Source organism: Fundulus heteroclitus, unplaced genomic scaffold (assembly GCF_011125445.2).
Source record: "Fundulus heteroclitus isolate FHET01 unplaced genomic scaffold, MU-UCD_Fhet_4.1 scaffold_334, whole genome shotgun sequence".
Taxonomy (NCBI): Eukaryota; Metazoa; Chordata; class Actinopteri; order Cyprinodontiformes; family Fundulidae; genus Fundulus; species Fundulus heteroclitus.
In genome coordinates this window covers 1090-72506 of record NW_023396744.1, presented here as the reverse complement: position 1 = coordinate 72506, position 71417 = coordinate 1090, and the positions used below count along the sequence as shown (strand labels likewise).

Genomic DNA, 71417 nt, shown 5'->3' with positions numbered 1-71417 from the left:
GGTGGTCCATCCTTTGGAGCTGTAAAAGCTTTATATCTTCTGGGAATGTGGTCCATAAGATTCTGGAGTGTTTATGGGAGTTTTTCAACATGTTCCAGAAGTGCATTTGTGAGGTCAGACACTAATGCTGGATGAGATGTTGGCTCTCAAATTTTTATTATAATACTGTTGACATTTGACTGGGAATTATTTAGGAGCAAGGAGAAATCATGACTGGACTTGTTGCACGTGTGTTGTGAAATCAAATCAGACTGAGTTGTAAGCAAATAAATTTTAGACTTTTACAGGCACCAAGGAACTGCCCCCCTCAGCAGAGTGATGTTGCTATGAAGCCAAGCTACACCACACGTATCTTCCTCTTTGCCAGTGGACCCTTGAGGAGAGAGGAGTCCACAGTGGGGAGACCAGCCACCGATGCGGGCCGCATGGGGCTCAAAGACTCACAAACACCTGCAGGGTTGACCAAGCTGAATAAAGTCTGCTTTTTGTGAAACTAACATCATAATTAAATCAGCTGTGGTCTGTCTAAACTGTGCAGGAGAAAGGTGAGCTGGGAGCCGAGCCACTATCCAGCAGGAGTGCAGAGACCCCATGATGTGACCCCCCCTTTACAGGCCTGAGACCCGCATGAAGGACCCCGGAGCGCCTCCTCACAGCCACGTTTCAAGCTAGCTGTTGTCGCTGCTGAGGTAACCAGCTTTTACCTTGGAGTTATTCACTGGCAACCAGACCTGTCGCCACAAGCAGAGACAACAGGAGAGGTTTGGTAGAGAATTAAACAGTTTAGAATGGTTTACTTAATGTTTTTTCACGGCTTTTTTAAAGCTTGACTGAGCTAACAGGCATAGCTACCGTTAGCATTTTAAAACAAAGCATTGCTGATGTAGTATGAGTGACTTTTTACGGTTATAACTTTATTTCCATAAGGGTTTTATACATTGATGGGATAATAATATTTGTGTTTTCCAGTCCGCTCATAATGACTAACTAGAGCTTAAAGTCTTTCTAAAATTAGTCCCGAATGTCCGCTAGCACAATGCTATTAGCTTCCTGGATAACATTTGTGCTACCACACAACTACATTTTGTTTTAAACATAATGCTCATTTTTGTTTAGCTCCACCATCGTTTGATAGTGCAATGCACATTATTACAACATTAATACAGAACATTAATGTCAATTTAATGGTGTTTTGTACAACTTTAGGATTTACCCATTTAGCGACCGATCATTGTGGCGACCCCTAGCTTCCCAGAGGAATAATCGCATTAATAAAATCAAGTGTCCTAAAGTTACGGATTTTACTGAACAAATCATTCTTTATAATGTAATTTTATCATATAATGTTTTGTTTACTTCAGGATTTGCATTATGAATGGGTTGAAACACATACCAAATGTTGTTCTAAATTATTAAAAATAATTTGATCTCATTCCAAATTCTTTCATGAACTGTCCAAATGAACTTTGGTTCTTTAACTTAGATCTGCAGTGAACCAGGATTCACCGAATCATTCTGATGGTGATGGTGATCAACCATTTTATTTTGTCTTTTTGTTTCTTGGTGTGTACATAGTACCATAGCTTCTCTTTATCTTCATTTTGCTTAGTAGTTTTAGTTAAGTTTCACTAGCCTCGTAGAGAGGATTTGTTGATTGACGTATAGTGTTAATTCAGATAAACAGCATTCTGTAGTGATGTTATTTTGGTGTTAATTGTGTGTCTGTTAATAAATTCCTGAACTTGAAGAGAAGTTGTCACTCCTTTATTCTATGTGTGCAGAGTTTGCTGTTAAAAGATCGCCAGTGCTCGAATCATTCCTTTCAACTATTGTCCTGATATCAGCTGTTTGGGCTGATGTTCACTGGACAATACCTAACAGACGAGAGTTATTTATTAAACATTAAATAACTTAAACAGTGTGTAATAATATCACAACAGGTAGCATCAGTCATTTATCTCACCTATTTGAGCAAACATTAGGATGTGACAAGAAAATACCTTCCAGGTCCAAAGTATGGCAGGTCATGGGCACAATGTAATTTTTGGCTTGAGAAAGACCTGGATAGCATTAGTAGATAAGATAAAATAACCTTATTGTCCATCACATTTCCTGAGATGGAGATTTGTCTTTGACATCTGGCAGCGATTCATACATCTGACCCTTAGGAGTTTTTATACCTTCTAGTCTTTATTAACAGGACTCAGTCTCCTGCCAGATCAATATGGGGTGCCCAAACGGCACCTCATAAAAATAACAGCGGAGATTTCGCTCCCTGTGAAGGTTTTTAACTTTCTGGTGAAGTTTCATATTGGAACAGTCCTCCATGTAGGGAGGGTCATCCTCCCTTGGTATATTAGCTATTTTAAATTGTGTATTTACAATATTCTAAACCTAGATGTGCTAGAAAACTCCCTCTAGCTGTCACATGAATCCCTCCAGCTGTCACATGAATCGAGCTGTTTCTTGATCTAAAAAAAGCTTTTGACACTGTAAACCATAAAATATTATTAACCAAACTAAGCAAATTTAACTTCTCCTGAGATGTAATAAAATGGATAGAATCATATCTGTCGAATCACTCACAGTCAGTCAGGATCAGTGATTACCTCTCACCGCCTCTCGCCATGTCCACAGGGGTACCTCAAGGTTCTCTTTTGGGGCCTCTGCTATTTTCTCTCTATATAAACGACCTTCCCTCAGTTTGTTCAGACGTCTGTATCCAGATATATGCAGACAATGCAGTAATTTAGACCCTTGGTAAAAACACAAAACAAGTTGCTGAAAAACTAACACATTCTATGGCCCATGTCTCTGAATGGCTGAATCAATCCTGCTTAAAACTTCATGTAAATAAAACAGTTTCAATGTACTTTTCTAAATCCAACAGTGCAAATCATGAGGAAGATATTTATGTGACAGGGGGAAAAATAAATGTGTCAGAATTCAAATACCTAGGCATCCTAATAGACTCTAAACTAACCTAATAGACTCTACTAACCATCTTGGATGGATCCAAGATGGCGCCGCGGACGGCAGCCACGGTGTGTTGGTTCACACTTTTTTGTCTTTTCTTACTCTTTAACTCTGGTTTTTGCGATGATACCCGGAGTTCTTTCACCAGAGAAGAAACTATGAACATCAGGGCTACATCACCAGAGGATTTGTTCCCTACTTTTCTTCTCCTTACGCTGGAAATTTTCGACATTCTGGTCAAAGGTGCGCTCACCTTTGCTCACGCGCGGACTCCGCTCACCGCTACCGGGCATAATCCTGTCCAACATGCGTTCCCTGCCCAACAAACTGCAAGAACTGAAACTGATGCTGGGAAAAAACAGAAAAGGTGATTGGCTGCAATCTTTCATCTCTCCAGGACCTGTACGCCTCCAGGACTCTGAGGCGTGCAGGGAAAATTGTGGCTGATCCCTCACACCCCAGTCACAGACTATTTCAGACACTTCTCTCTGGCAGGAGGCTGCAGTCCATCAGGAACAAAACCTCACGCCACAAGAATAGTTTCTTCCTATCTGCTACCGGCCTTATGAACAAGGCCAAGAGCCGCCCGTGAAACTGGACACTGTCTCTCTCCCCCGTTCAGGACTTACAAGCTTCTGCATTACATTAACGCACAGTTTACTGAGTGTATATAGATCCTGTATATATATTTATTTTATTTTATTTTTTGTCTGCACCATCAACACCAAGTCAAATTCCTTGTAAGTGCAAACCTACTTGGCAATAAACTTGATTTTGATTCTGATTCTAATTCTGATTACGTCCCAGATAAAAAAAGGTGTGCAATAGAATCAGATTTAATATTGCTTCCTAAGATCACACTTGTCACTTGAGGGAGCTAAAATGTTCATGTACAGTAAGGTTCTGTCCCACATCACCTACTGTCTTACAACCTGGTCACAGGCAAATAAACCATGCTTGTTCCCAAGAAGCCAAGGTCCACAGGACTTAATGACTTTCGACCCGTCGCGCTGACGAGTGTCTGAAATAGTTTGTGACTGGGGTGTGAGGGATCAGCCACAATCTTCCTGCACGCCTCAGAGTCCTGGAGGCGTACAGGTCCTGGAGAGATGGAAGATTGCAGCCAATCACCTTTTCTGAGACCGGATGACACGCTGCAGTCTGCTCTGGTCCTTAGCGGTAGCACCAGCGTACCAGATGGTGATGGAGGAGGTGAGGATGGACTCAATGATGGAGGAGTAGAACTGCACCATCATTGTCCTTGGCAGGTTGAATTTCTTCAGCTGCCTTCTTCAGGAAATACATCCTCTGCTGGGCTTTCTTGGTGAGGGAGTTGATGTTCAGCTCCCACTTTAGGTCCTGGGAGATGATAGTTCCCAGGAAGCAGAAAGACTCCACAGTGTCCATGGTGGAGTCACAGAGGGTGATGGGGGTAGCTGGGACTGAGTTCTTCCTGAAGTCCACAACCATCTCCACTGTTTTTACAGTGTTGAGCTCCAGGTTGTTCTCCCTGCAGGTCACCAGATGGTCAGCCTCCCACCTGTAGGCGGACTTGTCACCATCAGAGATAAGTCCCATGAGAGTGGTGTCATCTGTGAACTTCAGGAGTTTGACAGACTGATGACTGGAGGTGCAGGTGTTGGTGTACAGGGAGAAGAGCAGAGCAGAAAGAACACAGCACTGGGAACCAGTGCTGATGAGCTGTGAGTCAGAGTCATGTTTTCCCAGCTTCACGTGCTGCTTCCTGTCAGACAGGAAGTCTGTGATCCACCTGCAGGTGGAGTCGGGGACATTCAGCTGGGAGAGCTTCTCCTGAAGCAGAGCTGGGATGATTGTATTGAAGGCAGAGCTGAAATCCACAAACAGGATCCTGGCGTAGGTTCCTGCAGAGTCCAGGTGCTGGAGGATGTGGTGAAGGGCCAGGTTGACAGCGTCGTCTGCAGACCTGTTGGCTCTGTAGGCAAACTGTAGGGGGTCCAGGAGGGGATTAGTGATTTATTTTAGGTGTGAAAGCACGAGGCACTCAAAGGACTTCATCACCACTGAGGTCAGATCGACAGGTCTGAAGTCATTAAGTCCTGTGGACCTTGGTTGCTTGGAAACAGGGATGATAGTGGAGAATTTGAAGCAGGCTGGCACATGACATGTCGACAGTGAGGTGTTAAAAATGTCTGAACACTGGAGACAGCTGATCAGCACAGTGCTTCAAGGCGGATGGAGAGAACAAATTTGGTCCAGCAGCTTTCCGGGGGTTCTGTCTTCTAAAGAGTTTGTTAACATCTCTCTCGTGTATGTAAAGTGTTGTCATTCAATGGGTGGAGGGGAGGAGGGGTGAGCCATTAAGATGGGCATTGTAAGAGGTGCCCAGGCCCAGGCTGAGAAGGTGGAGGTGAAGATGATCTGTTGGGGAGTGGTTGCAGGACTGTCCCTTTGTCTTTGGAAACGACAGTAGAAGTTGTTCAGGTCGTTGGCTAAGTGTTGGTCGTTCAAGGAGTGGGGGGCTTTAGGCTTGTAATTTGTTATCTGCCTAAACCTTTCCAGACAGACGCAGAGTCGTTGGCGGAAAACTGGTTTTGCAGCTTTTCAGAGCTGCAAAACCAGCTCTGCGTTTAGCGTCTTTCACCGCCTTGCTAAACTTGTATTTTGCATCTTTGAATCTGTATTTGTCCCCACTTCTGAAGGCATCTTCTTTGTCTAGCCTTAGCCTTCTGAGTTTGGCTGTGAACCAGGGTTTCATTATTGTAACACACTCTGTTTCATGATGGAACACAGCAGTCCTCACAGAAGCTGATATATGCTGTCACAGCCTCTGTGAACCCATCCAGACTGTTGGTAGCAGCCCTGAAGACATCCCAGTGAGTAGAGTCCAAACACGCCTGAAGATCCTCCTTAGCCTCACAGGTCCACTTCTTTGATGTCCTGACTTCAGGTTTGCCAAGCTTTAGTTTCTGCCTGTAAGCAGGAATCAGGTGAACCATGAGGTGGTTGGATTGGCCCAGTGCAGCACAGGGGACGGCATGATAAGCATCCCTGACTGTGGTGTAATAGTGATCCAGAATGTTCTCCTGTCTATATTTAGGAAGTCCATGAGTGAGGTTTCCTTTGTTAAAGTCACCAAGGACAATAACTAAAGAGTCCGGATTTCTCTGCTCCACACTCAGTATCTGGTCTGTGAGAGTGCGCTGTGCGACCTGCACGTTTGCATGCGGCGCGATGTAAACACAGATCAGAATGAATAAAGCAAACTCACGCGGTGAATAAAAAGGCTTACAGTTTATGATGAAGGATTCCAGGTCAGGAGATCAGTGCTGCTGGATCACTGCCACATCGTTGCACCAGCAGCTGTCAAAACAGATTCCTCCACCTTTCACTTTGCCAGAGAGTTCTGTGTCTTTGTCCGCTCTGTGGACCTGAAACCTGCCAGCTGCAGCGCAGAGTCCGGGATTAATCCACACAGCCACAACTCTGTAAAGCACAAAACAGCAGATGAAAAGAAGTGTCTGTCTTTTCCAATCATCATTTGTAATTCGTCCAGTTTGTTGGGCAGGGAATGCACGTTGGATAGGATTATGCCCGGTAGCGGTGACCGGAGTCCGCGCTGGCGAAGACACACGAGCGCACCAGCCCGTTTCCCTCTCCTCCGACGTTTCGCTGCGTGAACAAAGGTGAGCGCACTTTTGACCAGATGTCCAAAATTTTCAGTGTAGGGAGAAGAAAAGTGGGGAATAAATCCTCTGGGGATGTTTCCCTGATGTTCATGAGCTCTTCTCTGGTGAAAGAGCTCCGGTTGTCATCGCAAAAAAAACAGAGTTATAGACCCTTTAAATAAGGTGACTTGACGTTTTCAAGGTTTGTCAAGATTTTCTGGCCTGTGATAATGATTGACATGCCTTGCTGGAGCCTTTTTCCTGATATAAAATAATTGCAGCCGTCCAGTGGTTTCAGGGGCTTTCATGCTCTCTCGTCTGTACTGGTCTGCGTGTTTATAAAGCAGCTGTGTCGCGGTACGAAACCCTTGGCCAGCATTTCCCAGACTCGCTCCGTCCCTTCAGGCTTTTGCTGTGTGGATCTGGCAATCTGATACCATCAACCATCAACTTACTCTTAAAACGATCTTGTGATACGTTATCTAAAGAAGAAAAATACCTGGAGAACTCGTCATTTTGTCAAATGGCGTGCCAACCAATATGGCCGCCACGCAAGGGGTTCTGGGTAACAGAGTCACGTGGTTGCAAGGGGTCTATTTAATGTGAGGCTAACTGACCAAAGCATGCAATCTTTACTCTCCCACACTACCCTAATTATTCATCTAAGGGTTTTTTAAATTGATAATCACTTTAATGGATGAAAATAAGTGGAATTAGCAAGATTACATTATTGTAATTAAAAAAGGGGTTTTAAGCCAAAATCTCTTGGTTTTTACAGCATGCACAAGGTTAAAAAGTAGTTTGAAGAAAAAAATTATCCTTATCAACAATTAATCAAACAAAGATTTTCCTTATCTCCAGAAATGATATTTATACAGAAAATTAGATAAAAAAGACCCAAGGACTTAGAACACTTTGGTATGGTTCAAGTGATAAAGGAGTTTTGAATATATTTTAACAAGATAAACTATGTTGAGAGAAAAAACAACTTTAAAGTAAGTTAAACTAATGAACATGTATGGTGAAGTTAAGCCATAAGCCTATAATAGAACTGTAAGACTTGACAAAGAATATTGTTCTCTTCTACAACACCTTCAACTTTATGATGATGATGATAATGGGTTTATGAATGTCAACCCTCTAGGATGCTTCTGGGCAAATATGTCAATGATTTTGTTGATGTCTAAAGGAATGTCCTTGTGTACATACATAAGTAGCAAAGCCACAAACCTTTCCTGTCCCATTGTTGACCTCAGCAAAGTTTTCACTGCTTTAAGGCCTGAGTTAGCACGTTCCACAGAAGCACTCGTGACAGGTATAACTGACAGAAGGTGACGAATCATAGAAATGTTTGGATAGCACTTCATATTTGTTATCCTTAGAATTTCAGGGAGAGAGCTGGGTTTTTCCACTGATGATGACCACTTTGTGTGCCACAACTTCACAACTTCTTAGTTTTAACAATAAAACGCATTTGGGGCACTAAAAGGTTTAGATCAGACAATACACACTACACAATAACTATTGTATGCGTGTCAATGTCCACTATTTTATTTTTTTACTTTACACTCTTTTTTCATTACTTTTCAAAAACTGCAACAAAAATTTAATTTTCATAACTTTCCTGTTACTTGAAAAAGTTTTCCTGAAATTGCATTACTTTACAACTTTACACAACTTGTGAGAACCCCATGTTTTCTCATTATCAACATTTTCTAACGATCATCATACTTTTTTTCTGTGGGGAGAATATAGGGTAGTTCACGCGTGACGTCAGCGCAGACAGCGGCTGCTCCGCCCGTTCACAGGCTGCGGCAGCAGTAGCTGCTGTCTGGAGCTGCAGACATCGGCTGCTGCGTAAACACTACATGGGCCGCTTCTCCGGCCCGTGTAGCGATCGCCACCTCCCCTCCACCCGTTCACGGGCGCTAGTACGTCTGTGTTTACGCTGCAATGTCGCCGACACCCTCACCCATTTTAACAAGACAAAAACACCAAAATAATCCGTAGTAAACAATGTTTTTTTTTAACCTACCGGGCGGGTCTTCCTCTCTGCTGGGACGCGGTCTGTGTCCGACGCCGCTTTGTGCTGTTACACAAACATGTCTGAACATCAATCCATCCATTTTCTGACCCTCTTAATCCCTCATGGCGTCGCGGGCGTTGCTGGAGCCTTTTTCCCGCTATAAAATAATTGTAGCCGTCCAGTGGTTTCATGCTTTCGTGCTCTCTTGTCCGTACTGGCCTGCGTGTTTATAAAGCAGCTGTGTCGCGGTACGGAACACTTGGCCAGCATTTCACAGACTCGCTCCGTCCCTTCAGGCTCTTGCTGTGTGGATCTGGCAATCTGATACCATCAACCATAAACTTACTCTTAAAATTATCTTGTGATACGTTATCTAAAGAAGAAAAATACGTGGAGAACTCGTCAGTTTCTCTGTTTGCGTCCGCAATTGTGTTCGCCTTTTGCCTACCAGTCCGGCGCGCATGCGCGAAAAACCCGCATCAAAACAATAACAATGAACTACCCTATAAGATTAAGGTTGATCCATACTCCAATCTGGAAGGTGGCGGTAATGCACCTAAAAGTTGTTTGCCAACCACTATTAAAAAAAGAGAAGAAGAAGAAGTAGTCGTAGAAGAAGAACAGGCTCGTCACTGCGCGCTATTATCCAAGATGGCAGAGAGTGATGGATTAATTAGCGATACTGATGGAGTTTCATGCATTTATCATCATCATCTGAGAGCGATTTGGAATATATAGAAGACTTTCTTGACAGCAACCTGATTTTTGACAAAATTCAGCCCAGTTTGAGGCAAGGAGACCAAAAAGGAACTATGTGAGTTGAATTTGTCTGCTGCAGCAGCGGCCTCCTTATTTTTGTGATGTTTTTCCACTTTTATCCGATGTATTGCAACATCAAACTGCCATGCACGTGGGCATTGTTGCTTCAACAATAGCTCTAGAAAATTTCAATGGTGAAGTCCTCTGGAAATCCGAAATAATTGTTGTTTATCGCAGCTGTATGAGTGCAATGCCTCTGCTAAGAAACAACACAGGATGTGACGTCAGCCCGTCATTACTGCCCATATTTGGGCACTAAATGCCGCCCCCAGTATCGGTGATTGCGACGACAATTTATGCCGCGCCGGCGTCACAGTGCGTTCTAAATGACAGTTACTGGCTATTAATCTTAATTCTATGAAGGATGTTTAAAATTTCGGGCTCTTTAAAAAATACTTAAGGTCTCCAAAAGGGGGTGCGCGCACCCCCTGCGCCCCCGCCTGAATCTGCGCCTGGAAAAATAATGCGAACGAAAAATTTGCACTGCAATTATCTGTTTTCCGTTTAGTGTGACTGTGCCCATCCCTGCTTATTGTTATATATTTATTATAGTTAGACTTTTTAAAAGTAATATTCCTAAAAATGTTAATGCCCCTTCCCTCAATCCTGAACGGTCCCTAAAGTTGGCAGAAATACAATGTCCAAAATGTCTTTATTTGTTGCAACCTTTAGATTTTCTTTCACTGCACCAAAGTGGTGAAGTCCAAATTCTGAAAAACAGACCCATTGTGATCATCCCTCCACCAAACTTTACACTTGACACAGTGGAGACAGGCCGGTACAGTTTTTCTGACAGCATCCAAACCCAGGCTCGTTCGTTGGATTTCCAACAGCTGACTGTGGAGTATTTACTCACGAGGTGTGTCGCTGTGGGTGTATCTCTGTGTGGACTCTTTAAGAGAAGCAGAAGCAGATCTGAACTCAGTTAGGAGTCTTGACATCACTGTCCTGACTTGCTGCTGGCTGTAGCTGTGAGGCGTTTCCACAGTTAACTTCTTGATCTCTTCTTTGTTTAGTGAAAACATGCACTGTTGCTGATTTTTATGATGATTTAATTTTTCTTACTCTTTTAGTTCTTATAGATATGGATCAGTTTTTTTGTTACTTGCTCATCCACTGACCCACTTCTATGATTGTTTTGCAAACTAAAACAAGGATGAAAATGAATTCCACTCAGTTTTTTTATTTTACTCTTAGTGCCTACATTGACACTGGTTCGGTAAAGTACTTCTCTTTTCTCATCGTCCTGTGTCTGTATGTCCTGATCGTTGGCTCTAACGTGCTGCTGATCGTGGTGATCTGTGTGAATAAGAGCTTACATGAACCTATGTACATGTTTCTGTGCAGCCTGTTTGTTAATGAACTGTACGGCAGCACATCGTTGTTCCCCTTCCTGCTGGTCCAGATCCTCTCTGATGTTCACATTATTTCTGCTCCACTCTGTTTTCTGCAGATTTTCTCTTTTTATACGTATGGAAGTGTAGAGTTTACCAACTTAGCCGTCATGTCTTATGACAGGTATGTTGCTATCTGCCATCCTCTGCAGTATAACTCAGTGATGACTTCAGTGAAAATTGTTTTTCTGGTCTCCATCACATGGTTACCCCCTGTTTTAGCAGTTGGTGGCACCATTGTTTTAAGTTCTTCTCTGCAGCTCTGTGGGAACATCATTAATAAGATTTTCTGCGGCAATCACTCCATCATTAAACTGGCCTGTGAGGAGCCCAGAGTCAATAACATCTATGAACTTTTTATGTTTTTTCTCACAGTCTGTGTTCCTGGGTCTGTGATTCTCTACACCTACATGAGGATCCTTAAGGTGTGTTTTTCTGGGTCCAAACAGACCCGGCAGAAAGCTGTCAGTACCTGCACCCCTCACCTCGCTTCAGTTATCAACTTCTCTTTTGGGGTTTCCTTTGACGTCTTACAGAGTAGATTTGACAAGAATAATGTTCCCAGCATGTTAAGAATATTTTTATCACTGTATTTTCTTACTTGTCAGCCAGTTTTTAACACAGTTATGTATGGCCTAAACATGTCCAAACTTCGCAGCCTGTGCAAAAAGCTGGTACAAAAATTTTCAGCATAAGGTTTTTTTAAATTTATGATTAAATGCATATTAAACACAATGTATATCTTTGAATTCATATGTGATTTGAATTATTAGTTTCCATGAAAATAATTGCTAGGAAACACAGAAATCCGATAGAAAATATTTAAAGAAAATTATGGAACTTAACCATTGATTTTTTTTTAAATATAAGTGTAAATTATTCACTTTCCTATTTACATTTATATATAGAAAACAGTAAGATTTAATGTGGATTAACAACTCTTTCAGATTTAGAGAAATGCTGAACATGAAACAGGCTTGAGGTGCAGAATTCATTAAAAAGTTATCAGACGGTTTCAATATTAAGGACAAAGTTATTTGAAAAGACATGAACCCAACTCAATCTTACAAATTTTGCAAGTAAAACTAGAATAAATGTTCAATATCTGACCATCTGCTCAAAATTGTTCATACACTTGGAAGATTTAGTTATAAAGTAATGTGTTATTTGACCAGGAATTGATATTGATGTGTTGGAGTGGCCCGCTCAGAATCCTGTTTGAATCTGACGGCGAAGCTGTGGAGCAACCTGAAGATGAGGGTGGTGGCAATGGGCAAGAGGCGGTGCACTCTATATATCTGAAAAGATGTATATCTGGAATTACTGTATATCTTTTCAGGAACAACATGAAGCCTTTTCCCTATGGGTGGGCGGGCGGGGGTGTTTTAAACCAACCATGCGTCAGTTCCTACCCTTTAAATGTACTCTAGTTTATATGAGTAAAAAAAAAAAAAGTGTACAGGGGACTAAATGGCTCCTTTCAATGAGCAAACACCCACCTGTAGCCTATACCTGTGTAATGACAATAAAGTTGAATCTAATCGGTAAACAATGTTTCACGTCTGTTAGAATATAATCTAAATCTTTTCTGAAAAAAGAAATCTGGTGTCTTTTGGTACTATTTAAGCATCTTTAGTTACTTTGAAACTATGGTTTGTGTACTTAGAAACTTTGATAAAATTGTGTAGATACATAATATTAAACATTTGCATAACATATTCAGTTGAACTTGATTGTAACACAATGAATCAAAGTTTACCCGTGACAGCAGGTATCCTAAAATTGAAAACGAGGCATGAGGTCACAAAGTTAAACTGTGCCATCGTTATGTTACTCTGTACTGAGAGACAGATGTGACTTTGTGTTGAAGTATGTTTAAGAATTACGGTAAACAAAATTAATGTGATAAGTCTGTTACCCTGGTCCCACGTTGCATGTTTAAACCAGACACCTTTCATTGATCCCTCTACATCTGGTGGGTGTCAGGGTTTTGTTTACCGATGAACTCAGGACGCACACACGGGACTAAAAGTTTGAGTCTTTATTGAAGGAAGTATGCTGGGTGGCGAGTGATGAACACCGGAGGTTCAGGACTGCAGAAGGTCAGGGATGAATGTGATGGCAGGAGCTGACGGCCCGGCGTGAAAGAGAGTCACGACTTTCCAGGCAGCCGGGAATGCTCAGTTCTGCTCGGCTAGCAGCCCCGTAGCCACAGCAGGTTAGCAGTTCGTTTGCAGACACCAGGACACAGAGCTGAGCTTCTCCAGGGCGGCTAGTCAGGTTAGCAGAACTTAGGAGACACCAGGGCACAGAGCTGAGCCTTTCCAGGATGGCTAGTCCAGTTAGCAGTTCTCTGGAGACACCAGGACACAGAGCAGAACTTCTCCAGGCACAAACAGCAAAGTATGAGTCAATAGAAACTGGCAGGACTAACCTTAAACAAGAAAAACAAATCTTCTAAGGCAAAACCGGGGACTGGCATGGAGAGGTGTGGAATGATGACGGCCCAGTGCTGAACTGAAGGCAGAGGGAGGTTTGAATAGAGCACTTCACAGGTGGAACAAGGGTCTGGCTAATTGACTGGTAAATGATTATCAGGTGTGACTGACTGCTGAGGGGGTGAAGTGAAAATTGACAGAAAATAACTGATAACTGAAAAATAACAATAAATAAAGTCAAACCTAACCCAAAAGAGATGAAAAAATGAAGACAGAAAAACAAAGCCAAACCAAAACAGTGGGAAGTGACTGAGCTTTTTTCAAGTGACCAAATTGTCTTGAATTACCTCAACATTATGGATTGCTACGAAAGCAAAAGGTTGGTGTGCAACCACTATCCACTACTGAATAGAGTAAATTCAACATGCTTTTTTTTGTCAGTGTAGGGTTCAATATGAAGTTGGTCCATCCTTTGTCATGTTTTTTAGTGATTTAGCCCACATGCAGAAAGTATTCGGAAAAACCAGCACTCAGTTTTAGGGTTTTTATTAAAGGAACAGAACAAGACACTAATGCTATGACTGGAAGCCGGGATCGAGGCCTGAACGTCTGGGCGGGGTTGACTGAAAGAGAAGAAGATCCTATGAGGAAATGACGAGACCAGTGAATAATGAATCTTACGCGGCTTACCCTTGGTTGGTGAAAGTCGGGTTGCAACTGGAGGGCGGCAGATGGAGACTGGCGAGGAACCCGAGGCAACAACCACAGGTTGTAGAGACAGATGGCATGACCGGAGATCAGGAACAGGCGAGCGTCCGTGGGTATCCAGGAAAGGGGCCTCACCCCGGCTGGGTATTTGCCAACAAGTGTGAGAAGGAGAGCCAGCGCGAAAAACTGAGCGGAGGAATCCACGGATCACTCTGCACAAGAATCTCCAAACAGGTATGTGCATACATGCACGCAAACTGTAGTCAAAACAGAGAAACCAGAAATCAGTCCAATATAGCGAAACAAGCAGAACAGACTCACGAACAGCTATCCAGGACTTGGTCGGCCTTGTCGTACCACGACTGGTTAAGGCTCCGGCGTTTTCCATCTGTCTCAACTCTGCTTATGAAGACCGTAGATTCTGCTCCCGATGAGCCGCAGGTGTGGGGCAAACCCCCACAGTCACTAACACCACCTGTGAGGGAACTCAGAACCAGAGCAGACAGACAGCACCCTGACACTTTGGAGCTGTAAAAGCTTTATATCTTCTGGGAATGTGGTCCACAAGATTCTGGAGTGTTTATGGGAGTTTTTCAACATGTTCCAGAAGTGCATTTGTGAGGTCAGACACTAATGCTGGATGAGATGTTGGCTCTCAAATTTTTATTATAATACTGTTGACATTTGACTGGGAATTATTTAGGAGCAAGGAGAAATTATGACTGGACTTGTTGCACGTGTGTTGTGAAATCAAATCAGACTGATTTGTAGGCAAATAAATTTTAGACTTTTACAGGCACCAAGGAACTGCCCCCTCAGTAGAGTGATGTTGCTATGAAGCCAAGCTACACCACACGTATCTTCCTCTTTGCCAGTGGACCCTTGAGGAGAGAGGAGTCCACAGTGGGGAGACTAGCCACCGATGCGGGCCGCATGGGGCTCAAAGACTCACAAGCTTCTGCAGGGTTGACCAATCCGAATAAAGTCTGCTTTCTGAGAAACTAACATCATAATCAAATCAGCTGTGGTCTGTCTAAACTGTGCAGGAGAAAGGTGAGCTGGGAGCTCAGCCACTATCCAGCAGGAGTGCAGAGACCCCATGGTGTGACCCCCCCTTTACAGGCCTGAGACCTGCATGAAGGACCCCGGAGCGCCTCCTCACAGCCACGTTTCAAGCTAGCTGTTGAGGTAACCAGCTTTTACCTTGGAGTAATTCACTGGCAACCAGACCTGTCGCCACAACCAGAGACAACAGGAGAGGTTTTGTAGAGAAATAAACAGGGAAAGTTTAGAATGGTTCACTTAATGTTTTTTCACGGCTTTTTTAAAGCTTGACTGAGCTAACAGGCATAGCTACCGTTAGCATTTTGAAACAAAGCATTGCTGAAGTAGTATGAGTGACTTTTTACGGTTATAACTGTATTTCCATAAGGGTTTTATACATTGATGGGGTAATAATATTTGTGTTTTCCAGTCCGCTCATTACGACTAACTAGAGCTTAAGGTCTTTTTAAAATTAGTCCCGAATGTCCGCTAGCATAATGCTATTAGCTTCCTGGATAACATTTGTGCTACCACACACCTACATTTTGTTTTAAACATAATGCTAATTTTTGTTTAGCTCCACCATCGTTTGATAATGCAATGCACATTATTACAACATTAATACAGAACATTAATGTCAATTTAATGGTGTTTTGTACAACTTTAGGATTCACCCATTTAGCGACCGATCACTGCAGCGAACCCTAGCTTCCCAGAGGAATAATCGCATTAATAAAATCAAGTGTCCTAAAATTACGGATTTTACTGAACAAATCATTCTTTATAATTTCATTTTATCAAATACCATTTTGTTTAACTCAGGATTTGCATTGTAAATAGGTTGAAACACATACCAAATGTTGTTCTAAATTATTTAAAATAATTTGTTCTCATTCCAAATTCTCAATCCTGAACAGTCCCTAAAGTTGGCAAAAAATACAATGTCCAAAATGTCTTTATTTGTTGCAACCTTTAGATTTGCTTGTTTGTGGCGTTCATGGAGAGGATCTCAAGGCCTAGTCCTAGAGAACATGATGTCTGGTTTGGGACTTAACCTCTTCAGAAGCTAGGAGATTACACTGGTCCTGATAGGGGGTTCTATTTGAATTATATAATACACCCAACCTGCCTGCTTCAGGCAGGTTGGGTGTGGGGCAGAGACAGAAAGGCAATCTGTAGTCCAGTCTTAGGTCAAACACAATAAGGCACACATCAGGCAGAGGTTTCCAAAAGGGACTCAGGCAGAAAGGATTGGTCGTTAGACGGTTCAGGTTTTCGATGTCCAGATTCACAAACCAACTATAGAGTTCGACTGGGGCAAGGCAGACAGGCTAAATTATAAGGCAAAACTGATCAATCACAGGCAGGCGAACAATGAATGCTGGATGGCTACTTACGCAAAGGTTTTCAAGGATCTGGCAGTTACATGGTGGGAGCGGCTGGAATATATAGTGCTCTCCCCAGGTGCTTAATTAGAGCCGCTGCGGGTGTAACTGCTCAGACCTGATTGCTAGAGATGAGCTGAGCATGCATAGAGGGATGTCTTAGCCTATGGAGTCTAATCAGTACGTAAACAAAATGCTATGAACAAAAGGTTAGCACTGCAATGACCTGTTTTCCCTTTAGTGTGAGCACTGCTTATTGTTATATATTTATTATAAATAGTTGGACTTTTTAAAAGTAATATTCCTAAAAATGTTAATGACCCTTCCTTCCCTCAATCTTGAACAGTCCCTAGAGTTGGCAGAATTAAAATGTCCATAATGTCATTATTTGTTGCAACCTTTAGATTTTCTTTCACTGCACCAAAGTGGTGAAGACCAAATCCTTAAAAACGGACCCATTGTGATCATCCCTCCACCAAACTTTACACTTGACACAGTGGAGACAGGCTAGTACAGTTTTTCTGACAGCATCCAAACCCAGGCTCATTCGTTGGATTTCCAACAGCTGACTGTGGAATATTTAGTCACGAGGTTTGTTACTGTGGGTGTATCTCTGTGTGGACTCTTTAAGAGAAGCAGAAGCAGATCTGAGCTCAGTTAGGAGTTTTGACATGAATCACTGTCCTGACTTGCTGCTGGCTGTAGCTGTGAGGCGTTTCCACAGTTAACTTCTTGATCTCTTCTTTGTTTAGTGAAAACATGCACTGTTGCTATTTTTTATGATGCTTTAATTTTTTTTACTCTTTTAGTTCTTATAGATATGGATCAGTTTTTTTGTTACTTGCTCATCCACTGACCCACTTCTATCATTGTTTTGCAAACTAAAACAAGGATGAAAATGAATTCCACTCAGGTTTTTTATTTTACTCTTAGTGCCTACATTGACACTGGTTCGGTAAAGTACTTCTCTTTTCTCATCGTCCTATGTCTGTACGTCCTGATCGTTGGCTCTAACGTGCCGCTGATCGTGGTGATCTGTGTGAATAAGAGCTTACATGAACCTATGTACATGTTCCTGTGCAGCCTGTTTGTGAATGAACTGTATGGCAGCACAGGCTTGTTCCCCTTCCTGCTGGTCCAGATCCTCTCTGATGTTCACATTGTTTCTGCTCCGCTCTGCTTTCTGCAGATGTTCTGCATTTATACGTACGCATGTGTGGAGTTCACCAACTTAGCCGCCATGTCTTATGACAGGTATGTCGCTATCTGCTGTCCTCTGCAGTATAACTCAGTGATGACTTCACGGAGGATAGCCATCCTAATATCCATCACATGGTTTCCTCCATTTTTCTTTGTTGCTGTAACTGTATTCTTGAGCTCCTCTCTGCACCTCTGTGGGAACGTCATGAATAAGATTTACTGCGGTAATCACTCCATCATTAAACTGGCCTGTAAGGAGCCCAAAGTCAATAACATCTATGAACTTTTTATGACTTTTCTCACAGTCTGTGTTCCCGGGTCTGTGATTCTCTACACCTACGTGAGGATCCTTAAGGTGTGTTTCTCTGGCTCCAAACAGACCCGGCAGAAAGCTCTCAGTACCTGCACCCCTCACCTCGCTTCAGTTATCAACTTCTCTTTTGGTGTTTCCTTTGAAATTTTACAGAGCAGATTTGACATGAATAATGTTCCCAGCATGTTAAGAATATTTTTATCACTGTATTTTCTTTCTTGTCAGCCAGTCTTTAACCCAGTTCTGTATGGCCTAAACATGTCCAAAATTCGCAGCCTGTGCAAAAAGCTGGTTCAGAAATTTTCATCATGAAGGTTTGTTTTGATTTATGATTAAATGAATATTAAACACAATGTATATCTTTGAATTCATATGTAATTTGAATTATTAATTTACATGAAAATAATTGCTAGGAAACAGAAATCCAATAGAAAATATTTAAATTATTAAATAAGTAAATTATTTACTTTCCTATTTACATTTATATATAGTAAACTCTAAGGTTTTTTAATGTGGATTAACAACTCTTTGATTTATGCTAAAATATTATACACAATGTATATCTTTGAATTCATATGTGATTTTAATCATTTCTAGGAAACATAAATCCCATAGAAAATATTTAAACATAATATGAAAATTAACCAATGATTTTTTAAATATAAATTTAAATGATTCACTTTCTGGATTACATTTATGCATAGTAAATAATTTTTTAATATGAGCAGACAACTCTGTCAGCGCCAAAGAAATACTGAACATGAAAACAGGCTGGCATTAGGGTTTTGGTGCAGAATTTACTCAAATGAAAAAAACAAAAACTAAAAACAAAGTCATCATCAAATGGTTTTATTTGTAGGGTAAACGTCATTTGAAAACACAAACTCAAACCAACCTTGTTAACTTTTCAAGCAAAGCTACAATAAATGTAAATTATTCATACCCCTGGCAGAATTATAGATGATGAAATTTGGTCATTAATTCAACTGCCACAACCCTCAAAGCATTTGATGGTTTGTGTCTCTGGTAGATTGAAATACTGATTTTCTTTAGATGTGTCAGCTGACAAACTCACTATTCTGATTTATTAATTCAATTCAATTCAATTTTATTTATATAGCGCCAAATCATGAAACATGTCATCTCAAGGCACTTTACAAAATCAAGTTCAATCATATTATACAGATTGGGTCAGATTATACAGATTGGTCAAAAATGTCCTATATAAGGAAACCAGTTGATTGCATCAAAGTCCCGACAAGCAGCATTCACTCCTGGGGAACCGTAGAGCCACAGGAAGAGTCATCTGCATTGTACATGGCTTTGCTGCAATCCCTCATACTGAGCAAGCATGAAGCGACAGTGGGAAGAAAAACTCCCCATTAACGGGAAGGAAAACCTCTGGCAGAACCGGGCTCAGTATGAACGGTCATCTGCCTCGACCGACTGGGGGTTACAGAAGACAGAGCAGAGACACAACAAGAGAGACAAAAAAGCACAGAAGCACACATTGATCTAGTAATCTGTTCTACATTAGATGGTAGTAGCAGGTGAGCCGTCTTCTCTGGATGATGTCACAGTTAACAGAACGCCAGACCAGGTGTACCTACTATGAAGAAAAAGAGAGAGAGCAAAAAGTTAAAAGCTGAAATGACGACAGTCATTTCAATGTAATACAATGCAAAACTGGAGAACAGTAGACTGAAGAACAGTAGAAATCAGTAGAGTGAGAAAATTAGACCCTGATGTCGTCCAGCAGCCTAGGCCTATAGCAGCATAACTATAGAGATAGCTCAGGGTAACATGAGCCACTCTGACTAGAAGCTTTGTCACAAAGGAAAGTTTTAAGATTAGTCTTAAAAGTAGACGGGGTGTCTGCCTCACGGACCAAAACTGGGAGTTGGTTCCACAGGAGAGGAGCCTGATAGCTAAAGGATCTGCCTCCCATTCTACTTTTAGAGACTCTAGGAACCACCAGCAGACCTGCAGTCTGAGAGCGAAGTGCTCTGTTAGGAACATACGGGGTAATCAAAGCTCTGATTTTTTTCCCTTGGTTGATCCAGAAGCAACGTACACGGAGGCGCCAGTTAATAAAGTATCTTTTATTGAGAGGAATTACTTATGATAAAGGGTCAGGAACTGGGACCGGGTAAGAAGAGGAAAATAAAGAATAGGCAGTGTGCACAAACTTGATCTGACAAACGTGGTACACAGGATGGACTCGAAGATGGTGAGGGAGTTTAAGGCGGACAGCAGAAGGACTGATACAGGAATTGATTCTTAGAAGGACCCAGGAACCGAGGTGGCAATTTTCTAGAACACGCTTAAGTGGAAAGTTCTTGGTAGATAACCATACCAGGTTTATAGTCAGTTGCTGGGAACCTCCTCCTATCAGTTTCTTTCTTATTCTGATCGTGAGTTCTGGCCAAGGTGGACTTAGTCTGATCCCAAATCTTCTTACAGTTCTTCAAATGACTCTTTACAGATGGTAGGATGGTTTCTGGGAAGGAGGATGGTAACAGAGATGGTTGGTAATCCAGAGATACTTCGAAAGGGGACCTGCCAGTGACCACGGAGATGTGGCTGTTGTGAACGTACTCAGCCCAGGACAGATGTTGGCTCCAGGATGTTGGGTTGCACTCACAGAGACAGCGGAAAGTGTCCTCAAGTTCTTAGTTCAGCTGCTCACATTGGCAAGTGGACTCAGGGTGAAAACTAGCAGACAGCTGGACCTTAGTTTCAAGGCTGTTGCAGAAATCTCTCCAGACCTGGGACATGAATTGAGGACCTCAGTCAGATATAATCTCCAAGGGGACTCCATAAAGACGAAAGGCATAGTGTAACAGGAGACGGATCGTGATGAATGCAGAGGGAAGCTTGGCGAGACTCGGTAGATGGCAGCCCTTGGAGAACCTGTCAATGATGACATTCTTTCCTTTAGAAGGCGGAAGGCCAGTGATGAGATCGAGTATGATGTGAGACCAGGGTCGATTGGGAGTGGAGAGCGGTTGAAGAAGACCAGCTGACGGTTTCTAGGAATTCTTGTTTGGCACAAACAGAAAAGGCTGCCACGAACTCCAGGACGTCCTTATTAAGTTAGGGCCACCAGAAGTACCTGCAGATGAGGCCAGTGAAGCAGCTGGAACCAGGGTGACCTGAGAACTTGGAGGATTGAGCCCACTGGATGACCTGCGACCTGACGGATGAAGGAATGTAGCGTCAACCTGGAGACCACCTCCAAGATCTAGTTCACCTATCGTTTCAGTGTCCATTGTATATGAAATAGTCCCAGCAAAAAATCTAATAAAGTGTCTAGAATACATAAATCAAGCAGAGCACTATGGCGAAAGCAGTAAGGCTCCACTTTTGGAAGTAAAATCCATTGGGCTCTTTTTGGCATTAAGACAACAATTCTTAATGCTACATTGCCAGACAGCACACAGACACACACACACACACCCAAAAAAGAAAGTACCAAATTTGGGTTAAGAACTGTCCAATGCATTATTTAAAAACTGGAAGTATAGTGGGAACCTCTGTCTTCCAGGAAAAAATGTGTCCGGAAAAAAATCCTGAATGAACACTTAAACGTTTGCTAAAATTAAATTGAAGAAAAACCACAGCTCCTTCGTGGCAAGGCCCCGGGGGTGGATGAGATTTGCCCTGAGTACCTTAGGGCTCTGGATGTTGTGGGGTCGGGTTGGTTACCGCAACTCTGCAATATTGCGTAGACATCGGGGGCAGTTCCCCTGGATTGGCAGACTGGGGTGGTGGTCCTCGTATTTAAAAAGGGGGACCGGAGGATGTGTTCCAACTACAGAGGAATCACTCTCTTATGCCTCCCTGGTAAGGGAGTTCTGGAAAAGAGGGTCCGTCGGATAGTTGAATCTCAGATTCAGGAGGAGCAGTGTGGTTTTCGGCCTGGCCGTGGAACACTGGACCAGCTCTATACCCTCAGCAGAATCCTGTAGGGGGCATGGAAGTTTGCCCAACCAGTCTACATGTGCTTTGTGGATTTGGAGAAGGCATTCGACCGTGTCCCCTGAGGGATCCTGTGGGGGGTACTCCGGGAGTATGGAGTACCGGGCCCTTTAATAAGGGCTGTTAGGTCTCTGTATGACCGGTGTCAGAGTCTGGTCTGCATTGTCTGTAGTAAGTCAGACTCGTTTCTGGTGAGAGTTGGACTCCGCCAAGGTTGCCCTTTGTCACCGATTCTGTTCATAACTTTTATGGACAGAATTTCTAGGTGCAGCCAAGGTGTTGAGGGGATCCGTTTTGGTGGCCTTAGGATCGCGTCTCTGCTTTTCGCGGATGACGTGGTCCTATTGGCTTCATCAGGGCGTGATCCACAGCTCTCACTGGAGCGGTTTGCAGCTGAGTGTGAAGCGACTGGGATGAGGTTCAGGGTCTCCAAATCCGAGACCATGGTCTTGAGCCTGAAAAGGGTAGAGTGCCTTCTCCGGTTTGGGGAGGATGTGCTGCCCCTAGTTGAGGAGTTTAAGTATCTTGGGGTCCTCTTTACAAATGAGGGAAAGATGGAGCGGGAGATCGACAGGTGGCTTGGTGCATTGAAGCGGGCGCTATACCGGTCCGTTGTGGTGAAGAGAGAGCTGAGCCAAAAGGCAAAGCCCTCGATTTACCAGTTGATCTATGTTCCTACCCTCATCTATGGTCATGGCCTTTGGGTCATAACCGAAGTCATGACCGGATAAGCAGAAGAAGATGAATGGATGGAAAACAACAGTAGAACTCCTGGTTATGTTTAATAGTGAAAGTAAGACCATTTCCACACACACAATGTGAAGGGAACTCAATGGATTTGGACTGAACAGCTGTGTAGCCTTATGAAAACTACTATTCAGTGATGCTAAATGGAAAAAAGACTTCAATTTGCTAGGGAGCATAAATATTACACTCTGAGGCAATGGAAGAAGATCATATGGTCTGATGAGTCCAGATTCCCCCTGTTCCAGGGTGATGGGTGCATCAGGGTAAGGGAGCATGAGACACCGTTTTCACACATGAATTGGCCACCGCAGAGTCCAGACCTTAACCCATTGAGAATCTTTGGGATGTGCTGGAGAAGGCTTTACACACCGGGCAGACTCTACCATCATCAATGCAAGATTTTGGTGAAAAGTTAATGCAACACTGGGTGGAAATAAATCTTGTGATATTGCAGAAGTTTATTTAAACAATGCCACAGCAAATGTGTGCCGTAATCAAAGCTAAAGGTGGTCCAAGTGACCATTTTTTGTTGTTGTTGCCAACTTTCTTTTTATCCAGGCAGAGTACAACACAAACATGTTAACAGTTTATTGGCAAAATTAGCTGATTTGGGGTGAGTTTTTCCCAGTTTTCTACCATCACATTCTTCTGCCCGATGATCACCACGGTGATCTGTATCACAGATTAACAAATATAAATTCTGACAAAATGTAAGGCAATCATACTGATTGATGTAAACATGTAAATAATGTGGTGATACTAATGTGTAATGCTTCACAATGGATGTTACACTTCTGGAAGACCTTGCAAATAAGGAGAAAATGTGTTTTCAGGGATGGCCAAGATTTTCTGGCCCGTGATAATGATTGACATGCCAATTTAACCCTAACTGCTATGACCTACAGTTGACTGTGGTTACCACTCAAGGTGATGCCTCCTAAACTTGCAAACCCCCGGAGTGCAGAGCATGCATGCTTTAATACCCCTCACCCCCGTATTGACTCAACTGTGGGGGAGGGACTCTTATATTATCCCTCCTAGCCTCCCTCCAAGATGAGAAGTATTTCAACATGAAGCATGGCTGAGTGAAGGTGTCATCATATGTTTGAGACAGCAGTAAAGTTAACTTTTTAAATAGTTATGTTAATGTGGACAGCATATGCGTTTTTACCTCTAATTTACACATAAAGGCCTTTCTGTTGAGTATTTTTACACTTTCTTTGCTTTTTCTCTGTGATTGCGATTGTTAACAATGAAATAATATTAATCAGCTGGTTCATTTAAATAGATATCGACATTCATGAGGGGCTTTACATTGACTATTTGTGGTTGAATGTGGGCAGAACATGAGGAGGGACCTTGTTAAGGTGCAGCTGGGTTGTATAAAGGGAAATTGCTTGCTGGTGTGTGTGCTCATGCTTTTATAAATGTAATTTTTTTTTACCCAATTCCCACTTTTAGTATAGATCCTACTCAATGCTTTATAAATCAGACTCCAGATCTTTACTCCTGCAAAGTTCTAGGTTCCTGGTTTACATGTGTTCGGTGGATCTGGAGAAGGCTTACGATTGTTTCCCCTGAGGTATTTTGTGGGGTCACTGCGGGGGTGAAGGATAACTGGACGGCTTTTAAGGACCGAACTGTTCTTGTATGCCCAAAGCAAGAGCTGTGTCTGCATTCTTGGCACAACGTCAGGCCTGATCTCAGGGCGCGTTGGACTATGCCAGGGCTCCCCCTTGTCACCAATGCTGTTTGTGGCGTTCATGGAGCGGATCTCAAGGCCTAGTCCTAGAGAACATGATGTCTGGTTTGGGACTTAACCTCTTCAGAAGCTAGGAGATTACACTGGTCCTGATAGGGGGTTCTATTTGAATTAACTGAATCACAGAATGAATTATCTGCTTCAGGCAGGTTGGGTGTGGGGCAGAGACAGAAAGGCAATCTGTAGTCCAGTCTTGGGTCAAACACAATAAGGCACACATCAGGCAGAGGTTTCCAAAAGGGACTCAGGCAGAAAGGATTGGTCGTTAGACGGTTCAGGTTTTCGATGTCCAGATTCACAAACCAACTATAGAGTTCGACTGGGGCAAGGCAGACAGGCTAAATTATAAGGCAAAACTGATCAATCACAGGCAGGCGAACAATGAATGCTGGATGGCTACTTACGCAAAGGTTTTCAAGGATCTGGCAGTTACATGGTGGGAGCGGCTGGAATATATAGTGCTCTCCCCAGGTGCTTAATTAGAGCCGCTGCTGGTGTAACTGCTCAGACCTGATTGCTAGAGATGAGCTGAGCATGCATAGATGGATGTCTTAGCCTATGGAGTCTAATCAGTACGTAAACAAAATGCTATGAACAAAAGGTTAGCACTGCAATGACCTGTTTTCCCTTTAGTGTGAGCACTGCTTATTGTTATATATTTATTATAAATAGTTGGACTTTTTAAAAGTAATATTCCTAAAAATGTTAATGACCCTTCCTTCCCTCAATCTTGAACAGTCCCTAGAGTTGGCAGAATTAAAATGTCCATAATGTCATTATTTGTTGCAACCTTTAGATTTTCTTTCACTGCACCAAAGTGGTGAAGACCAAATCCTTAAAAACGGACCCATTGTGATCATCCCTCCACCAAACTTTACACTTGACACAGTGGAGACAGGCTAGTACAGTTTTTCTGACAGCATCCAAACCCAGGCTCATTTGTTGGATTTCCAGCAGCTGACTGTGGAATATTTAGTCACGAGGTGTGTCACTGTGGGTGTATCTCTGTGTGGACTCTTTAAGAGAAGCAGAAGCAGATCTGAACTCAGCTAGGAGTCTTGACATCACTGTCCTGACTTGCTGCTGGCTGTAGCTGTGAGGCGTTTCCACAGTTAACTTCTTGATCTCTTCTTTGTTTAGTGAAAACATGCACTGTTGCTGTTTTTTATGATGATTGAATTTTTCTTACTCTTTTAGTTCTTATAGGGATGGATCCGTTTTTTTACTTGCTCATCCACTGACCCACCTCTATGATTGTTTTGCAAACTAAAACAAGGATGAAAATGAATTCCACTCAGTTTTTTTATTTTACTCTTAGTGCCTACATTGACACTGGTTCGGTAAAGTACTTCTCTTTTCTCATCGTCCTGTGTCTGTATGTCCTGATCGTTGGCTCTAACGTGCTGCTGATCGTGGTGATCTGTGTGAACAGGAGCTTACATGAACCTATGTACATGTTCCTGTGCAGCCTGTTTGTGAATGAACTGTATGGCAGCACAGGCTTGTTCCCCTTCCTGCTGGTCCAGATCCTCTCTGATGTTCACATTATTTCTGCTCCACTCTGTTTTCTGCAGATTTTCTCTGTTTATACGTATGGAAGTGTAGAGTTTACCAACTTAGCCGTCATGTCTTATGACAGGTATGTCGCTATCTGCCATCCTCTGCAGTATAACTCAGTGATGACTTCAGTGAAAATTGTTTTTCTGGTCTCCATCACATGGTTACCTCCTGTTTTAGCAGTTGGTGGCACCATTGTTTTAAGTTCTTCTCTGCAACTCTGTGGGAACGTCATTGATAAGATTTACTGCGGCAATCACTCCATCATCAAACTGGCCTGTGAGGAGCCCAGAGTCAATAACATCTATGAACTTTTTATGGTTTTTCTCACAATCTGTGTTCCTGGGTCTGTGATTCTCTACACCTACATGAGGATCCTTAAGGTGTGTTTTTCTGGCTCCAAACAGACCCGGCAGAAAGCTGTCAGTACCTGCACCCCTCACCTCGCTTCAGTTATCAACTTCTCTTTTGGTGTTTCCTTTGACGTCTTACAGAGCAGATTTAACATGAATAATGTTCCCAGCATGTTAAGAATATTTTTATCACTGTATTTTCTTACTTGTCAGCCAGTCTTTAACACAGTTCTGTATGGCCTAAACATGTCCAAAATTCGCAGCCTGTGCAAAAAGCTGGTTCAAAAATTTTCATCATGAAGGTTTGTTTTGATTTATGATTAAATGAATATTAAACACAATGTATATCTTTGAATTCATATGTAATTTGAATTATTAATTTACATGAAAATAATTGCTTAGAAACAGAAATCCAATAGAACATATTTAAGAAAATTATGGAACTTAACCATTGATTGTTTTTAAATATAAGTGTAAATTATTTACTTTCCTATTTACATTTATATATAGTAAACACTAAGGTTTTGTAATGTGGATTAACAACTCTGTCAGCTATAGAGAAATGCTGAACATGAAACAGGCTTTAGGCGCAGAATTTATTAAAAATTTAAAACATAAAAGTCATTATCAGACGGTTTCAATATTAAGGACAAAGTTATTTCAAAAGACATGAACCCAACTGAATCTTACAAATTTTGCCAGTAAAACTAGAATAAATGTTCAAAAACTGACCATCTGCTCAAAATTGTTCATACACTTGGAAGATTTAGTTATAAAGTAATGTGTTATTTGACCAGGAATTGATATTGATGTGTTGGAGTGGCCCGGTCAGAATCCTGTTTGAATCTGACGGAGAAGCTGTGGAGCAAGCTAAAAATTAGGGTAGTGACAATGGGCAAGAGGCGGTGTACTCTGTATATCTGAAATTACTGTATATCCTTTCAGGAACAACAAGAAGCCGTTTCCCTATTGGTGGTGGTGGTGGTGGTGGTGGTGGTGGGGGGTTGACGTTTTAAACCAACCATGCGTCAGTTTCAACCCTTTAAACGTACTCTAGTTTATATGAGTAAAACATTTTTTTGTGTACAGGGGACTAAAAATGGATCCTGCCAATGAGCAAACACCCATCGGGTAAACAACGTTATGAGGTCACAAAGTTAAACTAACAAAACTGCGCCATTGTTATGTTACCCTGTGTACTGAGACACAGCTGTGACTTCATGTTGAAGAATGTTTAAGAATTACGGTAATCAAAATTAATGTGATGAGAGAAATTCGTTTTCCGGAAACATTCTGTTAGCCTGGTCCCACGTTGCATGTTGGTTCATGTGGGTTGTTTGCCTGCGGTACAGTCACACATCACAGTATGTAATCCTGAAGGTGTCAGGGGAGTAATGTTTCGTGTTGCACTGATCTGTTAGCTCACTGAGTGATGAGAAACCTATTGTAATGCACAGGTTGCAGCATCAAACCCACTGGGATGACTTTAAACCCTACACCTTTGATTGATCCCTCTTCAACTGGAGGAAAGTGACCAAATTGTCTTGAATTACCACAACATTATAGATTGCCACGAAAGCAAAAGGTTGGTGTGCAACCACTATCCACTATTGAATAAAGTAAATCCAACATGCTTTTTTGTCAGTGTAGGGTTCAATACGAAGTTGGTCCATCCTTTGGAGCTGTAAAAGCTTTATATCATCTGGGAATGTGGTCCACAAGATTCTGGAGTGTTTATGGGAGTTTTTCAACATGTTCCAGAAGGGGGGGGGGCATGGATGTTCCGAGCCGAAAGGGCTGTGGGTCTATCCCCGCCACGGCTTTAAACGCCTCGGGGTTCTGCGGGGTAGCAGCGCCTGTTGGAGATTATTTAACTATTGAACCGTAAAAAGAAAAGAAAGAAGATACGGGGAGATGAGGTCTCTCTGCTTTCCAACCGGAGAACTCTTTTTATTTCCAAAACTCACACGTACAACGGGTGCGAGCAAAAGTTCTAATTACAATACAGTGCAAGAGGACTATGAGGACTATGTTAGTATAAATGAGTCACATCCCTCCAATTATTCAAATTTCTACATTCCCAGATCTGTGGGAAGAGGAGGAGGAGTGGCAATCATCTTTCAGTCTGATTTATTAATTAGTCCCAGGCCAATTAATAACTAAAGTTCTTTTGAACATTTAACCCTCAGTTTCCGTCATCCAAATTGCAAAGCAATAAAACCTCTTCCATTTGTTGTTTTGTATCGTCCACCAGGCCCTTACTCTCAGTTTTTGGATCAGTTGTCAGACTTCTTATCTGATTTGGTGTTAAACTCTGACAAGAATATTATAGTGGGGGATTTCAACATTCATGTTGACACAGAATGTGATAACCTTAGTATAGCCTTTAAAACTATCCTAGATTCAATTGGTTTTGCTCAAAATGTACATAAACCAACGCACTCTTGGCTTCATACTTTAGACCTTGTGCTGACATATGGCATTGATTGTGAAGAAGTAACAATATTTTCTCACAACCCTGTCCTATCTGACTTTTTTTTAATAACATTTGAGCTTAATCTTAGTTCTCCACCCCCAAAAAAGGGCTTCATTATAGTAGATATTTATCAGATAATGCTGTATCAAACATTAAAGAGTCTGTCCCCCTTTTAATATCCTCAGTATTGCAGAAATGCCTTGCAGATAGCAGCAATGTTGTTTCTTCTCATTCACAAATAGATGTCTTTATTAACAGTGTGACTTTGTCATTGCATTCTGCATTAGACAATGTAGCTCCCTTGAAAAAGAAGCTGATAATTCACAGGAAGCTGGCTCCCTGGTTTAATTCAGAGCAGCGTTCCTTGAAGCACAATGTTAGGAAATTGGAGAGAAAATGGCGCTCTACACACCAAGAGGAATCCTACCTAATCTGGAGGGACAGTCTATTGTTGTATAACAAGACCCTTCGCAGAGTTAGAGCAGCCTATTTTTCATCATTAATTGAGGAGAACAAAAATAATCCTAGATTTCTCTTCAGTACAGTTGCCAAACTTACACAGAGTCATAGCTTCGTTGATCCATCCATTCTCTTAGCTCTTAGAAGTAATGATTTTATGAGATTCTTCATAAATAAAATTGATTCCATTAAAAATGGAATAATTGGCATCCTCCCAAACATGATTACCTCATCCTCAGTAGGTGAGGCAGCATTGGAGGAATCTTTAGAACAGTGGTACTATTTTAGACATGATTAATCTATCCTTAGTAAATGGATATGTACCGCAGGCTTTTAAAGTAGCTGTTATTAAACCTTTACTTAAGAAACCTTCTCTTGATCAAGATGAGTTAGTAAATTACAGACCTATATCTAATCTTCTTTTCTTATCTAAAATTCTTGAGAAAGTAGTTGCTAATCAACTATGTGAACATTTACAAAGTAATGACCTAATTGAAGAATTTCAGTCAGGCTTCAGAGCTCATCATAGCACTGAAACAGCTTTGGTGAGCGTCACTAATGATATTCTCATGGCCTCAGATAATGGACTTGTGTCTATACTTGTCCTGTTAGATGTCAGTGCTGCATTTGACACAGTTGATCACAATATTCTCCTACAAAGACTTGAGCATACTGCAGGGATTAAGGGGAAAGCATTAGGCTGGTTTAAATCTTATCTGTCGGACAGATTCCAGTTTGTTCATGTTAATAATAAATCTTCATCAAACTCTAGGGTCACCCGTGGAGTACCACAGGGTTCAGTCCTTGGACCAATTCTCTTTACTATATATATGCTTCCGATCGGCAAAATTATCAGCATGGGGTTCATTTCCACTGTTATGCTGATGACACAAATCCTGATGAATCCAATCAACTACTTCGACTGCAGTCATGTCTTGATGACATCAAAAGCTGGATGACTTTAAATTTCTTGCACCTAAATTCTGACAAGACAGAAGTTGTAATCTTTGGACCGGAGTCCTCAAAAAATAAACTTCTTAATCAATCATTTAATCTGGATGGCATTAACTTGGCCTCTGGTAATAAAGTAAAGAATATTGGTGTTATTTTCGACCAAGACATGTCATTTAAATCCCATATTAAACAGGTTTCCAGAGTTTCCTTTTTTCACCTCAGGAATATCGCCAAAATTAGAAACATTTTGTCCAGGAGCGATGCTGAAAAACTAGTCCATGCATTTGTTACTTCAAGGCTGGACTATTGTAATTGTTTACTATCAGGAAGTCCAAAAAATGCAGTTCAAAGTCTTCAGCTGATCCAAAATGCTGCAGCAAGAGTTCTGATAAAAATCAACAAGAGGGATCATATTTCTCCAATTTTAGCTTCCCTTCATTGACTTCCTGTTAAATTAAGAATAGAATTTAAAATTCTTCTTCTAACGTATAAAGCCCTTAATAATCAAGCTCCATCATATATCAGAGCTCTGATTACCCCGTATGTTCCTAACAGAGCACTTTGCTCTCAGACTGCAGGTCTGCTGGTGGTTCCTAGAGTCTCTAAAAGTAGAATGGGAGGCAGATCCTTTAGTTCTCAGGCTCCTCTCCTGTGGAACCAACTCCCAGTTTTGGTCCGTGAGGCAGACACCCTGTTTACTTTTAAGACTAATCTTAAAACTTTCCTTTGTGACAAAGCTTCTAGCTAGAGTGGCTCATGTTACTCTGAGCTGCCTCTATAGTTATGCTGCTATAGGCTTAGGCTGCTGGAGGACATCAGGGTCTATTTCTCTCACTCTACTGAGTTCTCCTACTGTTCTCCAATTAGATTTTTTGTTACTATTTCAGCACTTAACATTTTTTTCTCTGTCATTTTCTCTTCATAGTAGGTACACCTGGTTGTTCTGTTAGCTGTGACATCATCAGGGGAGACAGATCATCCTCTATTACCATCTAACATAGAAAGTACTCCTGGGTCAATGTGAGCTTCTGTGCTTTCTGTGTCTCTGCTCTGTCTTCTGTAACCCCCAGTCGGCCGAGGCAGATGAGCGTTCACACTGAGCCTGGTTCTGCTGAAGGTTTTCCTTCCTGTTAAAGGGGAGTTTTTTTCCACTTTCACTTCATGTTTGCACAGTATGAGGGATTGCTGCAAAGCCATGGACAATGCATACGGCTCTCCCTGTGGCTCTATGCTTCTCCAGGAGGAGTGAATGCTGCTTGTCAAGACTTTGATGCAATCAACTGGGTTCCCTTAGGAATGTTTTTGACCAATATGTATAATCTGATTTAATTTGACTTTAGAAAGTGCCTTGAGATGACATGTTTTACGAATTGGCGCTATTTAATTGAATTGATTCTGATGTTCCTATTTTTGTGTGTGCACCCAGTATCACTTGAACATGGTCACTCCCCACAGGTCTGTTTCACTCCTCCAAGCAGCTTACCACTATCACCACTGTGAAAAGTTGACTCAACTTCAGAGTTTAGCTCAACCATTTATTCTAAATATGGGAGAGAAATAATCACAAGTTTACAGTACTGGACTGTTACAGCAATACTACATAGGCGCAAAGATGAAGAGCCCCGATCTCAAAGAAACATAGGTTTTTCTAAGCTTAGACACAACCACCAAAGGGTATGGTTTCTTTGCATGATATCTGCAAGAAAGAATGTGGCATTATGGAGATGTTATCTATTTTCCAGCATGTGTTACTTGTGGTTGTCTTGAGGTGACTAAGTGAAAGCATGCATCTAAATTAAATTGAGAACTCCATAAAGCCTAAATTAGACTAGCTTTAGCTTTTAGCAAAATATTACACAAATTAAACAAACCACAAGAAATTCCCCAGTTGGGGTGCCAAAAAGGCACCTCATAAAAATGACAGCGAAAATTTTGCTCCCTGTCAAGGTGAAGTTTCATACTGGAACAGTCCTCCATGTGGGGAGGGTCATCCTCCCATGGTATATTAGCTATTTTAAATTGTGTATTTACATTATTCTAAACCTATATGTGCAAGAAAACTTCATTCACATGAATCCGCTCCTGTCGAATTGCTGTATGTCCAAGGCAAATCAAGGCAAGTTTATTTGTAAATCACATTTCAGTAACTAGACGCTACAGACCGATCAGCATCTTAGCTATAGTGTAAAAAGTTGCAGAAAAATATACAGCAGGGGCTGTGATGATAAAAGGGTAACAGCTTGAAGATGTATCAGTGAATGAAGGTTTTCTCTGAGGAACATCAAAGCAGCAAAGAAACACCACATTGAAACTCCTGTTGTGTAAAGAACATCTTGAACGGCACATAAGGTGAGATCCTTACAATGAGAGACGTTCCACACAGGGGGGTGTGGAGACCCCTAGGGCATGGCACCCAGGGACGGGCTGCTGTGGTCTGGAGCTGTTGTGGACTTGACACAGCTGGTGGAACCAGAGAGACGACGAGGTGGTCCCACAGGTTACCTGACACCTAACACTGACTGTAAAGGGTTCTGGGTTTTCAGGGTTGCTGAAAACAGAAAGCTTCAGAGAACCTTAACCGTTCCTGACCAGGCACTCAGAACACATAGATCAGATTACCGAGGCCTAGACAAATAGGAACGCAGAGACGCGTTCATCCAAGAACTTCTTAATCAAAGTCCTTAATCCTCAGTTTAAGAAGATAAATAAATAAATAATCACAATGTACACCATGTAAGGTTTACTTTATTTTAGGATTAATTTGGGAACTAATTCTGATTTGCTTAAGTAGCTTTGGTTGTTCAACAATGTTAGAACGTTTTCAAAAAGCTCTCCTGCTCACTGCTTTGTTTTGTTTAGTAGAACCTTGGCATCCTTGAACAGTAACAGCATGGTATAAATATTTTGTCTTTTCTGTGCAGAACAGCACCTCACTTTAAAAAAAAGAGGGAGAGAGGGAAAAGGCTTTCACATGGAAAGGCTTTCTTTTTCTCAGTTGGGTTTTTAAAATAAAATGGTAAATAACATGAAACGAATATGTTGATGAACTTATGTTGCAGAGAAGTTCAACTGTCAGAAAACAACAGTTAAGACACACATTGAAAGCATTCTGTTGAGAATTACTATAAATTTACTGCAGATACATTTGAACTTAAAGATTACTCTTTTAACTAATAATTAAATTGCAGAATTCTGAGAGCTAAATAATTGTGGACAGAAATATCTTGAATGTGAAAGTGCTTTGAGGATGTTTTTTTTAAATAAATGACACATGAATGTTTTTTTTTTATAAGAACACTAATTACACCTCGTTTCTGTTCCCCAGTGGAAACAAGGACTCGTGTCTGCAGACCATCTTCACAAAGTGCTTTATTAGAGAGAAATGCAAAATAAAATGCTCAGTGCCCCATCCAGAACTGAACGCTTATTACCATTGTTGAGAATTAAAAATATATCTTAGTTGGGGTTACTGAGGAAAGCAGAGTTGGGTCTGTCCCTTCCTGCTCCAGCGTAAGATAAACATGGAGTTTTATTGTCCTGAGGGGGTGGTCAGAAGGAGAGGGGGTCAGTCATCCTCCCTCTGAGCCATGCAGGAGGAGTTTAAAGTTGATAAAAGGAATGTCTTGGTAAAACTTACTTCAGACAGACAGATTTATCCACCGCGGTGAGAACAACATCTTGTAAATGGTATGTACTCTGTCTCCATATTTAATTTCAATGAATTAAATATGTATTTAAACCGTTCTACCTCTGATCAATGATTCCTTATTTTATTGTCAAATCTTAAACCGGTGTAAAAATGGGCCTTTAGTAGCGAAGCAGGATTAGGCCAATAATACATAAATCACACCATCCAGCTCAATCATCCAGTCTGCGAGGAGGAACCAAGAAGAGGACTGGGGATGAAGAAGCCAGAGAACTCTGATTCCTTATTCTTCAACGGGAGGAGTTGCCTGAAGAAACCCTAAGCGCGATTAGATTATTTTCTGCCTTGTGCCTGAATGGCCTGAAGGCTTTCTTAACTTTGCGTTCTTGACGTTTCAGACTCTTCTCATATTGTCTTGCTGTTTGTTTAACTGCTCTGTTCCACTGACTCACATGTTTGATTTTTTTTGTGTTATGAGATCTACACTTTAATGTTACATCATGTTGATCAATATGGGTTTATGAAAAAATGGAAACTGTTTGCTTCAGACATACAAAGATCTATGGGTTATGCACTTTTGATTTGATATAGGAAAAACCAGGATCTGTTTGGCTCTAAAGATCCTTTAATATTAGCTCGTAATGATAACACTTAGATTCAATACAGGGTTTTCAGGCTCGGATTGGCTGAGAGCAGATCTCCCTGGGAGGGGGGCCTTACCAGTTTTTACTATCCCCTGGGGGGTAGCATTTTCTGGGGTTCCCCTGCCCTCACTGAACATCTCCTGCCTTTGCTCCTGGTGTTGTAAGTTTGGAGTGGTGGATTATTGTCCATCGTAGGGGTGAGTGGAGAAAGGAGTAGGAGGGTATTCAGGGTGGGGAAGAGTAGACGGATTCGACCTTGGTTACTGAACAGGTTTAGCTTACCATAGTCTAATGTAATTTCAAAATAATGTGTGCATAGGTACCTAAAACAGGCCTTACTTAATTAGATGAACCCTAAATTGTAGATGAAAGCTAAGCCTTTGATCTTGTGTGTTCAAGCTCTATGAAGCATTCATGTTGATGTGTACTAAAAGTTCCAGCACTGCCCGGTTCCAACACGGAAACCCTTTGGGTCCTACTTTACGAGTTTACAGAAATGGTTCCTCTGTGCTTTGTTCACATTTTCAAGTGATGGGTCATCTTGTTTTGTCTTGATGCTGACGACGCCATCTTAAAAAAAAAGAAAAAAAAAAAAGAGAGGAATGTTATAAGAATTATTATTCTTAAGTCACTATGGCCTCACACCACTTGGACATAGGAGGCCTGGAGACCTGATGTCTGTGTATAAGTTCCGCTGTTTGCCGAGTGCAAGGCTGAATGCTGCGTAGAATGATTATTGTCTATGATAGACTGTCTTTGTTATGTCTCAAACCAAGGCCATGGTGCAGTATTAGGGGAAGCCCGAAAAGCGAGGCAGGCAGAGACAGGGCAGACGCAGACTGCAGCGGGACCGTGGGGTGCGATTTACTTCCCAACTATGTGAATCTCTGCTCTGTTTCTCAATAAAAGTGCTGGAACTATATCACTCCACCGGTCTCCTTCTTCAGTAACTCAGGGAGGTCAGTCATCTGTTCAGAACTCCCATAACACACTGTAAACCATAAAATAGTATTAACCAAACTAAGCAAATTTAACTTCAAATCTGTTAAATCACTCACAGTCAGTCAGGATCAGTGATTATCTCTCACCGCCTCTTGCCATGTCCACAGGGGTACCTCAAGGTTCTATTTTGGGGTCTCTGCTATTTTCTCTCTATATAAACAACCTTCCCTCAGTTTGTTCAGACGTCTGTATCCAGATGTATGTGTTATGAACAGAACAGACGGACCCAGTGTTCACACCAGACAAACAGTGGGGAACAATGTTTATTAAAAACTGAAACGGGGCAGACTGCATCCGCGTCAGCGACAGGAAGCTCTGGGGACAAAAACAGCAGGTTAGTGACCACGTCTTGCGTGAGGCGATTGTTCACAAACGTGACAGTCACTAACCTGTGTTTCAATGTTCGGTCCCGATCCAGTGATTATGATGAGCCCAGCAGGCTGGCTGTTAATGCTGTGCTACAGAGACCGCTCTCGGCATCCCAGACGCTGGCACATTGGTGGTAGCAGGACAATGCAAACAGGGTGTAGAAGGAACAGGCAATCTCGGAGGTAAATTCAGAACAGGGGTCGGGCAAAACGGATCTGGCAATCAGGTCTAAGAAGGGGTCAGGCAGGCTCGGAGGTCGGAAGGCAGAACTAGTCGGAATCAGGAAATCACAAACAAGGTACGCTGGAGAACAACTAAGCAAAGGCTTTGAAATAATCTGCCAATGCTATCCTGTCTAGAGGGTGAATATATACAGCCAAACACAGGTGGAACAGGTGAGCAGAAATTAGAGCAGGGTGGAGCTAACAGGTGTGTGAAATTAGTAATAATCCAGACAAAAGTACCAAGATCATGACAGTATGCAGACAATACAGTAATGTATACACATGGTATAAACACAAAATAAGTTGCTGAAAAACATACACAGTCTATGGCCCATGTCTATGAATGGCTGAATCAATCCTGCTTAAAACTTCATGTAAATAAAACAGTTTCAATGTACTTTTCTAAATCCAACAATGCAAATCATGAGGAAGATATTTATGTGAAAAAAGTTGTGTCAGAATTCAAATACCTACCATCCTAATACACTCTAAACTAATCTTTAGATCCCAGATAAAAAAGGTGTGCAATAGAGTCAAATTTTATATCGTTTCATTTCATAAGATCACACTTGTCACTTCAGGCAGCTAAAATGTTCATGTACAGTAAGGTACATCATCACATCACCTACTATGTTACAACCTGGTCACAGGCAAATAAAACGACACTAAAACCTTTAGAGTCTCATTACAAACAATCAAAATTCTGGATAAAAAAACATCAAAATATCACCATTGTGCCATTTTACTTAAGCGTAAGCTTTTAAGCTGGGAAAATGTCATCAAGGACATTTTTGTTTTCCAAAATAATCCATAGTCTGTCATGTCCTCCACTCAGTTTGTAAAGATCAGGAACACACTGAGAGTAACACGAGGGTCGGCCAGAGGAGAATGTGTTGTTCCTTTGCGTAAAAGTGCTTTTAGTCAAAGAGCTTTTGCAGTCACAGATGCTCAGGAACTCTGACACTCAGAACATCAGAGAGCTTACAACATACACTCTTTTTAAAAAGCATCTAAAAAACTGCCTCATAACACATTAGACGTGTCAGCATTAATAGAATGTGTCTTCCATAACCAAACCATGCTGCCACTGGTGTCTCTGCTATTTATATATATATATATATATATATATATATATATATATATATATATATATATATGTATATATATATATATGTATATATATATGTATGTATGTATGTATATGTATATGTATATATATATATATATATATATATATATATATGTCTATGTGTATATATATATATATATATATAAAACATTAATTCTGTATTTGTTAACAAGATTTAAAGAGTTATATCTGTTTTATTTCTTTTTATATTTGTATTGTTCACTGTAAAATTCTTACTGTTGTGTTTTTAGGTAGACAATTTTAAGAGGGACAGCAGATGAAAAACACCCTTTTGGCTAATTCTGGTGCATTTGCTGTAATGCACGAGAATCAGACCCAAGATTCAACCACGACAGGCCAGTGACGTTTAAACAAGCTTTATTGAAATGGAAAAACAACCGCAGGCTCTCGGGACACGTAGCTCGCGCTTATGGGCTGGAAACCCCTGGAGGCAGAGAGACAGGTTAGTGACCAGCAATGGCAGGCGAGACAATGTGTGACAAGCTGAGTCACTAACCTGATTGAGAGGAGAACCAGGGTGCAGAGAGCCGACTTGTAACAGGCGAGCTGGTTTGGGAGCTGGGGTCCGTCTGCGGGCTGGCGGGGCTGAAGCCGTTGAGCAGCCGACAGATTGGCAGACAGATAGTGCGGGGCTTTCCAGGGGAGGTCCGGGTTCAGTAACAGAAAGTAAGGCTGGACGATAATTCAATAACAATATATATCGATCGATAGACGTGTGGCACGATAGAAAAAAAAGGGTCGATAAAAATTCGATAGAGAATTTTCCTTCCTTTCAGCCTATCATATTAGTTGATGCTACAGTCACTACTTCCTCTTGACCAATCGTAATCGCGGACCCAGGCACGCCGTCACAAAGCGCAGCCCTCTCAAACCACAACACAGAGCCCGTGATTATGTTGCAGCAAGGAGCGGCGGAGGAAACGGTTTTACTAGTTCGCCAGTCTGACAGAAATAAACCACAGTGATTTGTAAAACTTGCAAGGAACCGGTAAAAACAGTCTGGTAACGTAAAAAAGTTGTTTCATCACGTAAGCCGCTCACACCCGCAGCAGTGCGAGCTGTGTCAGCCCCGCGCGACACTGCATCTTCTTAGGAATCTTCTGGAAGTTCTTCCAAAACAAAACTGGTACAGCAGCTAAACTGGGCTCCCTTCTTTGTGATAAAATGACAAAGCGTCCAAGCCGCATAAGGACATCAGGCATGCAGTAACGTGCTTCATAGTGATGGATATGCTGCTGTTGTCTACAGTTGAAAAACCTGGCTTCAAACAACTACTCGCCACTCTTGATCCGCGATATAAAATTCCGGGATGCAAATTTTTCTCTAACAGCGCTCCCTAAATTGTGCGACGAATGCAGGGAATCAGTGCAAAATGAGCTGCAATCTGTGTCTTCCCACGCCACAACCTCGGACCTGATCCCTGCGTCAGCCTCTCAATTATGAAACCTGAGAAGTAACTAGTGTACTATTCCCACCTAAATAGGCTATTTTATTTTTTTTATTTGGTCATTTTACTGGTCACTTTAGTTTATTCTTTGTCATTATTTAATAACATAACTCAGGTCTCTTAAGTTATTTTTCTTTAAAAAAAAATCCTGTTATGGTTCAAAAAGTTGGTTAAATAAAGATTTAATTGGAATTCTGTGTTTGTGTTCTTTATTAAAATCAAATCATTTAGCAATGTCATAAAATGTCCAGGCAGAGCTGCACATAAAATATGGTTTTAAATATTTTCAATAATTATCGATATCGATCAATATGCTTTTTTTTTTTATTGATAAACTTTTTTTCTATATCGTCCAGCCCTAACAGAAAGGCCAAAGGTCCAGTGGCAGTACAGAGGGGCAATCCACAAGTCAGGTCCAGGTCCAGTTTCCAGTACTCATAGACAGGCAGGGTCAGGGACACAGGCGGGCAATCTACGGTTAGCAGGTCCAGGGTTCCAGAGACTGACAGAACAGGACTCAGGCAGGCAAACAGAATCAGGACGGGATCAGACAGACTTGGAAAAAGAATGGCTGGAACGTTCTCACCGGTTGGTTCGAGACGATTTGGCACCGGTAACTGATCTGCACGGGGAGCTTCCCTGGTCTCCTTACACTGAGAGAGTCCAATGCCTCCTCACTAAAACTGATGTAGGATGTCACAGTGTCAGTTAATCCATTTAAATCTTTAAAAAACCTCCAAAATGAACAAGCAAAAGTTGAAGAAAGATAACAAATTTTTGTGCTGTTATATTTCCTGTTTAATTCACTCAAAAGCATGAGATTCCCAATAATATCATGAAACAGGAACAAAGTGATGACCTCATGTTGATCTGATAGGAAACCATGTTTTCAACATGTTGCGTATTTTGGACAGTTTCAGTCCGTACATCACAGGATTAAACAGCGGCTGACACGTCAAAAAGTACAGTGACAAAAATATCCTGACCATGCTTGGAACATGGTCCATGTTAAACCTGCTCTGTAAAACGTCAAAGCCACATCCGAATGTGAAGTTGAGCAGAGAGGCCAGGTGAGGCGTGCAGGTACTGGCCGCTTTCTGCCGGGTCTTTTTTGACCCGGAGTAACACACTTTGAGGATCCTCATGTATGTGTAGAAAATCAAAATAACTGGAAGAACCACCCCAACAACAGTGCTAAAGAGCCCATAAATATTGTTGCTCGTTGTGTCTGAGCAGGCCAGCTTCACAATGGAGTAGTTATTACAGAACACTTTGTCAATGACGTTTTTACAGCGGTGCAGAGTGAAACTCATTGAGGTGAAAACACTGACTCCGAGAAAGGAAATTAACCACTCTGCAGCAATAAGGGCTGCAACTTTCCTGGCCGTCATCAGCGAGTGATACTGCAGAGGATGACAGATGGCCAGATATCTGTCATAAGACATGATAGTTAGGTTGAAAAACTCTACGCTTTGATAAACGTGAACCAGGTAAACCTGCAGGAAACACAAGGGGACAGAAACAGAGTGAAGATCAGAGAGGATCTGAACCAACAGGAGTGGGAAGAGGCCTGTGCTGCCAAAGAGCTGATTCACAAACAAGACAAACAAAAAGATGTACATGGGTTCATGTAAGCTCCTGTTCACAGCGATGACCACACTGAGCAGAACATTAGAACCGACAGTTACAATATACAAACACAAGGCAATCAGGAAGAATAAATACTTTAGCTGCTTGATATCTAAGTAAGCTCCCAGAATAAAATATGGAACCAGTGTCGAGTTTATCATCGTCTGCATTTGTTGGTACTGAAAAGAAAAAGTCACAAAGTGTTCAGGAGAAACTGTCAGAAATCCTCATCATAGGCACAGCGTGTAGTGGATGGGATTCAAACCAGCATCACCAGCAGACACCACTCTCTAATAATTCAGTTCAGGACAGTGAGCGGACGACCCAGTGAATTCCTCTGAACTGAGCTCTCATTCTGCTGCTGCTGCTTTTAGTCTTCTCAGCTTCCTCCTCCTTCCCCAGGCAGATGTAACTGTCAAAGGACTGCTTGTCTGTCTGATGCATCTAATTAACATTAATAACATTAAAATCAGGGTGAGTTTTTTAAAAAAACACGTTTGATCTTAATGGCACTACTTTGTAGACAAACCAAAAACAAAGACAAAGACAGAAGGCAAGGTAAGGCAGATTTATCTGTGTAGCACATTTCAGTACAAAGACAATGCAAAGTGCTTTACATGATTAAAATATAGGAAAATAGAAAAAAAGCAAGTTGGAATAAAATGTAGAAACAAAATAAAAAAAATTTCTATTTCTGGTAAAATAGAAACTAAAAGCAAACATTAAAAACAGTTGAACTATTGATGTGTCAGTAAAACAGTTTTACTAGAACAGTCAAAGGCAATCCTGAACAAATGTGTTTTTAATCTTGATTTGAAGGAACTCAGGCTTTCAGCACTTTTACAGTTTTCTGGTTTGTTCCAGATCAGTGGAGCATAGGAACTAAATGCTGCTTCTCCATGTCTGGTTCTGGTTCTGGTTCTGCAGAGCAGGCTGGAGCCAGAAGACCTGAGTGGTCTGGAGGGTTGATGCCCTGATAACAAGTCTGTGATGGATTTAGGTGCTAATTCAGGGATTTATAGACTAACAGAAGGATTTTAAAGTCTATTCTCTGAGATCCAGGGAGGAATTATGTCTGCAACAACAAGTGATGTTTTAAACCAGGGGTGTACAAAGTGTGGCCTGGGGCCCATCGGCAGCCCCTGGACTGACTTTTTGTGTGTGCCCCCCCCCCCCCTCACTGCAATTCAAGAATGAATTTATTTACTGTTTTCTGGTCTTACTGCTCACTACAGCCATATCATCCAACCACACTCAGATGTGAACACATTCACACGCAGAAGGCAACCTGCCCCTGGCAAAAGCACGTTATCACATCAACATGTGACAAGAAGAAGCTGTAATTGAACCATCAGCTTTGAGATTGCAAGACAACTGCTTTTTTTTTTTTTTGCCAGTGTCCTCTCTAGCAATGTGGCAATAAGAATTGATATCTTAATGCCAAATAGAGCTCGACAGATTTTGCTTCCACAAGTGGAGCAATCAGCTTTCACCATAGTGCTCCGCTTGATTTATGCATGTAAATAGTTTTATTGTGTGTGTGTTTATTATGTGGACACTACAACGGGAAAGAATGATAAAACGTCTTCCTTCTGCTTCATCACCTGGAAAGAGAGATGTAAAAAGAACAGCACAACCAACGTACATAGTATAACAGATACAATAAAGTAACACCTTAATACCATACTTATATGTATTATTATTTAAGCTGACATGTGTAAAGTGATACCTGAGAAAAGAAAGTAAAAAAAAAAAATACGGGCTTTCTGTATAGAAGTGAACACTTTGATTTCTAACATTTTTACGACAGACATCTGTAGAGCATGGTTTGGGGGCACCTGAGGTATTGGGGAGAGTGACAGATTGTGGAGGTCTCACCCCTGGTGTCTTCCCCTGCCTTCCCCAATGAAACTGCATATAGACATTGAGGGTTCTGGGTGGGTTTTGTGTGTGTGTGTGTGTGTGTGTGTGTGGGGGGGGGGGGGGGCTCTTTTTTAAATGCACTTGAAAACAACAGGCAACAACATGGGAACAACGCAACATTTGAGCAGGCAGAGGCAGGCTTGGGGTCTTTTCACACCCTTGATCTCCGACTGCCATTGCCAGTTTAATGCCTGGAAGAGAGGAGCGGGCCTCCTAGGCTGGGGTTGGCCTGGGCTGGGGTTGGCCGTTGTGTCCAGGGGATCTGCTGGGCTGGCACTTCTGCTCTCCCCAGTAATAGGGTGTGGGGTTCTGGTATGGAGGTTTGGGTGGAGTTTTGGGTGGCGTGTGGCTAGTGAAGTCACCTCCGAGCTCATAGGGTGGGCTGTGGTTCGTCAGCTTGTTTGGACAGTTTTGGCCCCATCTTCAGGGGGATTTTCTCAGGGGTAATCAGAGCTGGGATCGGGGTGGGGTGGGGGTGTGGGGGGGGGGGTTGGGGCTTGGGGTGTAGGCCGGGTATGTCCAGCTTGGGGAGGTCCTCGGCTCTAGGTCTGCTCTGACGCAGCTGGCTGCCAGTGGGGCTCCCGGGGGCTTTGGCACTGTGGCTGTTGGGGGGTTTCCTGGGGGTTTCCTCTGCTCTTCTCTGGGATGGGGGTGGGGGGGGGCAGCTATCCCTGTATTGGTCCTTCTTGGGCTCCTGGGCTTTGGGGGCTCTTTCAGATATCTAGGGTTCTCGTTTCCCCGGTGTCTCCCTTGGTGCTCTGAGGGGCAGTCCTTTGGCTGCTCACAACCACTATTGAACATTTTTGGTATGACCCATAGGTGCTTGGATCCGGGTGCTTACAGATATACTTCTATACAGATGAGCCCTGTAGTTAGCTTTGGCTGTCACTAAATACATATTGTATCAAATAATACTACATATTATAAGGCGTGGGCTTCTTGTACCCGTGATACTTTTTGGCTGGTTCTGTTGTTCTTTTTAAATCTGTCTCTGCAGGTGTAGAAGCAGAAAAAAAAAAAAAAAAAAAAAAAAAAAATAGCCCCCACATCCGGAGATCACACCAACCCCCCCCACATCCGGATTTCACACCCACCCCCACATCCGGATTTCACACCCACCCCCACATCCGGAGTTCACACCCATCCCCCACTACTGGCCCAAGGTCCCACCCACCGTCTTCACCCCGCCCCGGTTGTCATAATATCAGGCCCTCTCTCAAGCCTCAATAGTGATTGAATCCTTTTCAACATGGCGTCAGGAAGAACCAACATTGAACCCATCATTGCTGAGACACCTGTCACGATTTGGCATGATCAGAGCGATTTTTGGCAAGCTCAGCATTCCCCTCACAAGGCTACGCTGTTTTTATGCAGAACTCAGATGCCTCCGAGCCAGCGTCTGCAAGAACAATGGTCTTTGGAGCCCTATGGAGCCCACGGTAAATGGGGGTACATCTTCAAATATGAAACCGGGGAAATGTACTTCTATCAATTGGATGATGAAGGTGACGAGCTGCAAACTATCCACTCCTTGGGCATGCTGACATCAAACGATTGGGCTGTTCTGAAACTCATCATGCTTCGCAAACTAGCCCCTGAAGAAGCGAATCCGGCAGCAGGCCCTTCAGTGAGACGAAAAACCAGCTTCATTCGACTAAACCCCCAAGAACCTATTCCAGCAGGGCCCTCTGTGAGACAAGAAGCCGAGGACGGAATCAAGGATTCACCCGCAGTTAAACGGAGCAAACGGCCACGTCAACAAGTCGAGGACGGAATCAAGGATTCACCCCCCGCTAAACGGAGCAAACGGCCATGTCAACAAGTCGAGGACGGAATCAAGGATTCACCCCCCGCTAAACGGTGTAAGCGAGTGCTGACCGACCTGAATGAAATTGACAATGATTCAGGAAATAGGATCTTCTCAGCTACTTTACAGGCCGCTGGTTTTTCCGTGCAAGTCTCAAAAAGGCTCAAGATAAAACACAGACGATTATGTTCATGCTGGATTATTATAATTCTCAATGCGGGGTCATCAGGTCATTGCTAGCCGTTCCCTTTGATGCCTGGCGTGATAAGATGATTGGAATATCAGACCAGATTTCAACGCTGTTTCGCGATTGCCGCAACTGGAAAGACATTTTGGGGATCAAGAAAGCGCTTGCTTTTTAGACCCGCCCCTCACAACTGCCAATACCACCCCTTCAACGTTAACCACGCCCTTCTATGTATATAAATAGCACGGGTCCCTGGACGACGACAAATTGCCCCCGGAGCTGTACCCCTCTCCTTCATCCGCAGCCTCACCAAGAGAAACACCATGATCTGGTCCGGATCTCGCCCTGAAGGCCTCGACCTATACCAAGAGATCTTTGTTTTAAGGAGTGACAATTCCGAGTTTACTCCCTCGCCACCTCAGACGGCGACCGTGGATGAAGATTCACAAGCGGTGAATCTTCCTGCCTCCCCACCGCTTTCCCAAGACTCAGAGCTCCCCTGCGGCCATGGAGATCCGACATCCCCGGTGGAGCAAGCCCTTGAGAGTCAGAGGGATCTGGCCTCGGCACCCCCGTCGCCACCTGCGGACGCGCAAGCCCTTGAGAGTCAGAGGGAACCGGCCTCAGCACCCCCGTCGCCACCTGCGGATACCCTGCCAGACGGTGAGAGCGGCGCAGATGAAAACGATGGGTGGATTTGCTTCGGTTTCATCAAAGTGGTGAAAACTGTGCTGTATCGTCTTTTGACCGCTGCGATCAGAAAATACATGCACGAAATGTGTTATGGATGCGTTAATAACCGTCCTAGTCAAAAAGAGCATGGATGTTTGAAGCTGCTTGAGAACGAGCTCTACGAACATAACTACTATGGTATAATGCGAGTACTTTATAACGAACGTTTCATGGATGCAGTTCAACGGTTTCTAGTCTCTTGCAACATTCATCATGACAACGACGCTGTTAATGCTGTCGTACAGGCGTATCTGTACGAATTGACGATGGTAAAGCGTGTATTTATTACAATCTATGGCGGGTATGATCGGCTGGTTGAAGAAAACTGTGAATTAAAAGATCAACTTGATGCCATCACGGACTACTGGCGGGGGTCTTGAAACCAATGCTTACATGTTTTCTCATGTCTTTCTTTTTATATATTAAACTAGTTAGTGACATCATATTAAAAAGAGTGTCTGTTTTATTTTCTACATATTTTCTTTTTTTGTATATAAAAATGTTTTTTTTTACAATTACTTAGTGGTATAATAAATGAATGTAATTTCTTTCCTGATTATGTTAATAAAAATATATATATAAACCCTGACTACAGACGTCTTCTCCTTCATTTAGCATCACTACATGTGTGTGGTAAGGTATGGCTGAAGAAAAGTTAATGAAATGTGTATATTACACACCTGGCCACCCTGGTTCTTTTGGCAGAGTAGATAGATTACAGAGGGCTATGGAAAGTGAAACTGGTAAGAAGGTCCCAATTGAAAAGGTTCGAGACTTTTTATCAGAACAAGATGCATATTCTTTACATAAACCAGCGAGAATAAGATTTCCTAGAAATAGAGTGTTCGTCACCAGACCTCTAAAACAGTTTCAAGCAGATCTTTGTGATATGAAGAGTTTGTCCAAAGAAAATGACGGTTACAATTATTTATTAACCGTTATTGATGTATTCTCCAAAAGAGCCTACGTCAGAGTTTTAAAAAGGAAAACGGCGTCCGATGTTGTAAAAGCTTTAGAGTCCGTGTTAAAGGAGAGTGAGATTCCAAAGTGGCTTCAAACTGACGATGGTAAAGAATTTTTCAACAAATCATTCAAAGCGTTAATGGATAAAAACGGTATTGAACATTTTTCCACGGCTAGTGAAATAAAAGCCTCGGTGGTTGAGAGGTTTAATCGTACGTTGAAATCGAGAATGTGGAGATATTTTACAGCAAACAACACTCTCCGATATGTAAACGTGCTTCAGGATTTGGTCAAAAGTTACAAGTATTAAAATGGCCCCAGTGGAAGTCACCGCTAGTAACGCTTTTCGGGTGTTTCAAAACTTGTACGGGACCAATTCCAAACGCTGCACAAAACTCAAGATGGCGTTTAAGCAAGGCGACCATGTCAGAATCTCCAAGGTGCGTGGAGTGTTTGACAAAAAATATGAGCAGAGTTTCACGGACGAAATCTTTACAGTTACAGAAGCGTTACAGCGATGGCCTCCCGTATTCAAGCTGAAAGATTTAGACGGAGAGCCCGTCCGAGGTTCTTTTTACACGGAGGAGCTTCAAGAGGTAAAAATGTCGAAAAACAAAATGTATCAAGTGGGTGAAATATTGGGCAAACGCACCGTTCGGGGGGTCAGACAGGTCTTAGTACGATGGAAAAATTGGCCTGAGAAATTCAACACCTGGGTGAAAGCCGATGACCTGCGTGATGTATAAAACAAGGTGCTGCTCTCCGGAGGGTTGGCATTGCACCATGGATCGCATGGCCGAGGACCAAGAGTTTCATCTGACGCTACCATCCAATGCAAGCGTTGATGTTTTTAAGGATAATAGCATATCTAGTTTCCGGGTGGATTTAGCCGAACCTATTAATTTACAAGGTCACTGGCAAGTGGCTTTAACGGAGGTTTCATACCCTCACACATGGCATAACGTCCCCTCAGAAAATGCTTATTTTGAGTGGCGGAAAGCGGACGAGGATAAATTCCAACGCGTACAGATTGGAAATGGATACTACACTAATTTGAATCAGCTTTTCACAGAGATTGAAGCCCATCTGAGAAAGATAGATTCTGATATTTCAAAGTCAACCGCACAGCCAACATACTCCAATTTCAAGCCGGAGCTCAGAACCACCTACGTTTTCCCGCTCCAATTGCATACATGCTTGGAATGGAACCCGGAAAATGGGTCAAATTCGACCACTGGCACGCCCCTAACCCTATCGATTTTAGGGCCGGGTTCTACCATCTGTTTTTATACAGCGACGTTGTTGCCTCACAGATGGTGGGTGACATTCATGCACCGCTATTGCGAACCGTTCAGGTCCGAGGTTCTTTTGGGGATATTATAACTGAAATCTTCCATAAACCGTACTATATTCCTGTTGCCAAGAAACACATTGAAAATATACAAGTTGAAATTAAAACGGATCAGAACACCCCGGTGAAATTTACATACGGAAAGTGCATTGTGAAGCTGCATTTCAGACCCGCTGCCTCACATCGAGCGTTTAGATGAAAACAGAATATGCATATAAAAAAACACAGGACTGCTGCTGGAATCATTCATAGCAGTGCTGTCAGTCGTATCAGCACCGCTTAAGCGCTGTAAAACGTGAGAAGGAAAAAAAAAAAAATCAAGAAAACATGGTTTTCCTGAGAGAGGACCCACACCGTTTCATCACCTATTTCCAAAGCCAGGTCGGGGGCGCTTTACCAGGTTTCTATGGTGCTCCCGTTATGTACGGGCGGGGGATTGGATCCATATTTTCAAAACTATTCCGTTTCGTATCGCCCCTAGTTAAATCTGGCTTCGCAATAGCGAAACCCCATCTGAAAAGGGCGGCCACAAACATTGCTTCAGACGTCATAGGTAAAGCAATGACCAAAATAACAGGTGTGAATAACCAGGAGGGGTCAGGGGTGATGGTTTTGTCGAGAAGGGCTAAAAAGAGACCTCCCGGGCAATGTGTTTGGCGCTCCGAGGAAGAAGAAGAAGCCAGTTCGCAACAGCAAGCCTAGGAGTAGGAAGTCTGCTGCGAGCAAGGATATATTTAACTGATTTAGTATTTTCATTAAAAAACCAATCATGGCTCTTTTACATCAGAAATCATCAGAATGTACCCTGGTCGAACTCGATCTTTTCACGGTCCCTATGACTCAACTATCTGTGGAAGATAAGATTTACACCGAAATACTACCTGTATCAGCTATTACAGACACGGGGCCTATTGAGTTCTTTATCCCCGGAGATGGAGAAAAATACCTGGATTTGAACGACACCCTGCTGCACGTCCGTCTAAAAATTACCAACGCAGACGGGAGCAACCTAGCTAATGATGCAGCCGTCGGACTGATAAATTACCCTCTGAATACAATGTTCAGTCAATGCGACGTTATTCTGGGAGATAGGTTAATTTCACAGAGTAGCGCGACTCATCCTTACAGGGCAATGATTGAAACCTTACTCAATTATTCGGAAGACACTTTAAAGAGTCAATTTAGCGCAGGTCTCTTTTACAAAGATACAGCTGGAGCAATCGATTCTATTGTTACGTCAGATGGTCCTAACTTGGGTATGAACCGCAGAGCTTCATTCACCGCTAATTCAAGGGAATTACACCTGATGGGACCGCTTCACGCAGATATATTCTTTTGCGAAAGACTCCTATTGAACTCTGTCGACATGAGAGTTAAATTGACCAGAGCTAGCGATGCATTCTCTTTGATGGGGCCTCGTGATTCAACCTTCTGACTGAAAATTCTAGGGGCTTCTCTATTTGTGAAAAAGTTTCAGTCTCCCCGGCTATCCGGTTGGGCCACGCTTCAGCATTAATGAGAGGAAACGCCCTATATCCACTTTCCCGCGTGAACGTGAAAACATATTCTATCCCAGAAAATTATATGTACACAGGAGAATCTGTTTTTGGGTACCCTACCCAGATACATAGTTTTAGGCTTGGTGGACCACGAAGCCTTCACAGGCAGGAGAAGCATGTCCCCTTTCAACTTTAAGCATATGGATGTAGAATATTTAGCTCTCTGCAAAGACGGCAGACAGGTGCCAGCCAAAGCGTTTCAACCTCAATTCAACGATGGTATTTCAGTGAGGGAATATTACAACATGTTCACCGCTACAGGTCGTCATTTAAAAGACCTTCCTTTGAGCATCGCTCGAGAGGACTTTAACGAAGGTTACTCCCTGTCTGTTTCCCACCACTTTTGTTTGTTCCCTGTTTGTTTCCCACCGTTTGTGACGCTCTGTCCCCGGTGTGTAATGGGAATTTGAGACTGGAATGAGGTTCAGAGTTCCTCTGCCTCACACGACCACACTGATTGTGTACGCCTGTTACGATTCAATTTTGGAAATCGACTCAAAAAGGCAGGTCTTGGTCCAGATCCTCTCTGATGTTCACATTATTTCTGCTCCACTCTGTTTTCTGCAGATTTTCTCTGTTTATACGTATGGAAGTGTAGAGTTTACCAACTTAGCCGTCATGTCTTATGACAGGTATGTCGCTATCTGCCATCCTCTGCAGTATAACTCAGTGATGACTTCAGTGAAAATTGTTTTTCTGGTCTCCATCACATGGTTACCTCCTGTTTTAGCAGTTGGTGGCACCATTGTTTAAAGTTCTTCTCTGCAACTCTGTGGGAACGTCATTAATAAGATTTACTGCGGCAATCACTCCATCATTAAACTGGCCTGTGAGGAGCCCAGAGTCAATAACATCTATGAACTTTTTATGGTTTTTCTCACAATCTGTGTTCCTGGGTCTGTGATTCTCTACACCTACATGAGGATCCTTAAGGTGTGTTTTTCTGGCTCCAAACAGACCCGGCAGAAAGCTGTCAGTACCTGCACCCCTCACCTCGCTTCAGTTATCAACTTCTCTTTTGGTATTTCCTTTGACGTCTTACAGAGCAGATTTAATATGAATAATGTTCCCAGCATGTTAAGAATATTTTTATCACTGTATTTTCTTACTTGTCAGCCAGTCTTTAACACAGGGTATATTTCTCTCACTCTACTGAGTTCTCCTACTGTTCTCCAATTAGATTTTTTGTTACTATTTCAGCACTTAACATTTTTTTCTCTGTCATTTTCTCTTCATAGTAGGTACACCTGGTTGTTCTGTTAGCTGTGACATCATCAGGGGAGACAGATCATCCTCTATTACCATCTAACATAGAAAGTACTCCTGGGTCAATGTGAGCTTCTGTGCTTTCTGTGTCTCTGCTCTGTCTTTTGTAACCCCCAGTCGGCCGAGGCAGATGAGCGTTCACACTGAGCCTGGTTCTGCTGAAGGTTCTCCTCCCTGTTAAAGGGGAGTTTTCCTCTCCACTGTCACTTCATGTTTGCTCAGTATGAGGGATTGCTGCAAAGCCATGGACAATGCATACGGCTCTCCCTGTGGCTCTACGCTTCTCCAGGAGGAGTGAATGCTGCTTGTCAAGACTTTGATGCAATCAACTGGGTTCCCTTATATAGGAATGTTTTTGACCAATCTGTATAATCCGATTTAATTTGACTTTAGAAAGTGCCTTGAGATGACATGTTTCACGAATTGGCGCTATTTAATTGAATTGATTCTGATGTTCATATTTTTGTGTGTGCACCCAGTATCACTTGAACATGGTCACTCCCCACAGGTCTGTTTCACTCCTCCAAGCAGCTTACCACTATCACCACTGTGAAAGGATGACTCAACTTCAGAGTTTAGCTCAACCATTTATTCTAAATATGGGAGAGAAATAATCACAAGTTTACAGTACTGGACTGTTACAGCAATACTACATAGGCGCAAAGATGAAGAGCCCCGATCTCAAAGAAACATAGGTTTTTCTAAGCTTAGACACAACCACCAAAGGGTATGGTTTCTTTGCATGATATCTGCAAGAAAGAATGTGGCATTATGGAGATGTTATCTATTTTCCAGCATGTGTTACTTGTGGTTGTCTTAAGGTGACTAAGTGAAAGCATGCATCTAAATTAAATTGAGAACTCCATAAAGCCTAAATTAGACTAGCTTTAGCTTTTAGCAAAATATTACACAAATTAAACAAACCACAAGAAATTCCCAAGTTGGGGTGCCAAAAAGGCACCTCATAAAAATGACAGCGAAGATTTTGCTCCCTGTCAAGGTGAAGTTTCATACTGGAACAGTCCTCCATGTGGGGAGGGTCATCCTCCCATGGTATATTAGCTATTTTAAATTGTGTATTTACATTATTCTAAACCTATATGTGCAAGAAAACTCCCTCCAGCTGTCACATGAATCCGCTCCTGTCGAATTGCTGTATGTCCAAGGCAAATCAAGGCAAGTTTATTTGTAAATCACATTTCAGTAACTAGACGCTACAGACCGATCAGCATCTTAGCTATAGTGTAAAAAGTTGCAGAAAAACTGATTGCCCAACAAATAATAACGCATTTAAATGCCACTATATATCCCCTTCATTCAATGGAATTTGGTGTCAGAACTCAACACTCTACGGAAACTGCTAATTTATTTTTCATAGAAACATTCACTGGATAAAGGTGGTGTGGTGGGAGCTGTCTTCCTCGATCTAAAAAAAGCCTTTGACACTGTGTTATAAGAATTATTATTCTTAAGTCACTATGGCCTCACACCACTCGGACATAGGAGGCCTGGAGACCTGATGTCTGTGTATAAGTTCCACTGTTTGCCGAGTGCAAGGCTGAATGCTGCGTAGAATGATTATTGTCTATGATAGACTGTCTTTGTTACTGTCTTTTGTTGATACTTTTTTGTATCAGTAGGTAACTTTACATCCCAGACGACAAAAATCACATGTGGGGTTCCCCAAGGGTCCATCCTGGGTCCCCTCCTCTTCAATATCTACATGCTCCCTCTAGCTCAGATAATAAAAAATAACAACATCAGCTACCATAACTATGCGGACGACACACAGCTTTACATCACCATGTCACCAGGTGACTATAAACCAGTTCAAGCACTGAGTAAATGCCTAGAAGAAATCAATACGTGGATGTGCCAAAATTTTCTTCAGTTGAATAAAAACAAAACAGAAGTAATAATTTTTGGACCAATAGAGGAGAGATCAAAAGTTAGCACACAGCTTCAGTCGCTTCAGCTAGGAACCACTAATCAGGCCCGAAACCTGGGTGTAGTGATGGACTCAGACCTGAACCTTCAAAAGCATCTAAAGACAATTACAAGGTCGGCTTTTTATCACCTGAGGAACATTTCCAGGATTAAAGGACTAATGTCTCAGCAGGATCTGGAAAAACTAATCCATGCGTTTATTTTTAGTAGAATTGATTACTGCAACGGTGTCTTCACAGGTCTGCCTAAAAAGTGGATCAGACAGCTGCAGCTGATCCAGAACGCTGCTGCCCGCGTCCTCACTAAGACTAAGAAAGTAGAGCACATAACCCCAGTTCTAAAGTCCTTACACTGGCTCCCTGTATCTCAGAGAATAGACTTTAAAATCCTTCTGTTAGTCTATAAATCCCTGAATGGCTTAGCACCTAAATACATCACAGACTTGTTATCAGCGTATAAACCCTCCAGACCACTCAGGTCTTCTGGCTCCAGCCTTCTCTGCATACCTAGAACCAGAACTAAACATGGAGAAGCAGCATTTAGTTCCTATGCTCCACTTATCTGGAACAAACTTCCAGAAAACTGTAAAAGTGCTGAAAGCCTGAGTTCCTTTAAATCGAGATTAAAAACACATTTGTTTAGAATTGCCTTTGAATGTTCAAGTTAAAATGTTTTACTGTTTTCAAATGTTCTTTTTTGTTTATACACTATCCCTACTTGCTTTTATTTTGTTTTATTTTCCTATATTTTAATCATGTAAAGCACTTTGCATTGTCTCTGTACTGAATTGTGCTATATAAATAAATTTGCCTTGCCTTGCCTTGCCTTGCCTTTGCCTTACTACCCCCTGGGGGGGAGGGGGGGGGGAGCGTTTTCTGGGGTTCCCCTGCCCGCACTGAACCTCTCCTGCCTTTGATCCTGGTGTTGTAAGTTTGGAGTGGTGGATTATTGTCCATCGTAGGGGTGAGTGGAGAAAGGAGTTGGAGGGTATTCAGGGTGGGGAAGAGTAGACGGATTCGACCTTGGTTACTGAACAGGTTTAGCTTACCATAGTCTAATGTAATTTCAAAATAATGTGTGCATAGGTACCTAAAACAGGCCTTACTTAATTAGATGAACCCTAAATTGTAGATGAAAGCTAAGCCTTTGATCTTGTGTGTTAAAGCTCTATGAAGCATTCATGTTGATGTGTACTAAAAGTTCCAGCACTGCCCGGTTCCAACACGGAAACCCTTTGGGTCCCACTTTACGAGTTTACAGAAATGGTTCCTCTGTGCTTTGTTCACATTTTCAAGTGATGGGTCATCTTGTTTTGTCTTGATGCTGACGACGCCATCTTAAAAAAAAAGAAAAAAAAAAGAGAGGAATGTTATAAGAATTATTATTCTTAAGTCACTATGGCCTCACACCACTTGGACATAGGAGGCCTGGAGACCTGATGTCTGTGTATAAGTTCCGCTGTTTGCCGAGTGCAAGGCTGAATGCTGCGTAGAATGATTATTGTCTATGATAGACTGTCTTTGTTATGTCTCAAACCAAGGCCATGGTGCAGTATTAGGGGAAGCCCGAAAAGCGAGGCAGGCAGAGACAGGGCAGACGCAGACTGCAGCGGGACCGTGGGGTGCGATTTACTTCCCAACTATGTGAATCTCTGCTCTGTTTTTTCTCAATAAAAGTGCTGGAACTATATCACTCCACCGGTCTCCTTCTTCAGTAACTCAGGGAGGTCAGTCATCTGTTCAGAACTCCCATAACACACTGTAAACCATAAAATAGTATTAACCAAACTAAGCAAATTTAACTTCAAATCTGTTAAATCACTCACAGTCAGTCAGGATCAGTGATTACCTCTCACCGCCTCTTGCCATGTCCACAGGGGTACCTCAAGGTTCTATTTTGGGGTCTCTGCTATTTTCTCTCTATATAAACGACCTTCCCTCAGTTTGTTCAGACGTCTGTATCCAGATGTATGTGTTATGAACAGAACAGATGGACCCAGTGTTCACACCAGACAAACAGTGGGGAACAATGTTTATTAAAAACTGAAACGGGGCAGACTGCGTCCGCGTCAGCGACAGGAAGCTCTGGGGACAAAAACAGCAGGTTAGTGACCACATCTTGCGTGAGGCGATTGTTCACAAACGTGACAGTCACTAACCTGTGTTTCAATGTTCGGTCCCGATCCAGTGATTATGATGAGCCCAGCAGGCTGGCTGTTAATGCTGTGCTACAGAGACCGCTCTCGGCATCCCAGACGCTGGCACATTGGTGGTAGCAGGACAATGCAAACAGGGTGTAGAAGGAACAGGCAATCTCGGAGGTAAATTCAGAACAGGGGTCGGGCAAAACGGATCTGGCAATCAGGTCTAAGAAGGGGTCAGGCAGGCTCGGAGGTCGGAAGGCAGAACTAGTCGGAATCAAGAAATCACAAACAAGGTACGCTGGAGAATAACTAAGCAAAGGCTTTGAAATAATCTGCCAATGCTGTCCTGTCTAGAGGGTGAATATATACAGCCAAACACAGGTGGAACAGGTGAGCAGAAATTAGAGCAGGGTGGAGCTAACAGGTGTGTGAAATTAGTAATAATCCAGACAAAAGTACCAAGATCATGACAGTATGCAGACGATACAGTAATGTATACCCATGGTATAAACACAAAATAAGTTGCTGAAAAACATACACAGTCTATGGCCCATGTCTATGAATGGCTGAATCAATCCTGCTTAAAACTTCATGTAAATAAAACAGTTTCAATGTACTTTTCTAAATCCAACAGTGCAAATCATGAGGAAGATATTTATGTGAAAAAAGTTGTGTCAGAATTCAAATACCTACCATCCTAATACACTCTAAACTAATCTTTAGATCCCAGATAAAAAAGGTGTGCAATAGAGTCAAATTTTATATCGTTTCATTTCATAAGATCACACTTGTCACTTCAGGCAGCTAAAATGTTCATGTACAGTAAGGTACATCACCACATCACCTACTATGTTACAACCTGGTCACAGGCAAATAAAATGACACTAAAACCTTTAGAGTCTCATTATAAACAATCAAAATTCTGGATAAAAAAACATCAAAATATCACCATTGTGCCATTTTACTTAAGCGTAAGCTTTTAAGCTGGGAAAATGTCATCAAGGACATTTTTGTTTTCCAAAATAATCCATGGTCTGTCATCTCCTCCACTCAGTTTGTAAAGATCAGGAACACACTGAGAGTAACACGAGGGTCGGCCAGAGGAGAATGTGTTATTCCTTTGCGTAAAAGTGCTTTTAGTCAAAGAGCTTTTGCAGTCACAGATCCTCAGGAACTCTGACACTCAGAACATCAGAGAGCTTACAACATACACTCTTTTTAAAAAGAATCTAAAAAACTGCCTCATAACACATCAGACGTGTCAGCATTAATAGAATGTGTCTTCCATAACCAAACCATGCTGCCACTGGTGTCTCTGCTATATATATATATATATATATATATATATATATATATATATATATATATATATATATATATATGTATTTATTTATTTATTTATCTATTTTAAATTAAATGTTTTACTTTTTAACTTTGTAGTCTAGCAAACATTAATTCTGTATTTGTTAACAAGATTTGAAGAGTTATATCTGTTTTATTTCTTTTTATATTTGTATTATTTACTGTAAAATTCTTACTGTTGTGTTTTTAGGTAGACAATTTTAAGAGGGACAGCAGATGAAAAACACCCTTTTGGCTAATTCTGGTGCATTTGCTATAATGCACGAGAATCAGACCCAAGATTCAACCACGACAGGCCAGTGACGTTTAAACAAGCTTTATTGAAATGGAAAAACAACCGTGGGCTCTCGGGACACGCAGCTCGCGCTTATGGGCTGGAAACCCCTGGAGGCAGAGAGACAGGTTAGTGACCAGCAATGGCAGGCGAGACAATCTGAGACAAGCTGAGTCACTAACCTGACTGAGAGGAGAACCAGGGCTCTCATCTTTGTGATAAAATGACAAAGCGTCCAAGCGGCATAAGGACATCAGGCATGCAGTAACGTGCTTCATAGTGATGGATATGCTGCTGTTGTCTGCAGCTGAAAAACCTGGCTTCAAACAACTACTCGCCACTCTTGATCCGCGATATAACGTTCCGGGACGCAAATTTTTCTCTAACAGCGCTCCCTAAATTGTGCGACGAGTGCAGGGAATCAGTGCAAAATGAGCTGCAATCTGTGTCCTTACACGCCACAACCTCGGACCTCAGCTCTGCGTCAGCCTCTCAATTATGAAACCTGAGAAGTAACTAGTGTACTATTCCCACCTAAATAGGCTATTTTATTTATTTATTTGGTCATTTTACTGGTCACTTTAGTTTATTCTTCGTCATTATTTCATAACATAACTCATGTCTCTTAAGTTATTTTTCTTTTAAAAAATCCTGTTATGGTTCAAAAAGTTGGTTAAATAAAGATTTAATTGTAATTCTGTGTTTGTGTTCTTTATTAAAATTAAATCATTTAGCAATGTCATAAAATGTCCAGGCAGAGCTGCACATAAAATATGGTTTTAAATATTTTCAATAATTATCAATATCGATCAATATGCTTTTTTTTTTATCGATAAGCTTTTTTTCTATATCGTCCAGCCCTAACAGAAAGGCCAAAGGTCCAGTGGCAGTACAGAGGAGCAATCCACAAGTCAGGTCCAGGTCCAGTCCAGGTCCAGTTTCCAGTACTCACAGACAGGCAGGGTCAGGGACACAGGTGGGCAATCTACGGTTAGCAGGTCCAGGGTTCCAGAGACTGACAGAACAGGACTCAGGCAGGCAAACAGAATCAGGACGGGATCAGACAGACTTGGAAAAAGAATGGCTGGAACGTTCTCACCGATTGGTTCGAGACGATCTGGCACCGGTAACTGATCTGCACGGGGAGCTTCCCTGGTCTCCTTACACTGAGAGAGTCCAATGCCTCCTCACTAAAACTGATGTAGGATGTCACAGTGTCAGTTAATCCATTTAAATCTTTAAAAAACCTCCAAAATGAACAAGCAAAAGTTGAAGAAAGATAACAAATTTTTGTGCTGTTATATTTCCTGTTTAATTCACTCAAAAGCATGAGATTCCCAATAATATCATGAAACAGGAACAAAGTGATGACCTCATGTTGATCTGATAGGAAACCATGTTTTCAACACGTTGCGTATTTTGGACAGTTTCAGTCCGTACATCACAGGATTAAACAGCGGCTGACACGTCAGAAAGTACAGTGACAAAAATATCCTGACCATGCTTGGAACATGGTCCATGTTAAACCTGCTCTGTAAAACGTCAAAGCCACATCCGAATGTGAAGTTGAGCAAAGAGGCCAGGTGAGGCGTGCAGGTACTGGCCGCTTTCTGCCGGGTCTTTTTTGACCCGGAGTAACACACTTTGAGGATCCTCATGTATGTGTAGAAAATCAAAATAACTGGAAGAACCACCCCAACAACAGTGCTAATGAGCCCATAAATATTGTTGCTCGTTGTGTCTGAGCAGGCCAGCTTCACAATGGAGTAGTTATTACAGAACACTTTGTCAATGACGTTTTTACAGCGGTGCAGAGTGAAACTCATTGAGGTGAAAACACTGACTCCGAGAAAGGAAATTAACCACTCTGCAGCAATAAGGGCTGCAACTTTCCTGGCCGTCATCAGCGAGTGATACTGCAGAGGATGACAGATGGCCAGATATCTGTCATAAGACATTATAGTTAGGTTGAAAAACTCTACGCTTACATAAACGTGAACCAGGTAAACCTGCAGGAAACACAAGGGGACAGAAACAGAGTGAAGATCAGAGAGGATCTGAACCAACAGGAGTGGGAAGAGGCCTGTGCTGCCAAAGAGCTGATTCACAAACAAGACAAACAAAAAGATGTACATGGGTTCATGTAAGCTCCTGTTCACAGCGATGACCACACTGAGCAGAACATTAGAACCGACAGTTACAATATACAAACACAAGGCAATCAGGAAGAATAAATACTTTAGCTGCTTGATATCTAAGTAAGCTCCCAGAATAAAATATGGAACCAGTGTCGAGTTTATCATCGTCTGCATTTGTTGGTACTGAAAAGAAAAAGTCACAAAGTGTTCAGGAGAAACTGTCAGAAATCCTCATCATAGGCACAGCGTGTAGTGGATGGGATTTAGACCAGCATCACCAGCAGACACCACTCTCTAATAATTCAGTTCAGGACAGTGAGCGGACGACCCGGTGAGTTCCTCTGAACTGAGCTCTCATTCTGCTGCTGCTGCTTTTAGTCTTCTCAGCTTCCTCCTCCTTCCCCAGGCAGATGTAACTGTCAAAGGACTGCTTGTCTCTCTGATGCATCTAATAAACATTATTAACACTAACATCAAGGTGAGTTTTTTAAAAAACATGTTTGATCTTAATGGCACTTTGTAGACAAACCAAAAACAAAGACATAGACAGAAGGCAAGGTAAGGCAGATTTATCTGTGTAGCACATTTCAGTACAAAGACAATGCAAAGTGCTTTACATGATTAAAATATAGGAAAATAGAATAAAAGCAAGTGGGAATAAAATGTAGAAACAAAATAAAACCTGGTAAAATAGAAACGAAAAGCAAACATTAAAAACAGTTGAACTAATGATGTGTCAGTAAAACAGTTTAACTAGAACAGTCAAAGGCAATCCTGAACAAATGTGTTTTTAATCTTGATTTAAAGGAACTCAGGCTTTCAGCACTTTTACAGTTTTCTGGAAGTTTGTTCCAGATCAGTGGAGCATAGGAACTAAATGCTGCTTCTCCATGTCTGGTTCTGGTTCTGGTTCTGGTTCTGCAGAGCAGGCTGGAGCCAGAAGACCTGAGTGGTCTGGAGGGTTGATGCCCTGATAACAAGTCTGTGATGGATTTAGGTGCTAAGCCATTCAGGGATTTATAGACTAACAGAAGGATTTTAAAGTCTATTCTCTGAGATCCAGGGAGAAATTATGTCTACAACAACAAGTGATGTTTTAAACCAGGGGTGTACAAAGTGTGGCCTGGGGCCCATCGGCAGCCCCTGGACTGACTTTTTGTGTGTGCCCCCCCCCCCCCTCACTGCAATTCAAGAATGAATTTTCTGATCTTACTGCTCACTACAGCCATATCATCCAACCACACTCAGATGTGAACACATTCACACGCAGAAGGCAACCTGCCCCTGGCAAAGGCACGTTATCACATCAACATGTGACAAGAAGAAGCTGTAATTGAACCATCAGTTTTGAGATTGCAAGACAACTGCTTTTTTTTTCCAGTGTCCTCTCTAGCAATGTGGCAATAAGAATTGATGTCTTAATGCCAAATAGAGCTCGACAGATTTTACTTTCACAAATGGAGCAATCAGCTTTCGCCATAGTGCTCCGCTTGATTTATGCATGTAAATAGTTTTATTGTGTGTGTGTTTATTATGTGGACACTACAATGGGAAAGTAGGAGAGTAAAGGAAGAACAAGAAGAGAAAAAAAGAAAGAGAAGAGGTGAAAGAAAGAATAGATAAAAAGGAAAGAATGATAAAATGTCTTCCGTCTGCTTCATCACCTGGAAAGAGAGATGTAAAAAGAACAGCACAACCAACGGATATAGTGTAACAGATACAATAAAGTAACACCTTGATACCATTGCTAAATTATATGTATTATTATTTAAGCTGACATGTGTAAAGTGATACCTGAGAAAAGAAAGTAAAAAAAAAATTACGGGCTTTCTGTATAGAAGTGAACTTAGACTTAGACTTAGACTTAGACTTTCTCTATTGTCATTTTGTATACACAGAGTGCATACAGAATACTGAACACTTAGTTCCTGGAACCCAACACCTGTGGGTGTTTGTGAGAGTGCACTTGTGTATGTGAAATTTATCCAGAAGAAAAATGCTCAATAGTGGTTGTGAAGAACCAAAGGCCCGCCTTCCCCGAGCACCAAGGCAGGTGCCGGGGGACCCATAACCCCAGACCCCCAAAAGGGCCCCAAAAGCAGGGCGCCCAAGAGGGGCCAACACAGGAAATCTTACCCCCCACTAAGGAAAGAGGAGAGACGACCTCGAGCCACCGCAATGCCGAAACCCCCCACTGGCTGCTGGCTCCGCCACAGGGCCCCGAGGCCCCCTGGGGGGGATGGGCTCCGCACCTAGCGGAGACTTGAGATGTTCTTGGGAGAGGGAGCAGTTTGGGCCCGAACCTGGTAAAAAAAAAAAAAAGTCTCATTCACACCTTCCCACCCTAGTGCCCCACTCACCACACACAGACAAAAAAAAGGATGACGGCATACACACATTTCCACATAACACTGACATCCAACAATCCCAAGTTGGGGGGAGGGGGGGCACCACAATCCTTCCCACCCTAGTGCCCCACTCACCACACACAGACAAATGTCCAGCTTGGGGAGGTCCTCGGCTCTAGGTCTGCTCTGACATGTGTAAAGTTATACCTGAGAAAAGAAAGTAAAAAATAAATAAAATTACGGGCTTTCTGTATAGAAGTGAACACTTAGTACCTGAAACCCAGGGGTAATCAGGGGTAATCAGAGCTGGGATCGGGGTGGGGGGGGTTGGGGCTGGGGTGTAGGCCGGGTATGTCCAGCTTGGGGAGGTCCTCGGCTCTAGGTCTGCTGTGACGCAGCTGGCTGCCAGTGGGGCTTCCGGGGGCTTCGGCACTGTGGCTGTTGGGGGGTTTCCTGGGGGTTTCCTCTGCTCTTCTCTGGGATTGGGGTTGGGGGGAGGCAGCTATCCCTGTATTGGTCCTTCTTGGGCTCCTGGGCTTTGGGGGCTCTTTCAGATATCTAGAGTTCTGGTTTCCCTGGCATCTCCCTCGGTGTTCTGGGGGGCAGTCCTTTGGCTGCTCACAACCACTATTGAACATTTTTGGTATGACCCATAAGTGCTTGGATCCGGGTGCTTACAGATATACTTCTATACAGATGAGCCCTGTAGTTAGCTTTGGCTGTCACTAAATACATATTGTATCAAATAATACTGCATATTATAAGAAGTGGGCTTTTTGTACCTGTGATACTTTTTTGGCTGGTTCTGCTGTTCTTTTTAAATCTCTCTCTGAAGGCGTAGAAGCAGAATCCGAAGATGTTATTATTTTTTTTCTTTTCTCCCTTTTAACGTTTTGCCTCATCCTTTTCTCTTCCTTTCTTTCTCTTTTACGTTTCCATTTCTGTATCCATGATTTGGGTTTTGTTTTATTTTATTTTTGTTTTTGGCGTTATCTTGACCAGTTCACCAGTCTGTCAACAGCCAGTTCAATCAATCAATCAATCAATCAATTTTATTAGTCAACTGCAATTTGCATTACAATAGAAATTTCAGTTCCAGTACAACCGTCCATCACATACACTTAACAAACATTTTGGGGGAACGATTGACTGAGGCCTTGCGTTGCCAGGAACACACCCAGTCGGCCGCTGCTACATGAGCGCTAGCCGTGAGGTGCGTTCCCCAAACTGCCCCAGACCCTGCTTTACACGGGGTCCCTAGGCGCTGCCTTGAGATCTGTTGAAAAAAGATTTACACTGGGCGAGTGGAGGGAGAGAAAAAAAGACAGGTGCTGCACAATTTGTGTTTCCACACAAAATGTGAAGCATCCGACAAAAAAACCTCATTTGCACAAAAAGCACAATCAATGACGAGACACATATATGCAGAAGGTAAACATTTGAGTTCTGGTCGGGTAAAGTCATCTGTATTTGTGAGCATATGTGTGTCTGGGTGCATGTTGTGTGGAAATCTGTATGTCCATGAAGGCCGTCCTCCGGCAGGCAAGTGTCCTTGGTGGAAAGTCTTATCACTCTGCCGCTCCGGCTTGACTCCTCCACAGATGTCCGCAGGAATGTGGGGTAGCAGGGAATTTGTGCGATGTCGCCATAACAACCAGGGAGAATTTGATAGCGGGGAGTCCGATTTGAAGAAAACAGAATTTGTTATGAGAACAAGCTGACACCAACTTTTCCGTGAACCTCGTGATCGCGTCGACTGCCACTGGCAGTCTCATCAGGGCCATATTTACCGCCAGCAGCTTTTGAAGGTGTTGATACATTAAATATCCTCCAAGGCCAAAAATGAGGACTCCAAGTATCATAAATCCGAATAAGTAGACATCTTCGACGTCCTCAACAGAAAGAATTGAGAGGCACACCGTGGACCATTTCCTACCACGGGTCCAAGAGGTATCCCGCAAAAAAAGTTCCGTCGGGACAGGCACGCTCCCCGGTCCTTTGCTTTCCAGTTGAAAAAATTTGATCAATAGCGTTGAGAGACCAGCTGACGAGATCCATAATTGCCTTAGAGCTTTCGGTTGCTATGAAGAAATGGCACAAAAGACACAGACGAAGCAAATAGCAGGAGAATGGGGGCAGGGTAAAAGCAGATAAGGAGCTGTGGAGAGCTGAAGAAAAACCGACCGACCTCGAGGAGAGACAGAACAGTTCAGTTCAGTTCTCAGTCACCTGCCAGTTATCAGCCAATCCACCTCGAAGCCACCAGCCAATTAGTTTGTTTTGTCACTTCCTGGTCACTGGTCCACAACCAGTCAGATCTGTTCACCTTTCAGCCACGAGTCACCATCCTGTTCGGGTTACTTTCAGTCACCACCCTTCCTTTGATCAGTCTCACCTGTCACCTGTAATTATTTTTAAACTCCGGTCACCTGTGCGCTCCTCTGTTTATACCAGAACAAACAGGAAAATCAGGGGTCAGGCTGGCTCAGAAATCCAGAGGCTAATCGGGTCAGTCAACAGGCAAGCGAACAGAGAACAGGGAATACTGGACTAGACTCACCAAAAGGCATAGAATGATCTGGCCCAAAACAGAGGATTGAGGCAGGCTGCCTGGCTGTCCCTGTGATGAACACTAAACAATCAGTTAACCCAGGTTGATGTCATGCTTATTTGCATCCATTTGGCCGCGTCTTTCTCCCTTTTTATACATCTGTAGGTCTTCATTTAGAACAAAGTGGATAAACAGTTAAATACCTTGTTTGTGTGGAGAAATTGAGAGAATAGCACTGGTTCTGGTTCTGATGTCTGGTGCACTTTTGGTTCAAACACCTTATGCACCAGTCTGCAGCCATGCTAAAAGTGCAACACAAGCAGTGGAAATCCAGTGTTTGGGTTGGGTAGACATCTGAATAAAGGTTGTGGTGTGACAACTGATCACGAGGAGTGTTGCTGTGGGCGTCTCTCTGTCAGCTCTTTAAAGGACGCAGATCTGAGCTCTGTCTGGAGTCCAAACAGCAGCCCTGACTTTCTGCTGGCTGCAGATTTTAGTTGTTCACACAGTTTAATTCCTCAATGCACTGTTTAATAAGTTTAAACTCTGATTTTTATGATTTATTTCATCTAATTTTGCACCAGCCTAGACTTTTATTGAGCTTGTCAGCATGTAGTATTTCTCTCTGATTTCTGGACTCTAATCAGCTTCACTCCGTGACTTTTTATGTTTTTGTTACAAACAAAATTAAGGATGGAGGAAAATGCAACTCGTGCCTTTTACTTCACTTTAAGTGTCTATTTAGATATGGACATGTTAAGCTACTTATTATGCCTCATCGTCCTGTGTCTGTATGTCCTGATCGTTGGCTCTAACGTGCTGCTGATCGTGGTGATCTGTGTGAACAGGAGCTTACATGAACCTATGTACATGTTTCTGTTCAGCCTGTTTGTGAATGAACTGTACGGCAGCACATCGCTGTTCCCCTTCCTGCTGGTCCAGATCCTCTCTGATGTTCACATCATTTCTGCTCCGCTCTGCTTTCTGCAGATGTTCTGCATTTATACGTACGCATGTGTGGAGTTCACTAACTTAGCCGCCATGTCTTATGACAGGTATGTCGCTATCTGCTGTCCTCTGCAGTACAACTCAGTGATGACTTCACGGAGGATAGCCATCCTAATATCCATTACATGGTTTCCTCCATTTTTCTTTGTTGCTGTAACTGTATTCTTGAGCTCCTCTCTGCAACTCTGTGGGAATGTCATTAATAAGATTTACTGCGACAACCACTCTGTCATTAAACTGGCCTGTGAGGAGCCTAGAGTCAATAACATCTATGAACTTGTCATGACTTTCCTCACAGTCTGTGTTCCTGGGTCTGTGATTCTCTACACCTACGTGAGGATCCTTAAGGTGTGTTTTTCTGGCTCCAAACAGACCCGGCAGAAAGCTCTCAGTACCTGCACCCCTCACCTCGCTTCAGTTATCAACTTCTCTTTTGGTGTTTCCTTTGAAATCGTACAGAGCAGATTTAACATGAATAATGTTCCCAGCATGTTGAGGACAATATTACCACTGTATTTCCTCACCTGCCAGCCGCTCTTCAACCCGGTTCTGTACGGCCTGAACGTGTCCAACATACGCAACCTAAGCAAGAAGCTGATTTTGAGTAAACTTCAGCATTTTTTTAGACTTTTTAGTTCTGTGTTAGACTTTTGATCCTGATTCGAAGGTCAAAGTGCCTCAGCTGAAGCTTTTTGATGTCGGAGGAGCTGCAGTTCTGATCCAAGCTTCCCCCAAACGATGGAGCCCTCATATTTAGCTGTGCACATGGTAGAAAAATAAGCAGAGGAGGTCAAGATGTGTTGAATCAATGTTTCTGTGTTTCAAGGAATACGTTTTTTTGTGCATAATATTGATTCTGGACTTTTCAGCATTCATTTTCTTTGAGGCTGATTGCTAAAAATGAAAAAATCCCTTTGAATTCAGAAATGTTAGAAGGTTCTACCTCAGCTCAGGAGTTTTCAGGATGCCTGTGGTTCTTCCAAACTGTACGTGTGATTAGTTTTGGTCAGAACATTGAGCAGGCTACAAGATCATGACCTGTGATGTTTTTATTGTATTACTGTGCACACAATGTGAGGGTTTCGCAGGATCGAACAGATATTTATTTTTTTGCTTTCTAGTCAGTGGCTATTAGGTTTGTGTCATTATGGAGTAATGACAAAATGACAAATGTGCTCCACGCTGGGGTTTTTGGACGGAGATCTGGGATGCACTCATTTAAACACAGACGGCTGTGGAGCACTGGTCAACTTTCTGCAGAAATGTAACTGAAAGTTTCAGGCATCCTTTAGATCTGCGCAGGTCTGCACAAAGCCAGGTTTAAGTTGATGCTCTGTAGCTCGATGAACTTCACGTCAAAAATGCGACTGCTGAATGCTTTGCTATTGCAAGTATTTCAATAAAATATAAAGATAAAACACATCATCTCTGGAGACTATTTGTGTGGAGTTTGTCTCCAAGAATCAAGAATCTTTGCTGTCGTGGTGATTTTTTGTGTGTGAGACAGACACCGTGTGACAGTAAACCTTTGTTATGGTGCTGTTGCTTTAAAACCTCTAGTCTTTACTGTCTTTTTGTGTCTTTATTGTCACATTGTTTCCTTTATCTCACACGTTATGTGGGCACTGACACAATGAATAAATAGAATCACCTTCAAAGTGACTGTGTGCAATTAAATAAAACAGTCATCTATGCACACAAGCAGGCATGTGGACAAAGGTATTTGGGGGAAGGTGCTCAAGCCATAAAATGGCACTCATTGCTAAGTTTATTAATAAAAAACTCAGTAGATGTGTCTAACTTAATATTTTTTTATTAACACCATTAAATACACATCTGAAGAAATAGAATAACTGACATTATCAAACAGACAGAACAGTGGCATGCTGTGTGAGCGTTTTAATTCCCAAAAATCCATCTAACTGCAAATGACTGACAAACTACACCTCCCAGCATGCATTGCAATTTTGATGTCACAGATTGAAGCTGTAAAATTTTTTTGTGTGGCTGTGTAGCACTAAGAATTGCTTTCTTGGTGTCAAACAGATTTAAGTGGAGCATTACTGCTTTCACTATAGTGCTCCCATTGATGTATATGCAAAAAAAACATTATTGGATATTATTTTGGGGATTATCACGTGGATGCGTGGAACCGCATTACGGTTCCACGCTGGAATTCACTGAGAGCAACCCGTTCTTTCACAGATGTTTGTGAAAACAGTCTGCATGCATAGGTGCTTGATTTTATACACCTGCGACCATGGAGTGACTGGAACACCTGATTGCAATCATTTGGATGGGGGTGCAAATACTTTTGGCAATATAGTGTGTGTGTGTGTGTATACATACACACACACACACACACACATATATATATATATATATATATATATATATATATATATATATATATATATATATATAAAACCAATAATCTAATCAAGTGGCGCGTTTAAGCCGACCAGACACAGAAGGAGGAAGGCGTCAGAGCTTTAGCTCACCTGAGCGGTACCTGGCCTGATCCAATGCTCCTTGATGTTCCAGGTTTCCGTGTGCATTTTGCTCACTAATCAGACCAATCTCTCGCCCTGAGATCGTTTCCTGCTCCTGCTCGCGTCTGGTTCATTCCATCCTGGTTCTCTGGCAACTCCGGCTCCCTCGAGCCTTCCTGGAACTCCGGGCGACCTGGTGCTCCTGTCCTGCTGCCATCCTCCGTCATGGAACTCCCAACCCAGGTCCAACAACACCTCGGTCTGTCACTGACAGCTGCAGCCTGACCAGCTCTGCCTCACCGTCCATCCGTAAATCAACCTCCACTCCCGTCTTCTCTGACCTGATGTTTGCCGGTGCTCACTTTCTGCTTCTTTCTCTCCTCACAGTCAGTGACCAGAGCCTTCCCAGATGGACGTTATCCACGTCAACCCTTACCTGCCGTCGTTCATGTCAATAAACACCTTTTACTGTCACACTGCATCTGTGTTTGTTGCTTCAAGGTCGTCATGGAAAATCCAGCCGTGACACATATCTGTGGTTCTCCATTTCTCCATCTCAGGTCCTCTACCTTGAGCGTCCTTCTTAGGATCTTAGTTGTTCCTCAGATCTTCAGGACTGAGATGTCTTTCTCCAGTTGTCTGTTGGAGCCACTTGTCCAGAGCGGGGGTTACTGCTCTGAGCGCTCTGCTGACCACGGCCACCACTGTTGTCTTCACCTTCCAGGCTCTTTCTAGTTTCTCCCTGAGCCTTTGGTATTTCTCCAGCTTCTCTTTTTTCCTGTTTCCATCCTGATGGCCACATCGGTCAAAGCGGCTGTCCTCTGCTGCTTATCAAGGATCACAATGTCCGGTTGGCCATTACCATTTTGTCTGTTTGCATCTGGAAGTCCCACAGGATCTTAGCTCTATCGTTCTCCACCAGCTTGGGAGGAGACTCCCATGCTGACCTGGGGGGTCTCCAGTTGGTTTTCTGAACAGATGTTTCTGTCCACTATACCAGCTACTTGGTTATGGTGTTCCATGTATTCCTAAACTGCTAGTATCTTACACCCTGCTATGAGATGCTGGATGGTTTCTGAGGCCTCTTTGCAGAGCCAGCTCCTGGGATCTTACCTGGTCTGGTAGATCTGGGCCTGTATTACTCTGGTGCTGAAGGCCTGCTCCTGTGCTGCCATGATCTGAGCTTCAGGGCTGTCCTTCAGTCCAGCCCTCTCTAGGCATTGGTAGGATTTGGTCATATCAGCTGAACAGCAGACCATTGATATATGTTATTGGATAGGACATCCCCTAGTCACCTTTATAGGCTGTAATCTGCACACAGAGGAGCCATTGCTATGCATTAAAATAAAACCATGCTGTTCTAATGTGGAATCAGCACACCTGTCAAAGAAACTCCTTAATTCTTATATTTCTATAAAATATGTCTCACATTAGGCTGCAGTGGGTAGCGCTGTTGCCTTGCAGCCAGAAGGTCCTGGGTTCAAGTCCTACCCTTGCCATGGGTCTTTCTGCATGGAGTCTGCATGTTCTCCCTGTGCATGCGTGGGTTCTCTTCGGGTACTCCAGCTTCCTCCCACAGTCCAAAAACATGACTGCTAAGTTAATTGAAATTCTCCTTAGGAATGAGTGTGTGTGAGAATGGTTGTTTGTCTCTGTGTTGCTGCTGTAGACTGGCGACCTGTCCAGGGTGAACCCCACCTTTCACCCATTGACAGCTGGAGATAGACCCCATAGATGCATTAGAAGACAGATGGATGTCTCACATTAAAGCTGACAAAATAGCCAATGTTATGATAAATAAAAATATGTACTCTCCCTAAACACAAATACATCAGCAGTGTGGGAACTGTTCCTACTATGCTGCTCAGTTTATTTTTAAACAGCTCAAGCTGCATTATTGCATCACAGTTTGTTGGTTTCTGGCCTTAAAGCTGAAACAGACAAATTAAAGAGTAATTGGCCTCTGCGTGTTATGTGCAAATTCTGAGCCCCTGTTCTTATGATTACATAATGACAATCAAGACTCTTGATACTTGATATAGCTATACCTAAATAGTTTGCATATTTAGACATTTACCTAAATATTTGGATATTTACCTATCATTTAGCTAAATGTATAATAACCTAGCTGTAGCTACATATGTGGGCATGCTTAAATTTAACATTTAGGTAAATTTTTCTTAACATTTAATTGTCTAAGTAGTTACAACCTTGTAGACATTTAACTGTTTAGCACACCACTTTTCTGAAAAAATGTCACAAAATAGTGCCGCTAACGTTTAATTGAGTAACTTTACAAACAGCGCCCAGAGACTATGTTTAAGAGGTGATGTCTGTCAGACTGAATCAGAGAATCAGCATTTTTTATTTCAATTTCACCCAGAACAAACGTTTCCACATGCTGCGTATTGTAGACAGCTTCACACCGTACATCACAGGGTTGAACAGTGGCTGACATGTTACATAGTACAATGATAACAATACTTTTACAGCACCGGGAGTGCTGCTCATGTTGAACCTGCTCTGCAACACCTCAAAGCAAATCCCAAATGAGAAGTTAACCAGGGAGGCCAGGTGAGGCGTGCAGGTGCTGACGGCCTTCTGCCGGGTCTGTTTGGATCCAGAAAAACACACCTTCAGGATCCTCATGTAGGTGTAGAGGATCAAACCCACTGAAACAAAAACTACGAGCGCCGTGCTGATGAGGCCATAAATGTTGTTGACTGTTGTGTCCGAGCAGGCCAGTTTAACTATAGAGTAGTTGTCACAGTATACTTTGTTAATGAAGTTTCCGCAGAGCGGCAAAGAGAAACTCAAAGACGTTGTAGTAGTAACTATCAGAAAGGCTGTTATCCAGGCAGCAGCAATGAAAAGTGCAACTTTCTTCAGGCTCATCAGTGCGTGGTACTGCAGAGGGTGGCAGATGGCCAGGTATCGGTCATAAGACATGACGGCTAGATTACAGAACTCTACACCTGCGTACGTGTAAAGACAGAAGATCTGCAGGAAGCAGAGCGGAGCAGAAATAATGTGAACATCAGAGAGGATCTGGACCAGCAGGAAGGGGAACAAACCTGTGCTGCCGTATAGTTCATTCACAAACAGGCTGCACAGAAACATGTACATAGGTTCATGTAAGCTCCTTTTCACACAGATAACCATGATCAGCAGCACGTTAGAGCCAACGATCAGGACATACAGACACAGCAGGATCAGGAATAAAACATATTTTACCTGTTTGGTATCAAAATAAGCACCAAGAGTGAAATATGAAACCTGTGTTGAGTTCAGCATGATGATCCTTACACTTAAAAAGTTCTTATTGTTCAAGTGTAGCTCAAACACTCATGTTACATTTTCCCAGAGATTTTACCCCTAGAATGTTATCACTGATGTTCGCCACTGTTCAGATAATGAATCAACGTAAAAAGCAACAATTAATGTTCATGTCATTATTTCACTGACAGTAAACTACTTCTAACCAAACCTTGAACCTTCCTCTGCTGCTTTAAAGGTTTCAGGAACCTCCCACATCAACAGGCTGATGTCATCACCAAACGGAGGCCCATATTTCTAATCACTATGATAGTCAGCAGAGAAACAAATCCAAAACAAAAGCAGGAAAAACAAATACGAACACTTATGAAACTCTAACAATTTTCAACTCAAGGTTAGTCCTGCTAGCTTTCTCTAAGAAGCTGTTAACTCTGCTAGCCGTCTCTGAAAAGCTGTGGACTCTGCTAGCTGTCTCTGAGAAGCTGTTAATTCTGCTAGCCGTCTCTGAGAAACTGTTAACTCTGCTAGCCGTCTCTGAGAAGCTGTTAACTCTGCTAGCCGTCTCTAAGAAGCTGTTAACTCTGCTAGCCGTCTCTGAGAAGCTGTTAACTCTGCTAGCCGTCTCTAAGAAGCTGTTAACTCTGGTAGCCGTCTCTGAGAAGCTGTGGACTCTGCTAGCCGTCTCTGAGAAACTGTTATCTCTGCTAGCCGTCTCTGAGAAGCTGTTAACTCTGCTAGCCGACTCTGAGAAGCTGTTAACTCTGCTAGCCGTCTCTGAGAAGCTGTTAACTCTGCTAGCCGTCTCTGAGAAGCTGTAGACTCTGCTAGCCGTCTCTGAGAAACTGTTATCTCTGCTAGCCGTCTCTGAGAAGCTGTTAACTCTGCTAGCCGTCTCTGAGAAGCTGTTAACTCTGCTAGCCGACTCTGAGAATCTGTTATCTCTGCTAGCCGTCCCTGAGAAGCTGTTAACTCTGCTAGCCGTCTCTGAGAAACTGTTATCTCTGCTAGCCGTCCCTGAGAAGCTGTTAACTCTGCTAGCCGTCTCTGAGAAGCTGTTAACTCTGCTAGCCGACTCTGAGAAACTGTTATCTCTGCTAGCCGACTCTGAGAATCTGTGGACTCTGCTAGCCATCTATGAGAAGCTATGAACTCTCGCACATGTCAGTCAGCTCCGTGAGTGCCGTCCGCCTCAGGATCCGCTCCGCCTCAGCCCGTGGTCTCCGTGGGAGCCATCTGCTTCTGGTTCGCCTCGACAGGATCGCCGCTCGCGATGCCCCGCATCTGACTCTGTTCCCTGGAATCGCCCTTCGTGAAGCCCGACGCTGCCCAGCATGTCAAGGACGTTACTGCCCAGCGCCTCCTAGTTCTGCTTTAGTTTCTAGTTCTTAGTTTTGTGTTTTGGTTCTTGCTTTAGTATTCTTGTTCCTGCCTTAATTTTCTAGTCCTACCTTAGTTTGTCTAGTTCTGTTTTAGTCGTGTTATTCCTGCCTCAGTTGTCTAGTTTCTGCCCTAGTTTCTGTCTTTGTTTTGAGTTATTTTTTTCACCCTCGAGTTTCAAATTACTTAGCATCCCCTAGTTTCGAATTATTCAGTGGTTCTTAGGTTTCTTGCAGTTCTTTAGTTTTTGTCTGGCTTTAGTTTATAGTTTTTGTCTTTGTTTACTAGATTTGCCTTAGTTTTCTAGTTCTTGAGTTTTCTAGTGTTGTTTAAATCTTGCAGTTCCTGTTTAGCCTTGTAGTT

The 71417-nt window shown here is 42.5% G+C and overlaps 7 protein-coding genes across 7 annotated transcripts; 4 read left to right on the top strand and 3 right to left on the bottom strand.

Moving 5' to 3' along the window:
- The first annotated feature begins 10361 nt into the window (after positions 1–10361).
- On the top strand, positions 10362–12210 carry LOC118559667 (olfactory receptor 11A1-like). Its single transcript, XM_036130317.1, has one exon. It carries the CDS (start codon positions 10598–10600, stop codon positions 11555–11557), a length of 960 nt encoding a protein of 319 aa, XP_035986210.1. The 5' UTR covers positions 10362–10597; the 3' UTR covers positions 11558–12210.
- A 4903-nt stretch (positions 12211–17113) lies between these two features.
- On the top strand, positions 17114–18262 carry LOC118559662 (olfactory receptor 52D1-like). Its single transcript, XM_036130314.1, has one exon. The coding sequence runs from the start codon at positions 17330–17332 to the stop codon at positions 18260–18262; it is 933 nt and encodes a 310-aa protein (XP_035986207.1). The 5' UTR covers positions 17114–17329.
- A 7428-nt stretch (positions 18263–25690) lies between these two features.
- Positions 25691–26734, top strand: LOC118559671 (olfactory receptor 11A1-like). Its single transcript, XM_036130322.1, has one exon. It carries the CDS (start codon positions 25691–25693, stop codon positions 26648–26650), a length of 960 nt encoding a protein of 319 aa, XP_035986215.1. The 3' UTR covers positions 26651–26734.
- A 12408-nt stretch (positions 26735–39142) lies between these two features.
- Positions 39143–40756, bottom strand: LOC118559670 (olfactory receptor 10A3-like). Its single transcript, XM_036130321.1, has one exon. The coding sequence runs from the start codon at positions 40518–40520 to the stop codon at positions 39582–39584; it is 939 nt and encodes a 312-aa protein (XP_035986214.1). The 5' UTR covers positions 40521–40756; the 3' UTR covers positions 39143–39581.
- A 16011-nt stretch (positions 40757–56767) lies between these two features.
- Positions 56768–58248, bottom strand: LOC105923782 (olfactory receptor 10A3-like). The gene has a single exon (XM_012859722.3). The coding sequence runs from the start codon at positions 58174–58176 to the stop codon at positions 57238–57240; it is 939 nt and encodes a 312-aa protein (XP_012715176.3). The 5' UTR covers positions 58177–58248; the 3' UTR covers positions 56768–57237.
- A 5319-nt stretch (positions 58249–63567) lies between these two features.
- On the top strand, positions 63568–64563 carry LOC105923781 (olfactory receptor 11A1-like). Its single transcript, XM_012859721.3, has one exon. The coding sequence runs from the start codon at positions 63568–63570 to the stop codon at positions 64561–64563; it is 996 nt and encodes a 331-aa protein (XP_012715175.3).
- A 4172-nt stretch (positions 64564–68735) lies between these two features.
- Positions 68736–69698, bottom strand: LOC118559668 (olfactory receptor 10A3-like). Its single transcript, XM_036130318.1, has one exon. The coding sequence runs from the start codon at positions 69693–69695 to the stop codon at positions 68766–68768; it is 930 nt and encodes a 309-aa protein (XP_035986211.1). The 5' UTR covers positions 69696–69698; the 3' UTR covers positions 68736–68765.
- Between the last annotated feature and the right edge of the window lie 1719 nt (positions 69699–71417).

What these genes read in the sequence shown, in the direction of transcription:
- LOC118559667 (XM_036130317.1), top strand. Translation starts at nt 10,598, where the DNA reads ATGATTGTTTTGCAAACTAAAACAAGGATGAAAATGAATTCCACTCAG.
- LOC118559662 (XM_036130314.1), top strand. Translation starts at nt 17,330, where the DNA reads ATGAAAATGAATTCCACTCAGGTTTTTTATTTTACTCTTAGTGCCTAC.
- LOC118559671 (XM_036130322.1), top strand. Translation starts at nt 25,691, where the DNA reads ATGATTGTTTTGCAAACTAAAACAAGGATGAAAATGAATTCCACTCAG.
- LOC118559670 (XM_036130321.1), bottom strand. Translation starts at nt 40,520, where the DNA reads ATGCAGACGATGATAAACTCGACACTGGTTCCATATTTTATTCTGGGA.
- LOC105923782 (XM_012859722.3), bottom strand. Translation starts at nt 58,176, where the DNA reads ATGCAGACGATGATAAACTCGACACTGGTTCCATATTTTATTCTGGGA.
- LOC105923781 (XM_012859721.3), top strand. Translation starts at nt 63,568, where the DNA reads ATGTTTTTGTTACAAACAAAATTAAGGATGGAGGAAAATGCAACTCGT.
- LOC118559668 (XM_036130318.1), bottom strand. Translation starts at nt 69,695, where the DNA reads ATGCTGAACTCAACACAGGTTTCATATTTCACTCTTGGTGCTTATTTT.